The sequence below is a fragment of the Uloborus diversus genome, chromosome 1 (assembly GCF_026930045.1).
Source record: "Uloborus diversus isolate 005 chromosome 1, Udiv.v.3.1, whole genome shotgun sequence".
Taxonomy (NCBI): Eukaryota; Metazoa; Arthropoda; class Arachnida; order Araneae; family Uloboridae; genus Uloborus; species Uloborus diversus.
This window is the reverse complement of record NC_072731.1, coordinates 7,999,732-8,071,820: the sequence shown is the minus strand read 5'-3', so window position 1 is coordinate 8,071,820 and position 72,089 is coordinate 7,999,732. Positions and strand designations below refer to the sequence as shown.

At 34.3% G+C, this 72,089-nt stretch overlaps 1 protein-coding gene across 1 annotated transcript; it reads right to left on the bottom strand.

The window, feature by feature from the left end:
- Positions 1-26,043: 26,043 nt before the first annotated feature.
- On the bottom strand, positions 26,044-53,509 carry LOC129234284 (PR domain zinc finger protein 1-like). Its single transcript, XM_054868279.1, has 5 exons — positions 53,342-53,509; positions 34,611-34,730; positions 32,856-33,127; positions 29,044-29,096; positions 26,044-28,181 (listed from the first exon to the last, which is right to left on the bottom strand). Exons 1-5 carry the CDS (start codon positions 53,507-53,509, stop codon positions 26,044-26,046), a joined length of 2,751 nt encoding a protein of 916 aa, XP_054724254.1.
- Between the last annotated feature and the right edge of the window lie 18,580 nt (positions 53,510-72,089).

Sequence of the window (72,089 nt, the reverse complement as noted above, 5' to 3'; positions counted from 1 at the left end):
CAATTTATGACTACTGTGAGGGAAAAAATTCAAATTTTGAATCGTGTTTGTTGTTTTCTTCTGTTTTTCAGTGTACGATGACTTATGTGGCGTATTTTTTCTGTCACATCGTTTTTTGAAAAATTTCAAAAATAAAATCTGGCAATATTTTTAAAAAAATTACTGGGTTTTATTCAGAAGGGCATAGGAATGGTGTGAAAACAAATTGGACTTCATATTCGAATTCAGTTTCGCGTTATTTTGGTTTTACTACAAAATTTCAAGGTGTACGAACACTTTTGGGAGCCACTGTATCTCGAAATCCTTTTTCTTAATTTCATTAGGAATGAAATCATTTAATAGCTTTTTACAGCGATTGCTTGATCTTGTTTTGTGTGAGAAGTATTTTAATCAACTTGAATTTTTAACTGAAATTCATCTGTTACAGTGACGAATGAAACGAAGTTTTTTTAAATAATTCACTTTTATTACCACTAATAAAATATCAGATTACATTCAGACACAGGATATTAAGATTTTATCATTCGTAGCAATATTCGTACTCTTTTTAAAAGTTAAATCTTGTTATCTTTTATGATTTGTTTTATTTTGAATTATTATAATGCGAATGCGATGAATAAGATATCACACAGCATAAAATTTTAGGGGGGGGGGCACCCCCCAAAATGATAAGATAATTCAACTATTTTCATTTTCTTTTTAATTGACCTGTCGATAACATTTTTTTTTTACAGTTATTTAAAAACAGCATAAAACACACAAAACACATCTGAATAAGAGCTTTCTTGTTTGCTAAATAAATATTACTGCAGTCAAAGGCCAGAGCAGCAGATTACATTTTGCTCACTGATTTTAAAATCAAGGAACCGTAATATCAAGATTTGTCCATTAATTTTCGAATGGAATCAATAATTAACATGTTTTAAAATATATCTAGACGTATTTAGAAGGGTCATTTCGATCCAGGAAGATATTGGCAAAATAACAGAATTATTTTCCAACTTGTAATCCATGCAAAATGAAAGAAATCACATTGTTCTTGCCAAAACCATAATACAGTGAAACCCCTTTACAACGAACTCGAAAGGACCACAAATTTCATTCTTTGTAACGAGAATTCCGTTGTAATGGAACTCAAGCAATGTGAAGGGAATTAAATCGGGATTGAAAATTGATTTCGGTGAAACGGAAATTTCGTTGCATTGGTATTCGTTGTAACGGGATTTCACTGTATCAATGGAAACGGCATAAATATCAAAATGTTATCTCAGCTGGGATCATAGCTTTAAAAACAAAACAGCAACTACTTTGAAATTCGCAAAGAAATAGTTTCTGAATTTTTTTAACAAAACTTATATGTTATGAAATTATGATTTCCTTAGTTACATAATTTGAAAAAATTAAAATTGATTAATTGAATATAAATTGATGGTTTGATTTAATATAAATGAACTAATAAAAACTCAAATGATGGATAGGTTTATTTAATAACATTACTTCGTATAAACAGTGCTCCTAATTAAAACAGCTCATGTCATAGCGTCTCAGTCAAATTATATAGAGTTCAGTTTTTAACTGACTTGAAATGTTTAAGATAGTTCACATCCACATTCGAAGTATATTAGTGCACAATAGTTATGTAATTAAAAGTAGGCTAATTGCCCTATAAGGGATCCTAAAAAAAACATTTAAAAATGAAGTATTGAAAACTCTGCTGTGAAACATTGTATGCGGAGGGGGGGGGGCGCTTTTGAATTTCCGGGCCCAGTCCAAAAATTATTTTTGTATCCGTCCATGATATTATACAAAAGTGACGTAGTATTGCAAAATTTAGCTACCTTAATAAATTTAAACTGACATTTTACTCAATAGATGGCAGCACTATGTACTGCAAGTCAGCAACATTCGAGTTTTTTAAACTTTTTTTTTCTTTTTTTTTAAATATATTTTTTATATCGGAATTTTACCTGTTCTTTTCTTGAAACGTCACGTTTGTTTGTTTATAACATTATGTCTAACTGTACACAAAAATACATATCTAAATCTTTGACAGATGGAAAAAAAATCAAAAAGTGATAACAGTGAAAAATAGCAAATATGAAATGTTTGAAATGAAATTCCGAACTCTAACATCGGAATTTCCAGAACTTCTAATTGGATTAGAAGACGCGTAAGTAAACATAAAAATAATAAGTTTTTTAAAAATAATAACAATAATAAAATGTAAAAAACGTTTTTCTAATCTAAAGATAATTTCTATGAGCTAGGTTTGCACTACTTGAAGTAATATTTATAAGTATGTGATTTCTTAATTACAACACTCAATAATTACAGTTGATCTTAATATCTCATATTTTATGTTAATTCTGAAGCAGCAGATAAAATTCAAATAAAAAATTTAGCGCTTATCTGCTTTAAATATTGCAAGTTTAAGTTTGTATGCTCGAATTAGGAAAAAGCTTTGAGCAGGAATATAGTGGCAGTGGCGGCGATTCTCCCTTCCACTTTTTGTGGTTGATTTGTTTGTTTTATTTTCAATTTAAATACCAAAACTAGAAATTATTAAAAAAAGCAGAAATGTCAAAATTTTCGAAACATAATTATTTGTTTTACTTTGTATATCTGTTTGCGAAACGTTATATTACCAAGTGTTTGTGAGATCTCAAAATACTTTGGAGGAAATAATCATGTAAGTCTAATTCATGTGTAAGTGTTTCTCGGGGAAATTGTAAATAATTCAAAAAATAAATAAATAAATAAATAAAATAATGATAATAATAATAATAATAATAATAATAATAATAATAATAAATCTTAAGAAAAACGTGAGTAAAGTTGTTAGATTTCCTCTCATTATTATAAAACAATTTCCACTTATCTACTCCCAAAACCAGCCTTAACAAAATTTTGTACTTTCTCTTTTTTTTTTTTTTTCATTATTTGCTGTCGTACAAATTTTGGCTTTCAGTTGTCTTTTTTTTAAAGTCCCAATCGCTGCCACTGTATAGTGTGGGGGGGGGGGGGGATAGCTATTGAAAACGCTTTTAATTTTATGATTTGGCCTGAATCAAAGAAAGAAAACCTGTGTTACTCAAAGCGTTTCCAATGCTAAAATTCACAAATCTTTGCATGCCTGAGTTTAGACATTAAATTTGTTTGTTATCTTTACCACCAAATTAATTTTGTAATTACCATTAATTTTCATTGCTTTTGGCAAGATTATTTTTTTCGTGACTGTTTTCTAAGTTATTACCATAGAATTTTTATGTAGCCTTTAAATGATGAAATTAGAAGCTATTTTTATATTTTTTCTCAAAAATAAGTCCTTTTTTGTGAAGTAGATTTTGTATTTACGAATTTTAGTCCTTGATTATTTCTTTTTCGGGGGAAAAACAAATGTGTACCTTCCTTAATGAAGATTTTTTTTTACTACTATAGATGGCAGCACTAAACATGTTTGCAAAAGGATTTGGAGGTGCAGTCAACCATTTTGCAATCCAAACCTAATTAAACTGGACTTCACTTCATCCGGACGGACACAGAAGAGTTCGCGAAATGATGTATTTTTATTGGTCCAGTTCGAACGAGGTGTGTGGTGTGTCCACACATAGACACTTAGCTTTCCCCTATGTGTTTAAAACCAAACAGTTTATTTTTATGTGATTACAGTTTTATTTCTGTTTCTTGTAGTTTTATTTTTCTTCAACTTTGAAATGATGGAATTAGACGATATTTACGTAACATTGTTTAAAAATAAGTTGCCTTCTATTAAGTAGATTTTGTGTTTCTAAATTTGAATTTTATCCTATCAGATTATTTCTTTTTCAGGACAAAAAGTATCTTCTTTAAAGATGTAAAATTTACAGAAATTTTGAGGCCGTGGGGGGGGGGGGGGGGAATCAGAAAAAATGGAAATATTGAATTTTTACCAATTATAATGTAGTTTAATTGTTACATTTTCGAACAAAACTTAAAAAGTGCTTAATATTTAAACATACCTGCTGTCAATTTTATTTTTTCTTCTTAGGCATATGCTTAAAACCAGGGGCGTGCACAGAAATTTTGGGGCCCGTCACAAATTACTTTAACGTGCCTTCCTCAATATTGTTTACCTCTACGTCCCAACATACATTTGATTCTCTTTTTAAAAATCTCTGACCCCTTCAAGCTCGGACCCGGGGCAACAGGTGTTCCTTCTCCCCCCCCCACTCTGTGTACACACCTCTGCATAAAACTAAGGGCGCTCATATGGGGGGGGGGGGAGGTGGGGGCTCAAGTCCCCCGCCCCTTTGAAATTAGACCTTCCTTACTTTTAGTACTTTTTTCTTTGCAAAAATGTAAAAATATATCTTCTCCAGCAATTAATGAATAAGTTTTAATAAATTTTAATAACTCTTATCTATTGAAATTGGTTTCTATAGGGAAAATATCCTGCTAAACCATGGGGAAAAAATCTGAGCCAACTTAAAAAATGTTGCATATGGCCGCCCTTGCTTAAAACTTCTTTGTTTTAAAACCGAATAAGTAGCAAATAATATTTAGGTGTGCAGGAATTAAATTATCTTACAGCTTTCATTATTAAAATTTGTGTTTTCATATGGGTTACTGAGCCTACAAAATTGTTAAACGAAAAAAGCATTGGAATCTAAGTGTGATAAATTTCTGAACACATACATAATTTTATGATAGAAATTTCAAAATTTCCAATTTTTCCCGAGTGAAAATAAATTCCTTCGGAGAAAGTAGAAGGAAAAAAAGATGGTTTTTGTTCCCAAAGTTTATAGTTTTATCAGTACATTTCCATTTGTAATATTCCTCAATGAAATTTTACTACTATAGATGGCAGCACTAAACATGTATGCAAAGAGATTTGAAGTAAACCGTCCTTAAATCGGACCTTATTTAAACCGAACTTCGCTTACTCCGGCCAGCCATTCAGATATTAATCTTTACTAATAATAAAGCTGAAAGTCTGTCCGGTGGATGTCTGGATGACTGTGACGCGCATAGCGCCTAGAAGCCAATTGGCGAGAAAATTCACCACACATTATTTGTAAATATACAGGCGAACCAAAAGACCTTTTAATTTTTCTATTACGGGCAAAGCCGTGCGTATACCACTAGTGTATGAATAAAAGAAGAGATAGCAGTGATGTACAAGGGCGCCCATAAGCAAAATGTGAAAGGGGGGCTCAGATATTTTCCCCATGGTTTAGCAGGATATTTTCCCCAAAGAAACCGATTTCGATACAGATTGGAGTTATTAAAATTTGACATTTTTAGTAATTTATTCAGCAAGGAAGTTCTAATTTCAAAGGGGGGGGGGGGGCTTGAATCCCCACTTGCCTCCCCCATATGGGCCCCCTTGCTGACGCAGCCATCTTCAGGTTCATAATCAATCTTGCGGATATCTTTCTTGCAAATAGATCAATGTTGCAAATAACGTTTTATAAATAAAAATGTAAAATGCTATTGCAAATCACGCAAAAAAGTGTTCCCGAAATTTAAACTGTCAAGCTTATGAAGAAATGATGACGTTTCACATTCAGGGGCGCCCCGATGGGAGGTCACAGCAATCTCCCAAAAAAAACTCCTTATTCGGCAAATTTTGCTGACGTTTCAGAAGTTTTAGACATTACATTGCAACATATTCTTTTTTCTTTTTTTAAATTGTAAAAATTATTTTTAATGATACCTAACGTTCCTTCTCATCAGATGTTATGTAAGTATGTATAAAATGCGTGTAAGCTCGTGTTTTATCATTCGGTAAAATTAGAATTTTCCTCCCCCCCCCCCCAAAAAAAAAAAAAATTAGTTCGATGCTTCTCTGTTTATATTATTTTAATTTTATTCATCGAGGGGTTCATGGCTCAAGTACTACTCTTGGGGAAAGTTATCAAGCAATTCACATAAGATCAATATAAGTAATATTTGCAATTTGTATATTTATTTGCAATTATCAATTAATAGAGCATTTTTTTTTTCAAAAATGCAAATTTTAGACAAACGTTGAACATTTTACGGAAGGAGGTTCTGAACCTCTTCCCTGGTAAAGTTTTCAAAATTATGGTGCTAAAAACTAAAGCAGTGTTTTATATTCAGGGGCTATTCCACTTAAAACTTTTTTAAGTGTAGTTTAAAAAACCTAATTGCTTCTGATGTTGGAGAAAGGCGGTATAGGGACCCTTTCCCAGATATTTTCTGAAATTCAATTCATAAAAACGCGATTGTATTGTAAGGTCATATGTTTTGTAATATTAGGGGGAGTAATTTTTCGAAATTAAAGCTCCAAAACGCAATTTTAAGCGACTTTCGATGTTGTTCGGAAATTGGGGTATTTTCCCTGCTAAATTCGCGAAACTGAAGACCCGAAAATAAAATTTAAGATGCTCCATAATGCTTCCGGTGTGTGAGGGGGGAGGAAGGGGGCCCCGGAGGAGCAGTATTTTGAACACTTTCTTATTTTCAGACGAACTAGAATATAAGAGAAGAAATAGGACGGAGAGGGGGGGGGATAGCTGATCAATAAGCTGTTACTTTTAAATATTTTTAATTTAAAAATTTATTTTGCTTTGGTAATATGCGAATTAAATTTTATTATCGTTTGAAAATAAGGTATAGATCATTTGACAAACAATTTTAAAAAATCCTTTGCTCAAAAACTAGGGGGGGGGGGGGATAATAACTCTGCCCATGGCTTAAAAAAAGTAGGAGGGCACTTGCCCCCTATGCCCCCCCCCCCTCGTTTACGCCAATACATTTGAAAAAATATATCATGATTAAGAATTTTTTGATGACTCTCTTTTGCTCTTCGGTTTTTTAATTTAGCATGTTTTCTTTATTTAAAATCATTCAGCCTTTTTCGCTCGTTACCGAGACTTAATATTAATAGAAAACAATTTTTAAATATTAATAATGCAAAAACAAAAATAAACCCCCGTCAATCACTCAAGAAACCAATACTGAATACTCTTAAGTATAACACTAAAATCGTAGTCAAACTCCAATCTTGTTGCGACTTCTGGATAAACGCAACGACACTTTCTGAAATTTACACCCTCTTTTCGTCTTCACTTATTTTTTTAAGCTGATCAATTACCATGATTGAAAAACATTTGATTTTCATTTGATGTGTGAAAAATTGTCTGTGAAAATGAAACAATGCTAATATTTTTCTTTCAAGAATAAAAAATTAATTTTAAAAATGTGTGGTTAAAGCAAAATTTGCCGCCCTAGGCGAATAGGCCTACTCTGCCTATTGGGAAATTGGACCCTGTGCTATTGCCCTAACTATCTTGGTTGCTCAAAAATGCTCAGGGCCGTTGAAAGGCCCTATGTCAGTATTTTGAGTTTTAAATGAGCATCAGTTACTTGTTCCTATTTTTTACTTAATTTGAAAATAATGTTTTCTGAATAATTCCTTATTAGTACTATTTTCATCATTATTATTATTACATTTGACTTTGAGAGTTAAAAAATCCTAGCAATCAATAATTGTAACTAAAGTTTATGAATTCACTTGTCCCATAAAAACATTTACTAAAAGATCAATGTATAGATATATTAAAAAGCTCAATGCTGCAAAACATTGATTTCTTTAGTCGATGTATCAATATTTTAATTTTAAACATCGATGTCGTACCCATGATGACATAACGTAGGTATAATCAAAAATCCCAATTTAAAAAAAAAATAAGTTTTTGAGACTTTTAAGAAGTTTAATAGTCATAGCATTCTTATTTTAAATATCGCAAAAAACTTTTGCTTGAAAAATTCTAAAAAAGAAATTCTATGAAGGCCGAATGCACTGTTTTTCATTGAAATTCATTTTTTCATTCTTGATTTTCTCAGAAAATCTTTTCGCGTACTAGTTTTTCTTTACACGAATCACTCTAGCAAAAGAAAGTATTTGCTCCATTCATTTGAAACTTTATGAAAATGCTAATTAATTATATTAATATGCAATAAATATCTCAAATATAATGTTAATATAAATGTTTTTTTAATAACGATGAATGAAAGTGGGGAAAAAATCAAGTTTTTCGGGAGAAATTTTACATTCTAATATTTGTATTAATTAATTTATTTATATTTTGGAGGCTCAAAGCATTCTTTAGTATCTAACAAAGAATTAGACCTAATAAGTTTGAAATGGAAAATAATTTATGTACCCTCGAAGCGTCAAAGAAATGTCTGCGTTTGCAACGGGGAGAGGGGGGGTGGGTATTTTTTTTTTTCTTTTTCAAATTTGTACCAAAAAGGATTTTTTTATGCTTAAAAAGAATCATTTTGAAATTCAGACTAGGTGCAATGAATATTCAACTAAAACATATTTTAGTTGTTCGCTTACTTCTACTTTCAACCCTGTAAATAAGTTTTTTCCGTGTTCATTGAAGTAGTAGGAAAAAAGTTGCCTCCACAGACATCACTTCTCTTATCAAATTAATAAATAAATACAAAATTTTGAAAATACACAAAAATGTACCAACCAATCCGGAACTGAAACTATATATTATTAAAAATAGCGTCATACTTTTGATTCATATCGAAAATGGCTTTCAAAAACGTTAAGCGTTTACATGAAAGCCAAAAAATGTGGCGCATACAAAAACAAAAATAGAAAATCCTATTAAATTCATTTTTTAATAAATTAAAGTTTTTGCAACCAGGTATTGCAGACAAGTGGTTATTCCCTGTTCTGTGGTAAAAGTTTTAAATTTGCTTACATTTCATTTTACCTTTTCAGAATTTCTATTCATCTTCTTTACTAATAATAAAGCTGAAAGTCTCTCTGTCCGGAGGATGTCTGGATGTCTGTAGGATGTCTGTGACGCGCATAGCGCCTAAACCGTTCTGCCGATTTTCATGAAATTTGGCACAAAGTTAGTATGTAGCATGGGGGTGTGCACCTTGAAGCGATTTTTCAAAAATTAGATGTGGTTCTTTTTCTATTACAATTTTAAGAAAAAAATTATCATAAGATGGACGAGTAAATTACGAAATTATCATAACGTGGAACCGTAACATGGGCACAAGCCAATTGGCGAGATACGAAATTATCATAACGTGGAACCGTAAGATGGGTACAAACCAACTGGGGAGAAAATTCACCATACATTATTTGTAAATATACAGGCGAACCAAAAGACCTTTTGATTTTTCTATTACGGGCAAAGCCGTGCGGGTATCACTAGTTAATAATAGAGCTCAAAGTCTCTCTGTCTGGAGGATGTCTGGATCTCTGTGACGCGCATAGCGCCTAGACCGTTCGGCCGATTTTCATGAAATTTGGCACAAAGTTAGTTTGTAGCATGAGGGTGTGCACCTGTAAGCGATTTTTCAAAAATCCGATTTTTAACTTTTTCTATTTCAATTTTAAGAACATTTTCCGGAGCAAAATTATCATAGATGGACGAGTAAATTACGAAATTATCAATACGTGGAATGGGAGAGCGAATGAACATAGCCAATTGACGAAAAATTCGTCAGCCATTATTTGTAAATATACAGGTGAACCGAATGACCTTTTAATTTTCAACTACGTGCGAAGTCGTACGGGTACCACTAGTAATAAATATAGTCATACTTTCTATTTCTCACAGGGTTTTTTTTTTTTTTTGTGGCAACATCATAACTTCTTCAATGCGTCATCAAATCCCATAAATATGGTATCATTTTACAGATTACCTCCCCGTCTCCCCCCACTTTCAGAAAAGGATAAACAAACCATTTACATTTAGACTGATGAAAAGGCCACTTAAAAATCCGTATGGATTATTGAGTTGGATTGCAAAATGCTGCTAGAACTGTTTAAAAGGGAAAGCCGGATAGCATCGTCGGTAGCGCGTTTGGTTTTCATTCGAACAGTCCCCGATTCTAGTCCCTGTTCAGGCGGCCTGTTTTTATGGCCTTTTTAAAGCAAGCATTTTGCGTACAACATCTAAGGAGTTGAAACTAATGCAGTGGGAATAATCTCCACTATTTTAAATCTAAGTGATTTTTTAAAATCAAACACTATGTGTATAGCATCTGAAATTTAAAACAAAGTTATAATGTTAAGAAAGAAGAAGAAAGAAGCCTTTTTATTTTCATCAGCTCACCTTAAAAAGGCAGGGTTAAAGAGATGCCTCTTCGTATAGATTTTATTCAAATAGTTTCTTACCCTAACGTTTAGTTAGGTAAAAGGACCTACTTTAAAAATAAATTATAACTTTACCTAATAAACACATAAGTAACGACTGAAGCCAAAGACAGCATACAAATTTACTGCATAACGATAAACGAATGTAATGTAGACTCTCACAATCTGGGCTTTGTAATTGACACATTTTATCTTTCAGCAAGGTTCTACTCCGTGTCATGTCTCCAAATCGACTCGTAGATTTTAAACAGAAAAAGGAATTTCGGTATTAAACTGGTCAAGCAACTTTACGAATCACAATATGATCAAGAATTTGTGGTGCCGTCAAATTTAAAGAAAGCTGTTCAAGACCTGGTGCCCGCTAGCAAAACTGCGTTCGTTGCCGCATTGACTAGGGTATGGAAACAGTCAGAAACGAATAATGTAAGCAGGTGGTGGAATCCGTGAGTGAAAGGATTAAAGCATTGAATCCAGCAAAAAAAGACGCATTCCAGTATTGATATTGTTGCTTATGAAACTGTTTTTCCTTTTAATATGAATATTCTAATTTTTTTGACTCAAATGTAAACCTTCATCACTATAAACTTTGGATTATTCTGTCTTAAGATTATTTTTAATTGAGCATATTTGAAATGAAATGCATACTTAAGGTCTAAGAAAAGTGGCACGTTTTTTAATTGATTAATTTGTACTTATATTTGTTTAGATTAAACTTTTTTCCAAAAAGTGAGAAGTGTTCTATTATTTTGAATTTGGGTTGTAAAAGAAAAGTCTGCTTAAAGTGTTTCGCTTATCCCCCATATTTCCCGGATTGCCTTTGGACATAGTTATCTAGTTCGAAAAAACGAGGAAGCCCTGTATTTTCTTTTTAATAACTTTTGGTGTACGACTTCATTTTTCTTTTTTTAAATAGCAGAATCTTCTGATTAGTAACAGATAAAAATAATGTGGATTGATCAGGTTTTGAAATAACTCAGACTTTTTTTTTTAATTTCCCCTCAAATTCCAAGTTCCTGTGGCATTTCAATGTACAATCTCCTGTACAGTTAACCCCTTCAGACCTGGTGTCCGGTATACCGGACATATACTTTAAACAGCTGCTAATCACTTAATAATTGATTTAATTAGTGGATTTTTTTTTGTAGTTGACTCATTACATTCTACTTATAATAATCTGCGAAATAATTTTTCGTTTTCGGATTGACAACACTGACATATAAGAATTGAGAGATAGAGAGTGGCTCATTTTTCCAACCATGGATTTTCATCTGAAAAGCGAGGTTTTTTTCCTGATTTTTTTAAAAACACATAATCTTTAATTAATCGTTTCAAAAGCTTATATTCTGTTTTATAATTGTTTGTAGAACATTTTATAATGAAGTTTGTTTGGTTTTGTATCGTTTTTGTATATGAAATATTGATTTCAAAAATATAAGTCCGGAATATTGGACGTGCCATAACTCTTTTAATTTTTCTTCTAGAAAATCAAAATTTTGTTTATAAGATACCCTTTACCATAGTACAATGTGTACCAAATATCAACATTTTTGGTTTAATATTTCATAATTCCGACTGACGTGGTTAAAAATGGGAGGTGATTAATCAAATTATTAACTTGATGCTATTGTACCGATGCGTTTTGACAGTGGCCGTAGAATCACTGTCAAAACGCTGCGTTTCTGACAGCGATTTTCGACCTGATTGAAAGGGATTCGTTGCAAAACGCTTTGTGGCGTTATAGAAGATCCAAATTACGAAAGAAAAATACTTTTGAAAATTAAAGTACAGAGCGGGTTTTGAAACCAAATGCATCATATGAAGAACTAGCTGCGTTGTCCGGCTTTGCCCGGTCTACCTTGAAAATAAAAATTGTGTCAAGTGACGTATATTCAACAATCAGGCGTGAAAAATAAATAAAAAAAATATCATGATTTCTCTTCCAAACAATGACGACAGATATTAAAATACTTTTAAGAAATTAAATCCAGAAAGATGGATTTAAAATGCGTAACCATGGAAACACAAAATAAAATAAGTTTAAGGAATTAAAATGTAAAAGAAAATGGTTCACAATTTGAATGGAATCGAGATTTCTTAAACTTGATTTAAAAAGGCTTGTAACTTTTTTTCCTTTCGAGATAAAAGCTTATTTTTTCGACCACAGGTCGAGTTAGATCTGGAGTAAAAAAGGTTGTTTTTTCCAATGGCGTCAAAAAGAAAGCTGTGGGACAATTCCTTCACTTTTTATTGATTTAGTTCATGAAGAATGTAGTGCCTAAATTTCAGCTAAGCCTAAAAAATTTCGAGCTAAAAACGCAAATAACTCCCGCCGTAATAAAGTTAGAGCATTGAAACAAAGTGCGTAGAACGCGGAAAATTCTACCCTTTCTAACGGCATGTAATATTAATATTTGCAAGTAATTATTTACCACCATATTTGAGAATTTACGTGAAAATTGGACGTAAATTGGAATAAAAAAAGAACTATTCATTTAATTTTATTCGAACTGGTCTGCAAACCTTTTCAGGACTTAAAGGAACAAACTGTGAAAATTTCAGCGCAATCGGCCGGGTAGTTCTCGAGTTTTGCGAGTTCAAACAAACAGACGCTTTTTGAGGACTTCATTTTATACTATGTATAGATATAAATCGCTTAATGGCGTTATAGAAGTATCAAATTACGAAAGAAAATTTTTTGAAAATTCAAGTATTAAGCTCGGTTTAAAACCAAGCGCCTCCATATGAAGAATAGGGTCCGTCGGGGTAATTTGGGTAAAAGTTATATTTCATTGAATAAAATCAAAACTATTCATTTGATACACCTATAAAAAGATCACAGTTATAAACATCATCCTTACTTATGAGTATATGCTGGAAAGATGTTGTCAACACTCATTTTGAAATTGATAAAAAAATAAATTTTTTGGTGATGTCGATGAAATGCAAACCAACAACTTCTAATTCACCCGCCACTCTATGGTTTTCAAGTTCAGGTGTGTAAGTATTACATATGTTTACTTTAATTTGGCATTGAATTGAAACATTCAACATAATTAGTTTTCATGTAATTAATGATTTAAAAACATGGGGTTATTTGGGTATACATTACATTTTGCCAATCAGAAGGACAAATAATAGTTTTTATGGACTTCAAACATAGGCTTGTATGTGCATTCTCACTACCCAAGGTAATATATGCTAAAAATGAAATGGAAGGTTGTTTAAATTTGCATAAATGTTCTGTAACAAAAAACTACTTCCCGTCCATTAGTGGTTTGTCATATTGTGCTATTTTCAATCTAAAATCCATTTTGATACTTAAACAAATCAGTATTCATACTATCCCATTATTTCTATTGTACCTACATTCAACCCAAGTTTGAAAACATTGAGTAAGATTGTTATTAAAACCATGCTTTGGTCTTTAACCATCACTACACCCTAATTCCCCATCCACGGGGTAATTTGGGTATAGTGAAATTTATGTTTGCCATATATGTGTAAATACGTCTGTTAACATGTAATTTGTAGAAAACTATTCTGGAAAGTCATAATGTTAAGTTGAAACAAGAAAATGAAAAAAATATGTATACATAAATTTATTATATGACTGGAAAGTTCAAAATAGGCCATTTTTATACCCAAATTACCCTGACAGACCCTACAAAACTGAGAAACCTGTCAATTGAAAGCAATTAAAAAAAAATTAATTTGAATTTTGACATCTTGAATTCAAATTATGTTTTTCGCAATCACGAGTGTGTGTATGTAGGCGTGTGTATTTGTGTGGGGGGAATGTGTTTGTGTGTACGGGTTATGTGTATGTGTGTACGCATGTGTGTTTATGTCTGTGTGGGGGGGGGGTATGTGTATGTGTGTGTAGGCATATGTGTCTGTGTGTAGGCATATGTGTCTGTGTGTGAGGGGGGTGTATGTGTGTGTATGTTTTTGTATGTGTGTGTAGGTGTATGTGTGTGTAGGTGTATGTGTGTGTATGTGTATGTGTTTGTGCGTGTGTGTGTAGTTGTGTATGTATGTGCGTGTGTGTAGGATATGGACGCAACCTGGAGACGGCTTTCGCTACAGGAGTAGCATCGTGAGGAGCCGGTCGACGGTGATGGTGCGGAGGGTGGCGGTGGGAAAAATCAAAGGAACGTCGAAAACAGTCAAGTGAGAACAATAAGCAATCATGATTGCTCAAAAAAATAAGCACAAAATATATAAGCAAGGATTTGTTCGAACTTTATTGGCTTTAACTTTTTATGCTCTAAAGAATACAGGGAAAGAATCAGAAACATCCAGTGTTCCAACCTCATTTGACATACATAAAAAGTTGCTTGAAATGTATTTTAAATACACTGATAACACATAATTCAGTCACATTATCTTAAACCACAGCCTTCAGAGATTATTTTAACATAAGACATTTTTATACATCAAGAACAGCAGTAATCATACCAGGATAAATTGGACTTGAAAATTAGCTTTTGAATTTAAAAATTGATCGATGAATCAAAATCCAGTCTTTTGTCAAGCGTTTAAAATTTTTGAGAAAGTGCAGATCTTGGTATGTCTAAAATGAACTCAAAGAGGTAAATGGGTTTGTGAAAAATACGCAATCAAATATCGAATTAAAAAAGATTTGAATACAAAAATCTTATTTCAGAATAAATTTGAAATCATGTATTTCTTACTTCTAAAACTAAATTCCGTGTTCCATTGATTTTGAGCAAAGTTAACCAATACTTCAACAGCTGTATTTTTTTTTTTTAATTTCTTTTAATTCAAATGTAGGAAAAATCTTTCGGATTGAAACGGTTTCGTTTTTTCACGCAAAAACAAGAGATATGTTTTAGTTTGATTGAATAGATTTACTTATTCAGCAGAATTTTTGGCGAAATACAAATAATGCGTTTTTTGGTTAATAAATTGAACCGAATTTAGAGCAGATCAGGAATACATCAATATTTATAAGACAAATAATGAATAAAATTTGAATAAAAGGCAAATTATAAGTTTAGAACAGAGTGAATAACTAATAGAAACCGCTCAATTTGAACAGCTGAATAATGGATCACTTAGATTCAAAAGAATTTTTAACAAAATATAAGTTTAAAATTGTGAGCTTATCTAACAGTTAATAAATACCGTTGAATTTTGAATTGATTAGAAACAGATCAATATTAAATTCAATAGAATTTTGAATAAATGATATATTATAAGTTGTAAGCGGGTTGAATATCTTGACAAATTCCGTTAAATTTGAACAATTTATTAACATAACAGTATTGAATTTGAATGTAAGATAAAATACAATCTTTTCGAGCACCTTTAACAGATTATTAAACTCAATCGAATTTTCAATAGATCATTTAAAATACTGAACGAGTTCAGTAGAATTTCAAACAAAAAGACAAATAACCATTTTTAAGATGATTGTACTAACTCTTAAGTGTTTGAATTGATTAAACAAATAAATTAAATAATAAAGATTTGTTACAATATTTTTGATAAGATAAAATAGTTTTTCACTAACGAGAAGTTTTTTATTTTTAGAATATAGAACAGAAGCACTATAAAAAATCAGCAAAAAAAACAACTTTGGATAAGATTCGATGGATTTTCGGATAGATTAACACGCTTGTAAAACTTGTTCATTGATTTTTGCAAACCCCGTAATCTGCTAAAATGTTCATTAATGCCTCAAGTGTATCAGGCGTAAAATGAAAGAATTTTATTACTTAAATCAAAATCTGCACTTTCACAAAAAGGTCTAAATGCTCAGAAAACGCTTCTACAATGTTCATATACACATGAAACTGATGAATTTTAAAAATGAAACATTAAATAAATAAATATATATCTATATAGTAAATAATTTTCTCTATTCACAATTTGTAAACATTTTTTCTGATAATTTTACTTTCTTTAGTGCCTTACCAGCGCAAGATCCAGCTATGTACAACGTCTCAAAATCAAAGCTCTTCAGAAATATACGAGAGCCTTCAAGAACCAACATACCACCTCAAACAAATAATATGATAACGTGGGCCGTGTTTTTTTGTTAAGAAGCATTGCGGTAACATAGTTGGTTTATAACCCCGCCCACCTTTTCAAATTAATGCAATCCATATTTTAGCTCAAACGTAACATACGATGAAATAGTTCATGTACTTTTAGATAAATAAAATTAGAATATTTTAAGTTCATATCGAAACTTTGACTAAACGAAAAAGTTATTAAAGAAATTTGCCTAAATGTTATAAAATTTTAGAGCAAAGCAGTTTGAAAATTTCGTACCATTTTGGCGCTTCTAGACAGCTATGAAAGTATTAAAACTTCACCCTTCATTGCGGTGCTTTTCATATGCGGAAAGTTTGATTTTATTTGGATTTTCACCGGCTTTCTTTGAGAGCGTAACATCATTCGGACGGATTCTCGTACCGATCTTTTTCACTGTCATTTTCGACCAGCCACAAGGCATCCGATTCACGAATCTGACAACAATTTCACCACGTGACCGAGTCGAAAACAGATCCGAGGAACACGAGAATCGAGCTGATTGATTGCTTTACCTTCCTCATCGTAGCAGCGATGATTGCTCACTTTCAAAGTAATAATTATGATTGAGTTACTAGTAGTAGTTTTTAGGACATGCAAAGTGATAAGCAATTGACTTTTAAAGAATTGGATTTTTTTTTTTTAATTTAAAACTTATTTAGTCCTTTACTAGCCCTGAACGTGACAATAATTATTAATGATCACTTCTGAAAATTGAGGGTGTCATGGTTAAGGAGTCTAAGGACCCTTAACCTTCAAAATTTTCGACTTTCTGGAAAAAAATATATATGATATGCATAATTTAGTTCTGAACAATTTGATACCTTATTTATTCACATACGCAAAAAACTTTTCAAGTTATCGTAAAAATGCGTAAACATTCCCCATAGAGAATTATGTTTACAGCAGCTGTTTAAGCCTCTTTTTCTCAGGTGCCGGTTTCTCGTTTTGCAAGCGTGATATCTCAAAAAGTTTCTTATGTATTTCCATAAAACTTTTCATGCATGTTTGTCTGACTTCTTTTATGATCTGAACGTAAATTGTAACTAAAAATGAAAGTTAATATTTAAAAAAAAATATTTTCACCCAAAGTTTTGGAAGATTTTGATATTAACTTATAAAATTTCAAAACAAAAATTTATAATTTAAAAAAATAACTAAATTTAGGTTCAGATCATAAAAACAAATTAGCCAAGCACGCATTTAAGGTTCTACGCAAATCTATAAAAAACTTTCTGAGATATATATCACGCACGCAAAACGAGAAACTTGAGAAAACGCAACCTGAGAAAAAGTGGCTTAAACAACTGCTGTTTACATAAATCTCTATGTGGGGAAAGTATACGCATTTTTTCAATAACTTGAAAAGTTTTTTGCGTGTGGTAATAAATAAGGTATCAAATGTTCAGAATTAAATTATTAGGCATAACATATATTTTTTCCAGAAAGTCGCAAATTTTGAACGTTAAGGGTCGTTAGACCCCTTAAAAAGTTTTTAGCTTAAAGTATTACCGTAATTCAATTTATACAAATTTCACTACACTGTATTACATAATCCGGCTTTATACAGGCATAATAGTTTTTCATCTACATGGTGTTTAAAATGTAAATAACACAAGGTTTACAAAAGAGGGAAAAATTAAAAATAAATTAAGTCACTATTTTAATCATATTTTAGTAATTTCCATGCTCAAATGTTAAAAAGATTAGTTAACCAATAGAAAACTAAAAGAACAACAAGAACAAGCCTTTCTTTTTAAGACCCAAACGTCCTTTCATATGAATGTACGCATCGAAAAGGATGCCCCTACAAGTATCCCAAACAAAATCTTATCACAAAATTCAAATATTTACAACTTTGGTTCTCCAGAAATTAGCGAAATAATCCCTGGTCTGCAGTTCTGTTCCTTGGAAACATCTAATGACACTGCGTTGACGATCCTAGATTTAATCATTAGTTTAGTCCGGAATTTGGTTTGAAATTATTGCTCATTTCGCATAGTTGATTATTCAAAAATGTGGTCGAGTATTTGTAGAGCATTAATAAAGAGCGAAGTGTTTTCAGCTAGGACAAATACTCTAAAACACTGTTTTAATGCTTCCTAAATAGATTAGAATGCTTTTCTATAAAAAAAACTAGCTGTACCCGACGCGCGTTGCTACGCCAGCAAAAAAATACATCATTATACTGATTTTCATGACAATCGGTTGAACGGGGCAGAAGTTGCTACTCTGCAGTGCCACCTGGTGGCGAGTGGCTTCAATGAGCATGTTATGCACCTTCTCCGTGGAAAAATACATATATATAGCAATTTTCATAATAATCGGTCCAGGTATCAAGTGAAGCCGTGACTATACTCAAATTTTGTACTCACGCAGTTTGCAAGATCAATCAATCGCTAAAAATATCAAATAGAAAAAGTTTTAAATCCCCCCCCCCCGTTGCATGAAAAGCCATAAAACAATAAAGAAAGAATTTATTTGTTCAAACTCAAGAAAAATGGCAAGAGCTAACTTCTTATCAATGAGATCTTTCACGCGAATTAATTTCTGCAGCCGATAATTTTATTCGTATTTATCCAATGGATTGTGACTTAAATTGGAATAAAAAAGGAACTATCGATCGAATTTTTTTCGAACTGGTCTATAAACATTCCCAGTACCAAAAATAACAAACGGTGAAAGTTTCAGCCAAATCTGCCGGGTAGTTTTTGAGTTCATGGATGACATACAGACAAACATTCATTTTTATATATATAGATCATGCTGCAAATTCTAACAAACGTAAATAGAAGTCACAAAGCCGTTTACTTTATTCGGCGTGGAAAAATTAGAGCATTCTTTCAAAAATATATTTACATGCATTCATGATAATTTTCGTTTGTCGATACCTTTGTTACTTTTTATTTGAACTCGGCAGAAAATCGCAAGCTTCATTTTTCTGGAAATTTGTGTTCGCTTTGGAACTACGCAAGCATTGCAGATTTAGATTTTCTAGGATTCTTAGATTTTTATTTGTACTTTCTCTCTCTTTTAGGAACTACGTATTGTGTTGCTATGAGAAGTTGAGCTCCGACTTTGACAATATTTACCTCTGTTTTGGTAAATAGGGAGGGGTAATTGGCGCTAAGTTGAGTTGAAAAACTTTCTTAGTAGTTTTTCAAAAATATTCCAAATAAAATCCGAGCCAATAACACTTCTATTTTTCACTTAACTCCCCTAAAACAGGTAAACATAGTCAAGGTCACAGCTCAACTAACCAGAGCTGCACTATAGTATTTGTGTATTTAATTTTTCAGAATATTGTGATCCTTTAAAATCAAGCGCGCTTTTCAGATCAAGTTTTTTTTTTTTTTTTTGATACTTTTGGGCATTTTGCATCCATGTTCATTTTGGAACTATGCCATAGGATAACGGCACCAGTAACAGACAGTTATAAATTTGGATTTAAATGAGAATAATTTTTGGCGAGTAAAACTGATGTTGCTGTGACCCAAGGCTCCGGTGCAACCATCTAGTGCAGCGGTTCCCAACCTTTTTAGTTGTGCGGTCCACCAGTTTTGTATAAAACACCGTTGAGGCCCACTAACTACTATATATTACTTGCACAGTCAAAATTTACTTTCTGAAGGGGGGGGGGACATCGGTTCATAAATGCCCTTAAAATTATATACTGCTTTAGGTTTGCAAGTGTAATGAAAACAAGAGTTCGGGAGATATGTTAATGACTTTTTGTCTCATGCTGCACCACTGATATAAGAGTAATTTTAAAAATAATTTTTTAGAAAGAAAATAACTTTATTGCATTCACTTAGCTGGCATAGCTGTAAGAAAACTCAAAAACAAGTTGTCAAAGTTAAAGCTCCATGGGATTTTTGGTGCAGTTTTTCCTCTTCGAGGGAGTTGATATCTGAATTGAAATTAGATAATTTTAGTCTCAAATAACTCGCAACGTTCAATGAATTTCTATATTATGAAAAAAAAAAAAACCTGCAAGCAAAAGTCTCATTTAAATAGGTGGGTTGCCGAAAAGCCCCTTAAGTGTCCCAATTCACTGGTTAGTCATGCCAGTTCAAAAAGGGGCAGCATTTTCGACTTGAAGCTAATACTAGCTTATTTGGCAATTTTCTGTAAAGATGTTTCTGATTCATTAGATTTCATCTTCAATTACAGGGGAAAGTTCCTAAGAAAAATGAAAATCTTAATCTTAAAGTTCTTCAGTGGCTATCAGACAGGGAGAGCTTCTGAGCAACGGTAAATCTAATCATTGAATTTTCACAAAAAACGGTTTTGACCCCAAGATTTATCTTGTTTCAAATTCTAGATCGATGTCCACGGCCCAGTAACAACCAGCCCACTTGTGGGCCGCGGTCCATGGGTTGGGAACCGCTGATCTAGTGTTAGAGTGAATTTTATGAGCCACGAGGTCTGCCGGTGTTTCATGTTCATTTGAATTTAATGAGGTTTTAGATTTGAAAATAAAGAACTTTTCCACATTTTGTAGAGAAAAGGGGAATAATGTCCTTTACTCATCCTTTCCTCATCCTATCTGTTACTGGGTATCATCATAATTGTCGGTGACTGTTACGGGAGGTCGGACCTTTTTTCGAAATTGAGCAAATAAAAATAGAATTAAATAATTCAGACGATCTAGAAGCAGCCAAACGTTAGATGAGTTGCAGTCGTATGAGGAAAAAAATAGTTTTAAAAGTCTAAATACATTAAAAGGCTCAGAAAATTGAGCTAATCTGAGAGCGATGTCTTAAGCATGTCTGCTACTGCTGCCGCTACCCTACTAGTGATTTATATTTTTAGAAATTTGTACTCGTTTTAGTATCACTCAATATTTGAAGATTTAGTTTTCCTAGAACGTCGTGGTCCTTTTAGATTTGCGCACATTCTGTAACTGCGCAATATTTGCTAATTTTTTTTTACGCAAAACCTCTTCTCGTATTGGAACTACACAATATTTTCATTTTCAACTTTGCTCGAAATTTGTGAGCTTTTTGGTTTTGCACTCATTTTGGAATAAATCCAGAAAAATTGACGAAATAATTTTCTAAGAATTGAAGCTGTGGGATTAGTTGCATGTTTAAGTTGTCTGTAAGCACGTGCCTATTTTGGAATAACCAGCCCAATTTCTTGTACTTCTCCAAATTAAGAAAACAGAACTGCAGCTTAACTTTCCGAATTTCTTCCTACCTATGTACATTTCCTTCTAGATCTTCTCTCCATAAATAACGGATTGAAACACAGGAAAGAGAAAATGAGAGAATTTTATTGCAGAGGAAGACAACCTCGAGAATGAAAATGAGAGAGTGAAGACACATTAAAAATGAAGAACATGAAATGAAGAACGCAGACGAAAGATAATTAAATACAATAAAGAAGAATGTGTGAAAGTGATTGCTTTGAAACAAGCTAGTTATACCTAAAATGAGAAAATTTTTTTACGACTCGGTAAAATGTACAAAAAATAGTTGGAAAAAGTATTTTGGAATGTTACGCTGCACAACCTACCAAAAAACTATGTCAAAGAACAATTTGAAGATAGCTTCTCCTATAAGGGGTATTGTTCCTATACTGAAATTAAAACTGTTAACCGTGAACTACTTACTAAAAAATATCAGCGGTGAAAATTTGAAGCAAACATTTTTACTTCAAAATTCCCTAAATTGATTTTTGCTTCTGTGAATTAATTTTCACAAAGTAATTTTTTAATTACTTTGCATTTTATCTTTCTGGGAAAAATACTGTTAACGCAAGAATCGAATTTCTTAACTATTTCAGTCCAAGAGAATGTGTTGAATATTTATTGAAAAAAAAATAATCGGCTCAATTTTTTCTCAGAATTCGTGAGTTTTTTGGTTTTGCTCTCAGTTTGGAATTAAATTCAGAAAAATTGCCGATATAATTCTCAAAGAACTTTAGCACATTTTGGAGTTGATTAAACGACTTCCGAAAAATAAGGTATAAATATCAATCACCAATAAGTTTAAACCGTAGTTAATTCGCGAAGTCATGCTTTGGTGATGATTATTATATGAGAAGTATTTTTCTGAAAGGCATCCATAAAATTATTTCAAAGCAGTAACATACAAGACAAAAATATTTCTACTTGAACTTCCCAATTTTGATTTTATCGGAAAATTTTATTTAGCGTTGTACGTCAAATTCTTTTACAATTTTGCTTCTAATTGTGTTTTCACTTTTGAAAACTTTGCAACCACCAGTTTTCAAAACGTATCCTGATTTAAAGATTCAAGTTTTAGACTTTTTCTTTTAATATTCAACAATTTCTCGAGTCTTGTAACAATGGTAATTAAAATAAAAAAAGATTTAAAACAAAAAAAGACAAACCTTGGAGTAATGCGTATGATGTTTTGCACAGCATTTATAAAATCAGAGTAAATTAATTTAGCAGCAGGTAAATAATCAATGTAATATTATCACAGTTTTTTTTTTTTTTTTTTTAATAAAAATATAAATTATAAAAATCTCATTCACATACAAAAATAAAATACGTAAAATTAATGTCAAAACATTACGAGAAATAATTAATTCACAAAAAATATCCTATTTTCACTTATAAATAAATATTTTAAAATAAAATAATTGTTTCAATTAACTTCAATGGAAATGCAAATAAAACTATCACCAGTTACCGATGTTTTTGAAATAAGTTTTAAAAACAATTTCCTCTGCTTTGAACAGTTTTAAATAGATAGATGCCAGCTAGCATTTCAATAACTAAATCATGCTATGAAAAATAAGTAAACAAAACAAAACAGATATGGCAGTGAATTGACAAGTATAATGTATAGAAAAAACCCCTTCTTACTAAAGTCCCATCACATTAATATACACCATATAATTCAGAAAAAAACTACCATAAGATGATTTTTCAGCACTACTTTGTTCTTACATAAATGTTCAACTAAAATAAAGTGGTAGAAAAATAGCATTTTTGATACTTTGTGTACCTAAAATGGAATATAGGTTGTATTTTTAAAACTAGGTCAATTAGTAATTTAGAAAAAAAAATATTAGAAGAATAAATAACGTATTTGATAGTTACGAATTATTTTTTTGTTACCAACTGTTTCCCAGTGAAATAAAAATAGCTTTAAAAAATAAATAAATACGGCATCTAAGCACTGAAAAAGTTATCTTTTCTTGCTGTTCATTAATCTTTTAACCCAAAACGAATATTTAAAATAAAACAATTTTCTTGAATAGCTGTTGATCTGTACATTTATTATTGCCAATGTACAAAAATATATATTTTTCAATCATAAGCAAAAATTAATGCTGTTTCCATATTTTTAAGTTTCATTTTTGCTACGTGTAAAACTATTATTTCAATTCCTTCTTCCCACTCTTCGCCAGATAAAAACAAATTCAATATCTTCTATATTTACAGTTCTTTTTTTATTTAATTTTAAAGACAGTTTTGGGCTAAAAGATAGTTTTTGAATTGCAAAAACAGTTATCTTAACTCAATTTTTTATTGCTCTCTAGATAATTTTATAAAATAGTCACACAAGTCCTTTCTGTCACCAGAAAAAAACAATTTCAATTTTCTCAAATCAAAAGTAAGTCTCCTCGAATAGAGAATATCTCTCTGCCGTTCAGAATCATAGCTCCTCAGAATATTAACTTTTATTGGAATTTACTTTTTGTTGCACATTATTTTCATCCACACGATCAAATGAAGCATTGAACCCAAAAATAAATAAATATATTTAAAACCATACACTACTACGCAAAAGAGATGAACTTCAATAAATAAGAATATAACTTTACACATTCACACATTCTCATTCACACGTTCGCGAACACACACAGAAGATAACAGATAATAATAATAAAATTATGCAAGCATATCACTCGTGGAGTTCATTTGGAAAAGTCCAGCTTTCCTCACATGAATAAGTATACCAAAAACCGAGAGCAACAATTGCCAGAATTTCAACCATAAAAAATTAATTTTTGCAGTGACGTGTACTAAAAACATAAGCGTCGCTATTTTATTTCGAAATTTTACTTGAATTATTCTTACCGGTTGGTTTTTATCGTTTCTTTTGAATGTGAAACTTCTTCTGCGAATAGAGATTCGCTGTTTAAATAAAATGTAGGAGGCGCTGTGCTGTCTCTGGCTAATGGCGGTTGAAAGAGGTAAAACCAAAACTAATTCGCTTACTTAGGATATGATCTGTCCAATGAGACATCTGTTTTGTCCACGCAAAATTGAAATGTTTTATTTCCTCCCCTTATTTCTTAAATCACCGCAAGGTGGCGTATTCAAGCTCTAGAATTGCGAATTACCCACTGCAAAAAAAAAAAAAAAAACTTAAATAAAGAATCTTTACGAAATTTTTTTTCATGATGTTACCAGTGTCAAGGTTTTAGAGGTCAGATGTGCAAAAAGAAGAAGGAACCCATTAATCTACGGAAAACTGTAAGCACCGGGGTATAAACAATGAGTGCGTAACTCACAACTGTTTATATTTAATAAAAGCGGCTCCTTCCAACTGAGAAACACGTGTCTACCCGTTCTTTTCGCATATCTGTGCAAAAGTACAACTTTTTACTCATGCTCTGTCAAGACCAAAGTAACCAACCTTTAACTTTAAGCGTTGCAAGATAGGTGTTATGCTTCAAATCAATCTTTGAATTATTTTCACTTGCAAATATCAATTGAAAATTAGTTTTTCTTTAATTTAATGTTTTACAAAGCAAAAGGAAGCACACAAAAAACTAAAATATTTTTGGGTTTCTGGTATTAAAATATATTGTTCAACTAAAAGTTTGATTAGTGGCATGAAACTAACACTTAACTTATCCTGAAGCCGTTGAAAATTAGCTTAACGATAAAGCTTCTCAAAAATGCATTACCTGTTGTTCAGTCGGAAAAACGTTACTACAATAAATTAGTTTTAATAGATATTTAAAATATATATAGGCTTTAAAACAGTTGCTTTTTTACGGTTTACTTTTACTATCGTGATTCTAGGATTCCATTTCGGAAGAAGAGAGCACAGGTAATTCACCAACTGTTTTACTTGAATTTTCTGTTTCGAAAACTAAACAAGGCTTAACCAATCCAAAAATTGGAAATGTAACTCACGTAACAGATTCGCTTTTTTCATTTGAAACCACAACCTCCTTCCACTATAAGAAATCCTTTTATAAAAAGAGTACTGATAATAATTTCCACGAATAAGACGAATCTTCACTTGGAATTTCATGTGGGCCAGATTTATGGCACAAGTTACGGAAGTAATGGACAGATTACATGCAAACGAATACCTCCCAAAGCCTAACTGCAGTACATGTACTTCAACAAAGAAAAAATAAGTAAATAAAAAGTTAGTTTTAACTTACTTTAATGACTTCTTGAAACAAATTACGCTATCACAAAGAAATTTTATTACTGATGCTATCATATTTTTTGAATTGATTCCTCGTGTAAATAAATTGATCTAACCAGAAAAAAATTGCACCCGTTCGTAAATATGATTTTTCGCCCATAATATACTTAATTCCCTGAAATAAATTAGATTGAATTCTATTGTTCAAATATTAGTTTTCAACTCAACTTTCACTCATTAACTTTCGATATAAAACGACTTTATATTTTAACTTTCATTGAATTAAGACGCAGATATCCTCCATCATAATTAGTTGGACATAAAAAACACTATACTATTATTTCTTTCAAATTGATTTCATAAATTTTTTTTTAAGTGAACGGAAACTATATGCAATTAGTTTTTCAAATATGGATCTCGATAAACGGGTTGAAATAATGACAGTTGCACTCTGGGGTGACATCCACCTTAATTGGCCATTACGCAGTTTGCGTTTGACCTCGGGATGTGTATGTTTATTGATGAATGACAAGCAGGAGAGGGCGGATGTTCGCTGCCTTCATCCACGCCGATTATTTCAGACAAGTCCTCGCTGCCGCTGCCGTCCAAATTACTGTAATCTTCGGAGGACAAGTAGTCATACACCTTGTCCATGTCCATGCCTTCGAGAGGAACAGCATTCGGACGACAGGATGTAGTCTTCCAGTGCGTTCGCAAGCCAGATGCGCTGATGTATTTCTTCTTGCACGTTTGGCAAGTGTAAGGTCTTTCGTTTGTGTGCAGACGCTTATGCAGCTTCAGATGCACAAACTGCGTGAATTTCGCCGGGCACAGGTCGCAAGCATATGGTTTCTGGCCGCTGTGAAGACGAAGATGTGTCTTTAGGTTGCTGGTGCTGCTGAATCGCTTCTTGCACACGTCACACTGGTGAGGTTTTTCGCCCGTATGCACTAGATGGTGTTTCTGCAAATGCGCCAGTTGAGTGAAGCTCTTGGTGCACACGGAACACTTGAAAGGACGCTCTCCTGAATGAGTCCTCAGATGAACTTTGAGATTTGAGAGTTGTCCGAAGGTCTTCCGGCAAATGTTGCACTCGTAATGCATCTTGCCGTCTTTTTTCTGCAACGGGTAAGGTAAGGAGCGATATCCTCGCGTGGGACCAGAATGAGAGCCATTAGAATTCCCGGAAGGACTCGCACTCGATCTATCAGAAGGGATATCGGTGTACGGATGATTGTTCATCATATGAGGGCCATGAGGAGGAGACTGGGAAGCATTTTGTGGAAGGTGATTGTGTGACATGGTCCCGTTTGGATAGGGTGGTTTATGTTTGAGAGGCAGACGGGGCATAAAAGGTGTTGATGGATGATGATGGTTTTGAGCATAATCCGCCGGTTTCGGCCCAAAGCTTTGACCTTCACTTGGTAAAGAGTAAGCGTACATGTTGAAGTGAGCAGGGGAGAACATGGGGGGCATGCTGTATACGTAGCTGGCGGGAGGAGCCGCTAAAGGGTAAGGTGGACTGTGTCTGTTCATCGCTGCCGGTGTCTTGTCCGTTGAGTCTGGACTTCGCATTTCTGGACTCGAACCACCATATTGTAGCTTTTTTGCAGATGGGTATATTGGGACGGGACGGGCCTCGGGTCTGGGGGGAGATTGATGTGTGCTGCTGATTTGGGATTCCGAACGGGAATTAATGGACTCATTGGACACGATGACTCTCACTGGCTCTGTGATCGGTGGTGGGCGTGGGTATGACAACTGAGGAGAAGCCTCAGAGGAGAGATTTTCGTGTCTGATGACTGTCGACGAGGACCTTCCCATTTCTGCCCTCTGGCGAAGCAGAAGGTTCTCTAATATTCCGGGCGGCGGTATTCCATCGTGAGGGGGCAAGGAGGGTGGGGGCAAAGGCAAGCTGCTTGGAATGATAGACCGCAGTGCTTTAGCTGAGCTGTTTTCGTAAGCGACGAACGCCGAGTTTCCTCTTTTTGATAAAACGTCGTGCAAACGAGAACCTGAAGTCGATTCTGGAAAATCTTTTGGTTCTAGTGTGGGAGGTTCTTCATGACTCTCTTGTCGTTGGGGTGCTGGAGCTACGATAACGGGTCTGTGACAAGTGCCATTGTCCTTTTCAGGAGTTCCTGGGGTGGAGCTATTCTCACTGGCGTTGATGTTTTCAGAGTTCTGCTGTTTGTTTCTGTAATTAAGAGCTTTGAACATTTTGAATTTCGCATTACGAAATCTTTTATAGTCCTCTTCATCGCATTCTGATTCTTCAGTTTTGTGTTCCTGCTCAACGCGTTTTTCGCTGGTAGCTTTCTCTGCGGTTTTTTCCTTGGTACTGAAATCCAGGGCACACTCTTCGTCGGACAAATCGCCTTCCGGTGGGGTCAGGGGGTCATCATGGCTCCCATGGCTATGGTAACCCTCATCACTTCGAGCGCAGCTATCCTTCTCGCACACCTCACCTACCGCTTGGGGGTGTTCCTCGGGATTTGTGGGTAGCAATTCAGACGATAGTACTGGAGGAGGTCTATCTTCTTCAGCTAATGTTTCAGCCTGGTTGTCGTCTTGCTGAGACTTCGAACCCATCTCCATGGTGTGTCCTGTAATAAGAAGAATTTGAGCTACATCAACTTTTTAGGCATTTACGAGTGTTTTTCAAAAAATATATTCAATGAAGTATTATCGTGCTATTCACAAATTCGTATCTGCACTTTGAAACAAAATTGAGTTATGGTCACGAGGTGGGTCTTTATAACATATTTTAGCTATATGCAATGTTTTATGGTCATTTCAGAATGATAAATATTGTTCAAAAAATTCTGAAAAGGGAGATTTTAAATCAAATTTTTGGAGGCGTAAAACTTGAAAAAGCAGTTTTTCTGTTTGAGTTCAGAAGCAGATACGACTTTTCTGCTTTGCACAACTGAATACTACTTTAGTAATGGTACTGCGTAAGCATTCCTTAATAGTCTAAAAACTCAAAAGAAAAAAGTCTTTACTTTTTATTAATTCGGTGGATACATTTTCAGTTTCTTTTTTTCTCGTAATATCAGCGTTATCAATGATTTTCCAGCAAAGAAAAAACACTTATGGCTCCGTTCTTTCTTCAATTTTTAAAAAAGTATACTAATTGAAATCATTATCTACACTGCTTGACAATTGCTAAAAGTGCTTTATGCAAATTTTAGCCTCAGACAGCTGGCCAATGGAAATAAATTCAAGTTCAGATGGCGTGGTAGATCAAGATTCGTTACATGTATAAAAGTCAGTGCATACAAGCCATACATGCCAAGGGCATATGTGCATTGGCATACATGCATTGGCCAAGATTCGTACGAATATTTACGCAATTTGGTGTTTAATAAAAATAGTGCAGGATGTTGAAAAAGTTGCTTCTTGGAAATTCTGTTTGGTTCTTGAAATAATTAAGAGTAAAATGTCAGTAAGACATCATTTGAGTGCCTACGATCGTGGAAGAGCTGTTGGACGACTGGAAACAAGTCAAAGTGTCACTACTGTAGCTGCTGTAATGGGTGTATCAAAAAGTGTCATCTTGCGATTAAAGAATGTCGCTGAAGGTGAAAATGCTTTGCAAATGCATGCCGGGGGTCGTGGAAAGAATACCACACATTCAGAGGATCGCTATGTAGCCCTCGTGGCGAAAAAGGAGCAGAAATTTCACTCCTGGACAGATAGCTGCAAATCTTGCAACTCCTACCGGTGCGCATGCTTCTGCAAGACCATCTCACGGCTACTAAATAATGTTCCCTTATATGCACGGAAGTCCGTACGTTGCATCCCACTTCAACCACGCCACCGCCAACAGAGATTACTCTGGAGCAGTGGTTGGAAGTAGCGCGCTACTGTAGTAGCTACATTTTTGAGTAATTTGTAGCGTAGCGCACTACTTTTTTAAAAAAAGTAGTGTAGTGAGTAGTTAACTACAAAAAAATAGTAGTTTGTAGCGATTTCTGTAAACTACTTTTAAATAAACTGAAAACAAAAAAAAAAAAAAAAAAGGTTCAAACGAAATTGATTGGCTCAAATTTTACACAAGTACATCAGCGGATGCAATGAGAAATAAGACTCATAAAAATACGAGCTGACCTCAGGCATTTCATTTTGACGTCACACGTTCTATCTGTTTGACGCCATTAGTTCTTTTTGCCGTTGTAATTTTCATATTTCACCAATATTCATATTGCAAAAAGCACTTATTTTCGCGAAAATAAAGATATCGGTGATTTCGGGAGTTGAAAATTTGGTGAATTTTATATGAACTGACCGAAGATTAAAAAACAAAAATATTTTAGCGAGGCTTAAATTTTTGACAGTATTACCAAATAAAAAGAAGCTACTTAAAATGTTATAGAAAAGGATGAAATTGAATTGTTTTGGAAGACTTACAATAAATACGAGCATTACAGTGTGTGAGAGTATGATAACGGACATTTTTCTTAATGTCTTCTGATGAGCTAATTTATCAATCTTTTTTGTTCTATTCTCTTACGGTGTGTGTGTGTGTGTATCAGGATCTCCCCCCCCCCAAAAAAAATCGAAAGTTGATTTTTCAAGTCGCACACTCTCTTATATTTTATCCTTTTACATCCAAAAAAAAAAAAAAATCATATAATTTGAATAACGGCAGCAAGTGCCGATTATGTCTGAAAGTGTGAATCAGCACTTGTGTAATGCTAGGCCAAATTGAAATAAAATGTTTTTTTTTAGAAACTCAAAATTTCTGTTGATAAAACGTTGCTCCTATACCCCACATATGCACCACAAAAACATTTATTCAAATTAAAAACCATTTAGATATCCCACACGTGCCTAACATTTATAATTTTCTTTAAAAAATTAAGTTTTTGATACATATTTTCAGAAATGTATGATTTTACGAAATGAACAAGCTGAAAAATAAACAGTAAAATAGAAAAGTAGTTAATTAGCGTTAAATAGAAAATTTTGTTTTTTTTTGCAATTTTTAAGTCTCCCACATAGTACTCAAAGATCTGGGTTTTTTTTTTCAGGTTGAGTTACATTTTTCATTTAAAATATATTTTTTTTTAATTATTCGTTTGTACTTGTTGATCTGCAAATGTTTTTGCCAGTAATTTTTGAACTTGATATTCTATTTAATTTTATATGTAATTTTTTGAAAGATAACTGGAAAAAAATGAATTTTTTTAAATAAAATTATTAATTTTAGGTCAAGTGTGGCATATCTAAATGTTTTTTAATTTGATAAATGTTCTTGTGGTACATGTGGGGTGTTGGGTACAGGGGCAACGTTTTATCAACAGAAATTTCGAGCTTCTAAAAAAAGTTTTTTTTTTTTTTTCGATTTGGCTTAGCATACAAGTAGTTTTACACTTTCAGGTGCAAGTCGGCACGTGTTGCCGTTGTGCAAATTATAGGAAACTTTTTCTCACGATTGTTTTGACACAAGAGGAAAAATACAAGAGTGTTTGCGACTTGAAAAATTGACTTACATTTTTTGAGGGACAACCTATTGTGTATGCTTTTTATTTACTTATTTTTTGGAAAGTAGCGAAGTAGCGACTACATATCAAAAGTAGTTTGTAGTTGCTACATTTTGAAAAAAGTAGTTGTAGTTGAAGTTAACTACATTTGTAACAAAGTAGTTGTAGTTGTAGTTCGCTACAAAAAAAAATGTAGTTTTTACAACCACTGCTCTGGAGTATGGAACATGTTGGTTGGGATCGTCAAAATTGGTCTAGAGTGATGTTCTCGGACGAATCTCGTTTCAGTGTGACAAGTGATTCTGGTCACCAACTACCGTGGAGAGAGCTTGGACCACGTTGTGCACAAAAATTTGTTTGTGAACGTGATCGGTGCGGCTCAGGCGTGATGGTGTAGGCAGGTATCATGCACAATGGCTGAACACCGCTTCACATTTTTGAACGAGAAAGCGTTACGTCGCAAAAGGTATTGTAGAGAAGTTATACTGGATCATGTTCGTCTTTTAAGGAGGGCTGTAGGTCCAGACCTTCTCTTTATGGATGACAATGCACGGCCACAATGGAGCATTGAAGTATCAGATACACTGCAAAGTGAAAACTTTCTCCGTATGCAGTGCTCTGCTTAATCTCCCGATTTAAATACAATTGGACATACGTGGGATGCTCTTGGCAGACGTTTGCGCAAAGAACCGTCCTTCTCAGATCAGTACAAGAACTAAAATCCGCCTTGGGAGAGGAGTGAGAAAATATCCCCCAAGTGGAGAGTATGAAAAACAGATGCAAATTGTGCATTAGTGTCCCTGGTAATCACACATCATACTAAGGTACTCATGTCTCCATCATTCTGACTTACATCAGTTTTTTGTGGTTGTGGAAAAATCATCTAAGTAGGAAATTTTTTTTTTAAGTTCTTACTTCATCGATGCAGTAATTCTGTACTGTTTTGTACTTATAATAAAGGCACATCCTTCCTACTAACTATGTACTTAATTCTATTTCTTTAATCATTATCTATTCTTAATTATTCTAAAAACGTAATTGTTCCTTAGCAAATGTCAAGCAGTGTAGTTAACATACTCATCCTTATTGCTGAGGAGATTTTTCGTGATTATTTCTATGTAGTCTTGGTTAAAAAAAAATCGCGCTCAAAATAGATTTTTTTAAAAAAAATTTTGATTTTACTTTAAATTAAATTTTTATGGTAACTTATTCTTAATTGCAGCAATTTCATATAATAAACAATACCCGGATAAGTTTCTCTAGCAAAAAAATCTGCTAACTTCAGTTACTGTCTTATGGATTGTATGGAAAGACAAACATCCGTTTTACAGCCGGAAATGGACGAATCTATTGTTTTTATCGATGTCAGCTTTTGCAGAAGCAGAGTCTCATTCAAGTAAGCGAAATACGCGCATCAAATTTTTACTTTTCCTCCTTATTCACATAGATTCGTCTTATCTGGACGTTTGAAAATTCCATGCAATCCGCGTGGTTAGACAGTAAGACTAAGCAGTTCTAAAATGGTTTATAAGTGCATTTTAAATGTTCGAACAATAAACTTTGATATTGTCAATGATGACCTGCGTCATGTCTAAATGAAGTAGATACGGACCGTGTTTGTATTTGTTGGGTAAACCCCATAGATATAAGGAGTATACCATTTGAAACACAGTAAAGTAACTTAAAGATAATTAAGAATGCGAAAGCTAGACATCACCTCAAATCACACCCGAGGGTCCCCTGTTCCTATCACAGTAGTGCGAAAGCTAGTCAAGAAATAATCAATATGACTTTTGAAAAATGTCCTTACTGATTCTGAGTAGCATGAGCTCTCCAGTCAGCGGGTAACCCAGTCTCTGAGCGAACTCCTTGCAGTACCAAACAGTGAGTTCTTCATTAGGCAGAACAGGTCGGCAAGTGTAGAAGTAGATCTGTTGACGAATCTGGCAGGCGACCAGGGTCTGTCCCACTGTCGAATAGGCCGGATTCACGTAGCGCATCCAATTGGCTTGCTGGATATCGAGACAGTCGATGTAATGGAAATCTTCCGGGGAGTCGTATACCTGAGAAAAGAAAACAGAAATTCCTCTACAGTGTACGAAGTCTCCTGATGTCCATGGGCAGAGATAAACCCTCAAGATAAATGGAAATTAATTTATGCTGGAAATGAACTTTGGAGTCAAATCGAATTTACGTTTAGTACTAGTACTTCTAAATCCGAAATTACTGAAATGGTACTAAGATTATTGCCAAATTTCGATAAAGTACAACCTAAAGACTTACGTAAAGACACAAATATCTACAAGAAATTTAAGTTTTAAAAGTAATTTTAAAAATATTAAAAAATCTAAATCAAAAAGATGGTTATAAATATTTCATTGTTAAAAAGCTAGCAGAAAACTCTTACCATATCATTTTAAAATGAACTGATTAAGCATGGTATGCTACTTTGATCAAAAGAAGGTACAGTAGTCGAATAACAGTAGAAAACACCAAACAGTTTGCCCAATGAGCTGCAAGTGACAAACTACAATAGTGTTTTAATAGCTCACGAAAAGGGCGTCACGAAATATCCAAACCTTCAACTCTATCTGATTTCCAGTAACAAAGGAAATGATATTATATGTATCTATTTATTTATTTATTTATTTTGTAAACATTAGAAAGAAAAAACTGTGAGTAAGGTTCCTTAATCACTAACCCTTCTCGAAAATGTATGCAAATTCATCTAAACCTTCCATTCAAACTTTATCAGTGAAAAATAGCAATTAGTAAAAAAGACTTTTTGATGCGTAAAGCTGATTTTTGAACGCTTTTTCCGCGAAACAATGTGTCGGTGTCTCACTTCTGCCCCCCCCCTCCCCCTCTCATTTTGATTAATGTGTCAAAATAGGCCTACACAAATTTTGGTAACCCTACATACACATGAATCTAAAAAAATTTTTTTACAAATTAATGATTTGTGCAAAACTTGAATTGTTGTGAAAAGAACTTCAATTGCCCTGATAGATTTGGGTGAACATAATTTCGTGCAACATATAGCGAGCTTCCAAAAGTCTTCGCAATGCAAGAAATTTATCGCAATCCTTTTATGTTCCTTGTAAGCTGCTTAATGACCTACTACAGGACTTTCGAGACCACAGAGTGGACGATTCCGTACCCAGCGTAAACTTGGGACTTTATGGCTTCCGCCATTAAACCACCAAGCTGACTCTCCTAAACTCAATGCTCCCTGACATAACATTAAAAGCTGGTATGCTCTTACTGTTGCATTCCACTGACCTGGAAGCAAATTTATAAATATTTGCCATGCTACTTCATTTCATTTATAATTATATTAATTTTATTTTATTTATTTTAGCTCTTAAGTAATTTTTCTTACAACAATATTACCACACCACATCAAACTTAAAGAAGAAAAAATCTCAAGATATTATTAAATATTTTCAGAGTTTCAACTTGCAATGAAAATTACAGGAATTCATTTTTAACGAGAGAGTATTATTTGCAATTTTTTTAAAGAATGAAAATAACGAATATCCCTACCCTCCAAAAGAATTTCCTGTTTGCTTCCGGGGGCACCTCGTCCTGCCTGTAGACCCGTCCGACCAAGGGACCGAAGCGGGTGCCCCGCGGAATGTAGTCAGTGGCCCATACCCCCTGCACCTGAAAAAAGAAGAAAATATTGATAATAAGGAAAATGAAAACAAAAAAAATCAACTGAAATATATCAAGATCAAGGGTTTGATGTCAGAAATGAAGCGAAGCACAGGAATTAGTCGAAGCTGCACTGATACAGATCACATAGCGAACAAAGAATTGTGGGACACGGGACACGCTTAAAAATGGCGGACAACAACGGTGTCGTCGAGCGAAGAAGGGACGAATCCAGCTTCTGGTGTTTGAGGTGTTATTAATAAAATATCAGCACATAAATGGAAAAAAGACGGGTCCTTAGTGTAAAGTATTTTACACATAAGCCCACTTAGTTGAATCAACTTTCAAAAAAGTTTCACATCAACTAGTTGACTGGCATTTTTCGTTGTCTTCCCACAAAGGCAGATTAATGGAATCAACTTTTCTTCTAATAAGCCAAATTTATTCGAGCAGCTGTTCCACAACGCTGTTAAAACTGAACCAAATTGATTCAGCTAATTTACTCGTGTGTAGAGCGAACGCTTGGCAATGTGCAGAGCGAACGCTTGGCAATGTCCTTATGAGATGAATCAACTAAAAAGTTACATGAAATACACCGCCAGCTCAGTCATTTCCAGCCGAGGATTGCAATTTCGTGCTCATTAGCACTCATCAGCCCGGCATAGGAAAGTGACTGAGCTGGAGGTGGAAAACCTCTTAAGGAAGCCAAGAGTGCCAAACAAACTGGTAGCTAATACAGAATTAGCACGCAAGAGTGCCAAACAAACTGGTAGCTAATACAAAATTAGCAGTGCTAATTCTGTATTGAGTGCTAACAAGCACGAAACTGCAGTCCTCGGCTGGAAATGACTGAGCTGGCGGTGTATTTCATGTATTTCTGCCTTAGCCCTGGCTATAGGGCGGTTACTTACTGAACTAAAAAGTTGATTCAACTCATCGGGATGAGAATGGGAGCCAAACATTTGCCTGATGATTAAATGAATCAATTACCAATGTTTTGATGCCCAAAAACGTTGGTTATTAATTCATTTAATTTTCAAGCATAAAGATATTTATTTTTTCGTTATTCGTTATCATGTGCCTGATGAATTCCCCTTCGTGTGAAAGATGCCGTGCGATTGCTTCTGTTTTCTAACGGGTTACAGTTCCAAATAAGCCTCCGTTCGAAAGTTGATTCAACTAAGTAGCCTCGTGTGTAGGAGGCCTATTGCTCGGGCACTAATGATCACCCCAGAAAACCAATTTAAAACGAGCTGATGTGTGCATCACATGACTTCATATTAAGCTGATTTAATGCTAATACCTTGGAATACCTTGGAATAAGCAAAGAAACACTTTAAATATTTTTACCCCAAAAATAAACTCAATATTCATTTGGGGGCGAGCACAATGGAAATTAAGGCCGATTTTTTGGTGAAATTTTTTTCGTGAATACAATACTTGATTTACTTCGTAAAATGAAATAAAAAGCAAAAATATGGTTTCAGTCTAGTAAATATTATCGACTGTGCCTTTATTTAGTTCAACACTTGGATATTTTTATTTCTTCACATCTTTTGTATACAAAACACAACTTCAGGTTTCAGAAACTTCCATTCATATAGGTTGAAAGAAGGGAACACTACATTAAATCCTATTCTCTTTTTTATCATATTCTACTGTTGCTTTGAGGTGACGAAATAGGGAATCTGGTGCTTTTCACCAGTAATTTCTCGAAACTGAAGTCCTCAAAACGCAGTTTTGGCCCATATTTGGCCGCATTAAGAGGAGGGAGCAGGACCCCCCCCCCCTGACTCCAGCCCCTGGATTTATTACGGAGCCACAGTATTCCGTGCCAGTGATATCACACAATGCTTAAAAGTATTTCCATGATTTTCATCGAGCAAGAATTTAAAGGAATGTATTTGACTTACTTTTGCGCAACAATAACAGAGAAAAGTTGCAAAATTTTCTTCAAGACCAAATAACTAGGTTTTCAGCTCATAACCTGCAGCAGTCTTCTCCTTCAAGATTTCACAATTGCTTTCCAATTAAGTAAAGCGGCCATAGGTACATGATAACCCTATAACCCTAAGTTGTCCCCAACGTTGAAATGCTCTTGAAAAATAAAATTCAAAACAATCGACAAAATGCGGCACATGTCAGTTCAAAAATAGACTAATCGCAACAAACGCGGTATACCCTCTCTTTTACTTTCAGCATTATTTTTCTCTTTTGCATTATCTGAATCTCACTTTCTGATGAGGTGCTTAAAAGTCAAGGTCGAGCAACTCTTTGAGAAGAGATGTTCCAGCAAAACCGATATGAGACTTCGAAATCAGATTATCCGCTCTTTTTATCGGATGGCCTTATCGGGCGAGTCTCGTTCGCACGTGGGTTCTCAAAGCCACGTTCCTACAGGGGAAGTTTGTTTTCATTTTTGGATCCGTTGCCCGATCTGCAGATATGAACGAAGAGATTTTGAATTCTGCATCTTAGGTATTTCATCTCTAGGTGAATTTCTCTTATTCTATCTACAGCAGATTCATACATTTCGAAGAAGCATAACCTTTGTTTTGGTTATCTGAAAGGAGCGTTGGAGGGATCTCCCCCTTCCGCAGGCCATATTTTTAGTTAAGTTTTTTTTAACGATTGAAAAGAGAAAAAAAAATTATGCTTATAAGTTGAAAAACAGCTTCCTTTGTTCAGCATAAAAAATGTCGTTACCTCCTTTTACATTTCCTTAATCATGTACTTTTGCCTATTGAGACGTTTGGTGGAATTAAGTATGACATTTGTTCCTCCAATTTTTTAATTTTAAGTATTAGAAACAATTGCTTGAGTTTGAAATGTTCGTGACAAAAATTCATCAAAAGTTCAAGCAGTGGTGTACCTAGCATAGCTGACAGCCGGGGCGATAATTGTGGTGTCACTCCCTCCCCCTCCCCTAAAAACGCAAAAAAAAGGCTTTAATATTTTATAAAAACATGAAATTCATATAATTTTTGAGAATCACCTACATTTTTTGTTACAACGAAATTAAAAGTAGGTTAATGTACAAAAGACAAAAAAAATCTATGAACGCTTTTTATATAACTTGCCCAAGACGCAAATGTGCTGGCCCCGTCGAGAGGTCAAAAAAGGAGTTGTATAAAATTGAAGCTTCCTTAATTATTTCAAACGTATCTCAAATACAGGTTAATGATAACTGCGTTCACTTTTTGGTATAGGAAGGAAGTCACGACTATGTCTAAGTATTGAAAATATGAACCTGATCCTGAGTATAGGACTCACTCCGCGAAGTAGGGTGGCAAAAGGGGGATCCGGCATTTTCCCCCGGAAAATTTTCAAATTTGTAGTTTTAAAAATGCATTTTACTTCATATCTTTCAAAAACTTGCAATTCCACTTTGGGTGTCCCCCCCCCCAGACGGGTGCCACCCGGGGCGGATCGCCCCCCCCCTCCCCTCCGTAGCGACGCCGCAGGTTCAAGCTTGCTGAAATGTAACGCTTAACGGTATGAAAGAATAAAGTAGTATCGCTTTTGTACTAAAAAATAGTTTTCTTTTAATAAAAGTGACATTCGAACAATTCAGAGAAAAGTCAGCTGACGTTACGGGAAAGTAGGCTCGTTTAGATTCAGGTGGACTTCTAGCTAAAATTTAATTCAACAAAAATATGCTGTCTTTGCTTTTATTATTTAGCCTTTTTTTTAGCGCTTACGAATACATGGTGGTGGAATAGAATACTTTTTCAGTTTTCGCTCATGCTGGAAGAATTGTTGCCAAAGAGAGAGTTTAATATTTGGTGATTTACTGTTGACTCAAATAATTAGTTTTCATATCATCATCTTAATATAATTGAACTTTTAACGCAGATTGCTTCTTTTAACTTTTTATCCAATGCTAAATGATTTCTGTTCCTAAGTTCTTCCAAATTCTCGTGTTTCCAAAGTTCCTCTTGTGAAAGCGAAGATTGGTGCAGCGTTTTTTTTTTTTCTTCCAAAGAAAAAAGAACCCCTTTCGTTTTTATTTTATTTGGATCTAAAAACTATTATCAGGAACTCGAAATAAAACGTAACTACATCAGCATTGTATTTTCTCCCAAAATATAAATATGGTATTAATCCAGCCCAATTAACAGTGCCTGTCTCGCTAATTCTTGATAGAAGATTTCATATTCTTAGCAAACTCGCGTTCAATTCTAAAACAATGAAAGTATTTTTAAATTGACCCTCTAACTCCTTCGCCAGTTAGAAAGTTTGTGTTTTAACTGAATGGTTTTTCCATGCCCATTTTTACCGGCTTCAATTCTGTAAAAAACTCAGTCAGAGGATCAAGTTCAAGAGTTTTGAATAAACGCTTCTCTAAATCTTGTTGTATTCTACAGTTGAAGCAAATGAGAGTTATTTTTGTGATAAACCTCTTCCACTACTCTCCCAACATAACTCGTTCTTTTTAAAAGGAAATAAAGCACTTATCCCCAAAACATTTCTTGATAATTCTAAATGAGAATTGATTCGTTTTAACTGCTGTTCAGAAAGGAAAAGACAATAATAGAAAAAAAAAAAAGAAACAGCTCCGAAATATCGGTATTAAAATGCACCCCACAAAGAAAGTCAGCTAGGCTTTTGTGCAAATATAAAAGTAAAAACTCAATAAGCGGCGCTCCTAAATCTACTGGATTTAAGATTACAAAAGAAATGAAAAGCACAACCAAGAAGTTTTGATTTCATTACCTTATTCAATTTCTCATTTCTTTCGAAACCATTTTTCTTTTCTCGGGGCATTTTTTCTCTATTGGAGGAAGGCTCTCTCTTTGCAATAACTTTTCCTAAAATTCCCATAAGCATTGTGCGCGCGGGAGATGTGCTTTTATTGTTATTCAAATTTGTTCGCCGCATTTTAATTAAGTGCTCGAGATTCCCCCACTTTCGTATTTCGGCTTCGGCACAATTAAAAGCCGCTTTTCATTCTCCCTATCGGGTGAAAAGTGCCGATTATCCAATCAAAACTCCCGGATTAAAAAACAAGACAAGAGCCCTCCCAGTTAAGAGTGAATTAAAAACCGTTCGAAGAAAGGGTTGCCACTTTTGGTTCGGACCAATTGTCAAAGAACTTCGCCAAAGTACTTACGATTCTTTGTTGTGTGATGAAAGCCACGAATTTGGTTTTCTCCTATGAGTTGATCGTCGAATTACTAAAGAAACAGTTTCTTAAACAAGCGGTATCTCTTTTTCTTTCTGAAATTCCAGCACAATTAAAATTCAAGGATCAAATACAAGGACAATCAAGAGGCATAACGTTTCGATGCATTTTAAGAGCAGAAGTTAACTAGATTATTTACAATATATTGCTATGAAGTTTGCATTGTTATTCTATCATGCACAATTTACGCAATGTGTATTTTAGAATGAAATCTAAATCTAAAATTAGTACTCAGCATTATGCAGGGCCTGATTAGCGCACGGTCCGGCGGGTCCGCGGACCTGGGCACCACAAATTTAGGGGCACCAAAATGGCCTAGTTTAAATTCACTTACTTACTTCCTTTTTTTTAAAAAAAAAAAGCTTATTTTACTTTTTCTCAACTTTAAGGAAGAAGGAGCTTAAAGTTGTTTAAAAATCAACTCAAAAACTCATAAAGTTAAAAAAATTTCGCGTAAAGAAGTCGTTGTTCCTTAGCTCTGGAATTTCAAAAAAATTACTCGGATGACATAGATGAACATTTCCCAGAAGAATTAACACATTTTCAAATTTTTGCAAACGTAACCCTTCTCCTGGAGAATGTTTTAAAAGGATAAGATCACTAAACATTACACATACATTTCCGAATGTGGATTCACCCCTGCAGCTTCTTCTTACCTTGCCTATCAGCAGCTGTTCCAGTGAACGTTCCTTTTCAATTTTGAAAAGAATCAAAAATCATTTGAGAAGCTGCATTTCTCAGGATAATTTACAGGTGTTTTCCTTATTGACCATTGAAAATTCTGTGACATCAAACATAGATTTCGATTATTTGATCGACACATTTGCCTCTGTTAAAGCCAGAAAGAAGCCTTTTTAAAGCTTACTGTCAGAATTAGTAAGATTTTTTTTCTTTTTCTTTTTTCTTTTTTTTTTTTTTTTTTGCAGTTGTAAATTTTTTTTTTTTCGCCTTAAGAGGCAATTTTAACTGTGATTAGTTTGGTGACTATCAAGTGTTTGGTATTCAAATCCCAGGTTTCCTTTTTTAAATGTAGTAATGTTCCTTAAAAATGTAGTTTCTAGTATGAAACATTAACTTTAAAATTGTGCGGATTTTCTCATGGGAGAGAGGCACCAAATTCTGCTCAGGACCTGGGCACCAGTTTGGCTTGATCGGGTCCTGGCATTATGACTAAACAAAGGGCTATTTGACGGAATTGAGTGTCAGGAGAAGAACAAACTTTTACTAGAAGTCTTACAAGATTAAGATTCTAGTGAGAAAAACAACTCTACACTCATAAATGCTATAACAAGGACTATTTTTAATAGTTCAAACTATTTCTTAACTGAAACTCATTATGGGTAAATAAAATGTTTCAAAGGGATGTTAAAACCTGTAGCGTTGACGTTGTGTAACAACTTAATAAGTAACACATTTCACAGGAATTTTGAAGTAAAATTTGTACCGCGCTGAATGAAAAGAGCTGACTTGAAATGTGCTTCTTCCGACCACGTTCAATTTATGTTGCCAAAAATTGACGAGTGATGAATTGACGTATATTAAACAGTTTTGGAAAGTCTTAAACAGAAAACGTTACTCGAAAAAAAATCACATATGCCCCGAAGTACAGGGTGAGCTAAAAGTATTGGGCACAATTGATACTTGAGAAAAAAGAAAAGCAAACTGAAGTATATACATGTTTTCTCAGCAAGTTACCGTCCTATAGCCAGGGCTAAGGCAGAAATACATGAAATACACCGCCAGCTCAGTCATTCCAGCTGAGGACTGGACTATTTTTAATAGTTCAACTATTTCTTAACTGAAACTCATTATGGGTAAATGAAATGCTTCGAAGGGATGTTAAAAAGAAGCCGAGGACTGGACTGACTGAGCTGGCGGTGTATTTCATGTACATACATGCTGGTTTTTTTATTGGAAAGACAACACAAAACATGATTAAAGTGAAAAACAACGTAAATAAAGCACAAATTCTCCAGAAATCACAGCATGTAGCTATTTCAGGCTACAATGGAGCCTCTTCATCAGAACAAAAAAGTTCACCACACAACGAGAAAGTCTTTCCGTTCTGAGGTCTTTTAAGTTCTTTCACGACTTTCTTGTAGTGTGGTAAGCTTTTTGCACTGATGAAGAGGCTCTATTGTAGCCTGAAATAGCTATTTTCTGTATTTTCTTGAATTACCTAACTCATATTGTAGCTCAAAGTTTATATGCTCATTTTTCATACAACGTAAAGCAGTTTCACACTGCATAAATTTAAAATTCAATTGATTCCCGCAAAAGCTGGCACGATGAGCGACAGCATGAATCGCGAAAGTTCACTGATTGACAGAGTCTGCAAATGGCTGAAGTTAAAGGAAATGGCAATGTTCGTTTTATGATTTCACTAGCTGGCGTTGCCCGGCTTCGCCCGGTCCATCTTGAAAATAAAAATTATGTCAAGTGATGTATATTCAACAATCAGGCGTAAAAAATAAATTTAAAAAACATCATGATTTCCTTTCCAAACAATGACGACAGATATTAAAATACTTTTAAGAAATTAAATTCAGAAAGATGGATTTAAAATGCGTAACCATGGAAACATAAAATAAAATAAGTTAAGGAATTAAAATGCGAAAGAAAATGGTTCACAATTTGAATGGAATCGAGATTTCTTAAATTTGATTCTATACTTCATTTTATTTTATACTATGTAGAGAAGAAGATGAAAGCGAATGCGTTGTAACCGAACGTACGCAACTCGAGCTCTGGATATCAATGAGCTGAAATAATGAATCGTTCCAATCATTGAAGAAATACCTTCTGAAATGCAGCAAAACACTACGTGTGGAATTGAATGTCGGCTTAAAAATTTGCGTGCCAAAAAACGGAATTCATGTGAAATAATGGTTAAAATTGAATTGGATAAAAGTGCTTTATGTTGACTTTCTAATTAAAAGAAACTAACATGTACGTACTCCATTTTTTTTTGCTTTTTTCCCCACATGAAATGTGCTCAGTACTATTGACCTACCCCGTGACGTGAGGTTATACAAAATATAAGACACTAACCGGAATTAAAATTATATACACGTTTTTTTGAGCTCTAATTAACCCCTTTTGCCAGCTTAAAGACGCACGACAAAATATTGAGAAGAAAAAATAAATTGATCATCAATCAACATTTATGTTAAAAACTGCTATAGAGAAATTTTTATGAAAACGTAGGATCTTGAAGATATTAAACAAAGTTTTAACTCTAGAAAAAAACGCAAAAAAATCTCGTAAAATAGTTCTGAGCTTGAGGAAACAAAGGGATATAGAAAGAATCATCAACTGTAAATCTGGAAAATTCATCACAGTGTGGATGAATTTCTGCATCATGAGTACTACTAAAATCTGCGTTTTAGTAAGAGTAATTTACCCGAAATAATGAGCATAACATATATATATATATATATATATATATATATATATATATATATATATATATATATATATATATATATATATTTCTTTTTTTTGTCATTGAATTACAACAACGATGAGCAAAGTTCATTTTCTCCGAACTCCTGTTTTTTATTATAACCAACATATTCTTTTAATAGAATTTTCATAAAAATCCCTTTATTTGACGCACACAAGGCAGACCACACTGATAAATAAAGCTCTAAGTTTCAAAGTAGTTCAAGAGCTGTTTGTCTTCGCGGTAAACTTAAGGTTTGTTAGCAAGGAAATATACCAAATGAACCGTTTTTTAAGGAAATTTTTACATACAGAAGGGAATAAAGAACGCTAAAGTGACCGAACTTGGCCGAAATAGACAACGAAACGAATTGAAATATTACTGTACAACAGAAAATGATTAGTATCTACGAAATGCAGAAACAAGATCCAGACTTTTCCCTGCATTCAGGGTCTGACGCACTTTGGCGAGGTAAACTGATGCCCTACAACTCCTTGCATAAAATCATAGATTTTGAGCAATATACGTGGAACAAACTTGAGATTCGCCTACCTTTATCAATTATGCACCCTTATATACATATTCTAAAATACTTGATTAAATTTTAAGCAGTTGTGCTGTAGTTTAATTGAAGACGATGTGATGTGGATTAAATTATTTAATCCACATCAAATCGTCTGGATGAGGATTTTATCTCTTTTCTGTAACGAATGCAAATGCATTCGTTACAGAAAAGAAGTACATAGCTGAACTCTTATAATACGGTCACGCTTGTACCAAAATCAAGGCTAAAATGAATATTTTTGTTAGCAAAGTTTGGTTTTCTATTCAACTACGTAAAAAATCTCACGCATAAGACATTAATCAAAATGCTAGTTTTGGCTAAGACGAATAAAAATTTCTGAGCTCGTCACTAACAATGCTCGTGATTGAACACAATCACTTTTTTCGAAATTATTCCGCTTTGTATGTGGTTGTAGAAAGCTCAACAGGCATCGATAGGTGTAGATTAAGCATTTTTGTAGAGGAGACCGTGTCCAGTTGATACAGGGTTAAGTTGGTCAAATGAAGAGTTTTAAATATCGAGTGTGTATGTGTTCAGAACTGAGAGACTTTGACTGATTTGACCTACGTGCGCTAGAGAGCCTGTCTTTTTTTGCTTGAAGGTCATTCCAAAGAAACCGTTTTCTATGCACCAACGAAATTTTTTACGGTTTGCAATCAGCGGTCGTAAAAGGTGTTTAAGTAGTTAATTGAGCAAGATATCATTTTGTTCTTTTAAAAGAAGGCATGATTTTATCAAAAAGAAAAAAGTTGCTTGCAGTTGTTTTTTCACCGTTTTTGAATTAACGTAATGGAGTTGCTTAGGTCAAGTTGATGCATCTAGTAATTTAGCTGCAAATTTTTAAGAGTTTATTTTTTCTCTAGAAATGCTTAGAAATGGCCAAAAAAACCTCAAATGAAGGAAATTTCTGTTGAAATAACTAGAAGAGCCTGTTTCAGAGAAGGTCTCCATACTTACGCTTGTTTAGCTGTAAATCAGATTTAAGTTCATCATTTACCCCAGGTAATTATTTCAAACATTTTATGAAACGCTTCATTAAAAAAACTCTTAAAACTTCGTTTCGTTGCTTATTAGTCAGAATAACAATTTATTCATTTGTATATGTCTTGATTCGCTTTGGGTCAAGGTGATGCATTTTGAAAAAAAAAAGTAAGATTTTTTTTGTATCAAAACCTTTTTGTCAACAAAGGTTTTGAAATCATTGATATTGTGACATAAAAGTATTTTGAGAAAAATAAAAATACAAAAAGTGTATCAACTATACCTAATCTCCTCCGCTGATAATAAAACCTCTGTTTACCTGTGGGCATTTCAATCTGCTTGGAGATAATGCTGAACTTTTCTTTGTGGAGTACCACTTTAACACATTATCATCAGATGCCGGGAGAAAATGTCAATATACAAATGACACTAAGCGTTTTACCCCGAGATATAAACCGTGAAATTTTGTAGGCTAAAAAGCGATTAAATGAAAAAGATTTTTCCTCCATAAACTTTGAATTTTGAGAAGTCAAAATTTTCTGTATATAATTAGACTCCATTGCGTCTATATATTCTTCTTCGCTGGTGCTACAGCCTGTTGCAGGCCATGACCGTCTCTTGAAGTCAAGGCCGACTAACTAAAACTGAGGCCCTAGGTCCACAATAATTTGGAGGCCCCCTGAAGACTCTATAGCGGGAGACAGTGGTTATAGGTTTGGTCCCCATTGGAATTCATTTTTGGGGCCTCTTTGTCTATCTCAGAATTACGTAAATCATTAACGATGTGCATTTATGAATGCCTTCAGGGTCCCTCATAGATGTGACATGGTAAATTCGCTAATAGCAGAATGAATAAAAATTCATTCTGCTATTAGCGAGCTGCTAATGCGAGATGCCTTTATAGCCTTTAAGATGTTAGGTTCACCATACTTTTTGTAAATTTCATGGTTATAAGCTCTTCTCCAACAGTTATCTTATTTTACAGGGTGCGGAGAAAGTTCCCACAATTTTATTAGATATTTCAATAGGCTGTAACTAACACATAATTCAACAAATCAACAAGTTAAAGCAATAAAAACTCTTTATTGAAACAATAATAATAACATTAAACAAAAAAATTATAACAATTGTTCAAAATTGGCTCTTTGGGCTTCAATATATTTACGGAGCCGCAGTCTGAAATCGCCGACGATGCTCGCGCACGCATCCACCGTTATTTTATTCCAGACATTTTGCAGTGGTTGGACGACCATTCCGTGGACAGTCGGCAGTCCCTCCAGTCTCCTTGTAGCGTTTCACAGCGTCATAGACTGTTTTACTCTTGAATCCAGTCGTTCGAATAATATCGGCTGCTTTCGTTCCCTTTTTTCATTCCCTTCTTGTGCAATTCAACGACAGTAACATGCACATTTTCACGATTCATAGCTCACTAACTCAATGAACTAACAAAGAACAAATGATTAAACTTCAAATACTTTTAATACCAATAAAGAATATGTGCCAAATAAATCGCCAACATACGCTTTTAACGCCAAAAAAAGTTTTAAACAAAATTGTGGGAACTTTCTCCGCACCCTGTATTGGTCCAAAAATCTTTCTTAAAATTTCTCTCTCAAAAATCAATAAAAGCTCTTCTTCTGCCCTGTTGAGAGCCCGAAATTCACTCCCATACAGGACAGCAGGTCTTATGAATGTTTTTCATAGAATTAATTTCGTTTTAATGATAATGTAATTTGAATTTAATTGGTTTTTAAGGCCATCGAAGCACCTATTAGCCATGGATAGCCTGTTTTTAATCTCAAAATACAGGTCATTGCGTCTATGTATTATGAAAGTTAAAAAATAAAAATTCTTTTTTAAATATAGATATTTTACTTATTCAGGGCTATTACGAATAATGTCCAATGTAAACAACTTTGGGAATTTTCGGCATTTCGTATTACGCAGGTTCAATTGACTGCATCATTGAAAATCTTTCATGCGTCAACTTTCTGCAAACATAAGTCATTTTTTTAAACCAAAGAGAAATGATCGAAGTGAAAATGACAGAAAATTTTGACTGATATGCAGCGATTTAGTATTAAATTTTAAGTAATACTAATGAAAGAACCTTAATAACAAAATTTCTTCATACATCAGTTTGCAAATCTTCAAAAAAGTCTTAGTAGAATTTTAAAGTGCAAAATCATTTCGCTAAGCGTTGTATGTAAAGAAACAACCCTTTTTGCAGTCAAATGCTTAAATTTTCTAAACCAAAAAAAAAGCATTAAACTTACTCTTTCAATTTAATCTGTGTTCTTAATTAAGTACGCATTTATAACAGAAACCCTTTGTTGTCTTACTCTTGAAATAGTGCAATTTTTATCTAAGAAAAGTATTTTATCTTTCAAAGCAATGATATGATATAGCCCTCCAGATTTTTATCTCTAAACCTATTGAGCATAAATCATTTATATCCAAATTAAATTTCAATGCCGCGCCATTTGTAGCAACCCATCAAGAGATACAAATTAAACCAGAAAATAAAAATTCCTTCTTCGAAAGAATACTTAAAATACACAATGATGTAGAAAAACATGAATGCCTCTAAGCTTGTGTTGCAACCCTAAAAGCGAAAATACCCTCCGTTTTCTACAACAAATGAAACTAATCACAGCCCCCCTATCCTAGAGCCCCTATAACTGGAGAGGCCGACGCATCCGCCATATTGGAGCAAGCGTACAACAGGGAAAGCTACCTTTATTGACAATCATTCGCCAAACAGGGAACGAGAGAGTCGGACAGTGAAGGCTTAGAGCAGGAATAGGGAAGTTTTCGATTTTTCAATTTTATTTTTATATGATAGAGTAACATGTATGAAAATCATAGGTGAAAAAATTTTTGCGATACGATAAGTAGTTTTTTTTTAATTAATTTTTAAAGTTCAAGCGCTTGTGACGTCAGATTTCATAGGAAGTGACGTCATGCCTTCTTCCGATAGGGGAGAAGCCGAAGGTCACGCATTCGACTTCGAAGACGAAACGTAAAAGGCTTATCTCCTCGCATTTAACTACTTGCGTTTCTGGAACATTAAACCTCTCATTCTCTCGGAAATATTCGAATATCATCATTTATGTTACTTGAGGAAGATTTTTTAGATTGTTCTTTAACGAATCCGGCCTCCAATAGCATGTTCAAAAGGATTATTGAATTTCTAAAAAATAAAAATATCAGCGCGCTCAAAATGACCCTAGCGAAAAGAAGGGATCTTCGGCGGAAGGCTGCCCATTAGTGCCCTGTGACGTACGCTCGTGACGTTTCAGAAAAACGCACTTTTGCGCGCGGATTTTTAAAAATTCATTAAAAATCAATCACGGTGTTTAAAAATGCGGCGATGGTGAATTTCTTAGTTTTGAGGGTCAATTAACAATATCCAATAGCCAAAATATGAACATTTAATAGGTTGCAACTTCCCTATTATAAATGGAGGGAGTAAATCCTTCATTTACTCCCTCCAAATTGGCTTAGCAAAAGCTTGGGCAAAGGTCTCAAGTCACGTGACTTGACATCGACGAATGGCTGACACGTTCTGCGTGAATCTAGCGAAAGAAACCATATTTCTTCCAATCCCTTGCTTTAAAATCGGTCACGTGGCTTGGTGTCTTTGTTTCACGAAAGAAAGTTTTCACTCCCTCCATTATATCTCTTCTCGATGAGTGAAGGTGAACATTGGCGAAATTTTTGAAACAGTTGCCGTCGTTTCCAGCCTGCTAGTCAGTTCGCGGGCTATTAATTATCCTTTTTTTTTTCTCTTTCTGCATCTGCTGGAAATCTGAAGAGCTGAAATCGTTTTTTGGAGCTGTTTGCACAATTTACAGCCCATTTGACTCAATTTAACACATGCTAAAGAAATGTAAACATCAGCAGCAATGCTATCGCTACGAAGCACTGGATCAAGTTTGCTCCAAAATGGCGGATGCGCAGGCTCCTCCATTATAGGGGCCTTACCCTATCCGAAGAAACGGTTTTAATATCAATTAACTTCTGATTCGCCACTCAAGGCAGAGTTTTTTGTGTTTTTAATTAGCTTACGCTTTCTAGAAGGTTTTTATTTGAATATTTAAACATTTATTCTTCCCCCATCTATTGTTACGTGGTGCTTGGAATTGCCATTAGCATTGTAAGAAGAACAATTTGAAAAACAGAAAAATCGTCATGTCTTTCATCTGAACAATGTTTAAGGAAAAATTCAATAGGATTTAATTTTGAAAACCATGAAAGACAAGCGGGCGTGCTTTTTGGAAACAATATCTTCATTATAACTCACAGTGCATATTAAATCTTGGCATTCAATTAAAGGCAAAATGAGGGGAAAAAATGTAAAATTTCTCGGTTTAACTACAGATTTGTAAGAAATTAAACAATAAATTTCGTATATTATTGAAATTATGTTTTCTACTTTTATTTCTGTAGAAAATCTCTCGTGTTTAAAATGCAAGCAAAACAAGTGGACTATTTAGACGCTAATTTATCAGTAGATCGTTATGCGGTATTTTTTATTTTTCTTTCATTAGTTATTTGAGTGTGAACGTTAATTAGCAGAAGAATAAGAAAGGTGTGGGTCCTGAATGCCATATTGTGATATTGCGTGCTCAGTTGAGCTGATTTTTGGTTAACGCTACAATATTTACTAATTTAAGCAAACAAAAAGACATGCTTATAAAGCTTAACAAATGCAATCGATAAGAACACAAAGAAGGAATTAATTTGAAAGATCAAATATTTTTGTTGTCCATAAAGATAAAACTTGTACAAAACATAATAAAACTGAAATAATAACAGGCTTCACTGCAGCTCAAACTAGGGATCGATATTATGAAAAACACAAAAAGCATTATATCTTGCTCAGTTGTGGCCAGGCCGCACATCATACTGAGATACTAAGATGATATTTCTAAAGGAAATTTTTTGAAATCCTATAATAAATCATTTTTTATGCCGAAGTTTCAAAGACATGTAATAATTCAAAAAATACTTATTCTAAATTTTACACAACAGCTACTCATATGTCCCCCCTCCCCTCTTTTTCCGTAACCAATTAGGTTCAAGTTAATAGTTTGATTAAAGATTGAAACCATCCCGTGTTTTCCTTTAATACTTAGATGCTTCGGTTGTATAGTCCAGGCGAAGGATCATTTTGTGAATTTTTTTTTTTTTTTTTGACTTAACAAAGCGAACACGAAATTGCTCTTTTGGATTACAGGGGATATTGTACATCATGGAGTGGTTTCCAAAGTAGTTACTACTCGGTTTTTAAGAAAATGTGCTGTTCCACATCACCGTCTCATAGCTGCCCGAACACCATGCATTCTCTAATTCAGCGGTTCTCCCCATGGGGGACATAGGAGAATTTCAAGAGAGGCGTTAATATGTAAATGAAAAATTTAAAAAATTTTACTCATTTTTGTGATCACATGTGACATGTGAGCATTAAATAACAGTGTCAGTCGAACGATTACTGTTGGGAAAGTAACTGATGTGCTCGCTCACTTCAGCTAAATTCCTGGTTTAACTTTAAAAAAATACTTGTATTTATTTATTTACTTCGTATGTTTTAATGAAAATATATTCAAAATAAAGTTTTGTATTGTAAAGCTAAATTTTGCTTGCGAATTTATCTGCATTTTTACTGAATAACCATTTTCGGTTATCTTAATCAGCTTCAGGGTTTACATTATCTTATTTGCAGTAACCAAAAATGGAGGGTTGGGTGGTGGCAGGACCTCGTGCCAGTGTTCAAAGGGGGACGTAGAGTCTGAAAGGTTGAGAACCCTTGATCTTGTGTCAGTGCACCAAACATCGAAAAGAAACTCGCGCATGCTCAGGCACAGCCTGATGGGAAGCCACGGTAGGTCACTGAGAATTTCCAAAAACTTCCTTATTCGGCAAATTTGGGGTGACGACTCGACAAATTTGGAGACACCATTGCAAAATTGCAGTTTATTTATTTTTGTTACAATGATTATGCTCATTATAAAATTTATCATTCGGTAAAATTTGGAGTTTTGTTCGAAAAATTGGAAATCCCCCCCCCCTCCCAAAAGCTTAAGTCCGGTGGGCGCTGATGTAAGGGCAATTTGAGACGGTGATCTCAGAAAAGCTAAATTAATTATCATTTCATTCTGAATTGATTATTTTCCGAATACGAAATTAATTTTCCCTTTTCAGTAAACATTTTAAAGAATTTCCGAACTCTGCTATTCTCGGATTGATAATGTATAAAACGCTTCTTGTTGAACATGGCTTATAAAAACGCAGGATGCCCATTAAAGAACTCTGGGGCTTTGAAAAATTTCATCGAGTAAACAGTATGAGGTAGGTAGTTGAAGAAACTGGTAGCTTATCAAAATGTATGCACAAACATTTGCTTTTCAACACTATATTTGGAGCAAACCAAACCTGGCAGTATCGTAATGAAGTGACTAGGATAAGCGTAGCATTCCTTCACAATGCTGCCAGGTTAGGTTTGTTCCAACCATAGGTACAGAGAATGCATTGGACATACGTTTTGGCGATCAGTGGATTGGATAGTCAGAGTTTATTTCTTTGCCACCAAGAAGCGGCCAAGATTAAATTCCATTGGTCATTTCATTTTTTTTTCTGGATACAAGCCAAGAGTTCGGTTCAGGATGAGAAAATTCATTGTGTAAACCATTTCAGCCTAAGACACTTGTGTGACAGACAATATTCCTGACGTGTTGGCTTGGACATGGGAAGGAGTTGATTACCGTTGGGATGAACTCCTTCCCATGTTCGGAAGGGGGGGGGGGGACATGGCTCAGGGGACATGGCCATGGACCGATTTGCAAGATTTCAAAGTGTGAACTGTTTGTGACCCCGCTGGTCAACAAACGGTGACACATCGAAATTTTGTAAATCTTGAAATATGACAAATCTTGAAAAATTAAGCTTTTATTACATATGTCTAACATTAACTCAATTTTATGCATTCAAACACTTTGCTTCAAAACCTCAGAATTCTTTTATATTTCCGAGGAACAGTGAGAGATACAGTCTGCCCACGGATGATATGGAACTGGCAAACGTCCAGTTAAGACGAGTCCATCTGAATGAGGTGGGGAAAGTAAAAATTTTATGCGCGTGCTCCGTTAATTTCAATGTGACACTGCTTAATTTGGATGCCTCACTTGCCAAATCGATTAACTCCATAAAATAAAAAGTCGAGAAATATTATGAAGAAGGTAGCGTTATCCATAGGAGTGAACAGGCCCTCGCGCAACATTTTCTGCCATTACATGGTCAGAAATGTACGGAACAAAAACTTTGATAAATGGTAACATGCTAAGCATTGATAAAGCACTATTAAAGCAGAAATGATGATTTTTTATTTTTAAGTAGAGTTAATCGATTTGGCAATTGAGGCATCCATTTAGAGGTACCTGCAGCAGCTGGTATCCCTGAAAACTAATAGATGCGCCCATATCCACCTGTAACCCGGACGTTTGCTTTTCCATCTCATCAGTGGTCAGACTGTGTATATATAGTGCAGCTCTGGTTAGTTGAGCTGTGACCTTGACTATGTTTACTTCTTTTAGGGGAGTTAAGTGAAAAATAGACGTGTTATTGGCTAGGATTTCAGTTGGAAGATTTTTGAAAAACTTCTAAGAAAGTTTCTCAACCCAACTTAGCGCCAATAGGGAAGTTTTCGATTTTTCAATTTTATTTTTATATGATAAAGTAACATGCATGAACATCATAGGTGAAAATTTTCTGCGATACGATAAGTAGTTTTTTTTTAATCAATTTTTAAAGTACAAGCGATTGTAATGTCAAATGGCACAGGAAGTGATGTCATGCGCTCTTCCACCGCGGGAGAAGCCGAAGGACGTGCAGTTGGCTTCGAAGACGAAATGTAAGGCTTACCTCCTCGCATTTAACTCCTCGCGTTTCTGGAACATCAAACCTCTCATCCTCTCGGAAATATTCGAATACCATCATTGATGTTACTTGAGGAAGATTATTAGATTGTGCTTTAACGAATCCGGCCTCCATAGTGTGTTCAAAAGGATTATTGAATTTCTAAAAAATAAAAATATCAGCGCGCTCAAAATGTCCGTAACGAAAACAAGGGATATTCGACGGAAAGCTGCCCATTAGTGCTCTGTGAGGTAAGCTCGTGACGTTTCAGAAGAGCGCACTTTTGCGCGTGGATTTTTAAAAATTCATTAAAAATCAACCACGGTGTTTTAAAATTCGGCGATGGTGAATTTTTTAGTTTTGAGGGTCAATTAACAATATCCAATAGCCAAAATATGAACATTTAATAGGTTGCAACTTCCCTATTACCGCTCCCTATTTACCGAAACAGAGGTAAACATTGTCAAAGTCGGAGCTCAACTTCCCAGAGCCTCACATAGCTCAGGAGAAACAGAGAGTCGGCTTACATCTCCTCCGAGGGCGGGGGACGCCTTGATCACGAGGTTCCTGGGGAGGCTGGCCTGTGCCTTGTTGGGGCAGTCCTCCTCGCATGGCTGGTCGCGGACCAGGTATACGGCCAACTCGTCGAACTGCTCCTCGCAAAGGCTGCTCAGGTCCCAGGATCCATCTTCCATCCTGGAATGCACTGTTGGAAAACGAAAAACACCTACATACAGTATGTTCAAGTGAAACCGCGGCATAATTTGTGAAATACAGTCGGATCCCGACTTACGCGAGGGACGCGTTCCAAGTCTCCTCGCGTAAGTCGAAATTTCGCGTTGTGGAAAAATGTTGTGTATATGATTTTTTTTATTAACATTCCCAATCATTTTAGACATTTTGAAACACCTTTTAAACTCGTGAAATACACCGCCAGCTCAGTCATTTCCAGCCGAGGTCTGCAGTTTCGTGCTTATTAGCACTCATCAGTCCGGCATAGGAAAGTGACTGAGCTGGAGATGGAAAACCTCTTAAGGAAGCCAAGAGTGCGAAACAAATTGGTAGCTAATATAGAATTAGCAGACCAGACGAGTGACCGAAGCAATGGTTCGGTTCAACTCGAAGATTGAACGCGAGGCAAGGTATATTCAGTAAATTACCGGCTTTAGCCCTCGCTAATGGGCGTTAATTTACTGAATATTCCTATGCCGGGCTGAGGAGTGCTAATAAGCACGAAACTGCAGTCCTCGGCTGGAAATGACTGAGCTGGCGGTGTATTTCACGTATTTCTGCTTTAGCCCTGGCTAATGGGCGGTAATTTACTGAATATACCTTTTAAACTGTTTTAGACCTTTTTGTTACTATATATTACCGTTTCTTACATAAAGAGCTGAATTATTACCGTATTTTTAAAAAAGCAGCAATATTCAAGATAAAATACTGTTACAATGCACAAAATCAATGATTACTGGGAGAGAGAGACAAAAATAAACTATTACGGTACGTACAGTATGTAGTAATTATAAAACACTGCACTGTAAGAGTACTATACAGTAGATACAATAAACTACATTTATAAGTTAAGAATTGAGGATGATGATTTATGCTGTACAATCTGTTCGTCATTCTTATATATTTTTAAGTACTTCATTTTAAAACTGTCTGGACTTATACGGATTGCCTTCTTTTGATTTTTAATTATACGTATGAAAGATTCACTCATAGTACCTAATTGTCGTTCTACCTTCGACCCACTTTCTAGTTGTTCAAGCTTATCAAGAATCTTTACCTTTTCTTAAATTGTTGCAAATTTTCGCTTTTTGTTCCCATCTTCAAACTTTAGATGAAACAGCGTGCCTAGGTGCCACAATATTTCGTCACCTTTCATATTTAGAATAAATAAATGAAAAATATGAAGAGTAGCGATGTATACAAACTAATAAAACTATGTTTATTGTGCGGTGTGTGGGAACTTGCGCAGCCAGTTATGCTGAAAGGATGAAAGTATTACATTCACAAAGTCAATGTTTAATAGTCAATAACAAAGTCGAAACTTAGCATCATGATTCCTTTCCAAATATTTTTGTGTTGAGAGCGAGAAATTCACTTTAGCACTGAAATTCGTTGCTCCTGAAAAACTCGCGTTATAGCCATTTCGCGTAAGTCGGATCGCGTTGTAGCGGGAGTCGACTGTAAAGCTAAAAGCTATCCTGGAAGGCAGGGGCGGATGCAAAGGGAGGGTCATAGGGATCATGAGCCCCCGTCACCATCAACAATATTATACAACCATCATTATTGTATGTGATCATTATACAAGGTGGATGGATGTAGGACATTCTGAAAATATATTATTACACATTATGTCAAAATACTTCACAAATAAAATGTAAGTGTTGTCAGTAATATTTTTTATTTATTAATTATTTGTTTTAGTTCATATTTGAAATATTACTACTTATCATTGCTTTAGAAATAAATAAATATACCCTGAAGTATAATTTTCGATATTTATTTTTTCAATTATGGTATTTTCAATATAAAAAGTATATTAATCAGTTTTGTTGTTCATTTATTATTAAAAATAACCAAAAATTTATGTACTATATTTTATGATGATACATCATTAATATATAACAAAGTAATATAATATTCCTCTTTTACTTGTATTTTATATTCATAAAATTAATAGTGATCTAACAATTTTAATTTCTATTAAAAATACCTAATTAAATATTAAACATTGCTCAGAAAAAAAGAAAATATCTTGTAAATGTGCACCTACTAATGCATATTATTTATATCTGAATCATATAACTGTAAAAGTAGCTCACAGAAGAAAAAAAATGAGTGAAACAGCTAATGCTAAATGAACTCCATTAAAGTTGATAAATGTAAAATGAAATATTAGATATAAATAATGAAAGAAACATTAATTTTTAGTCTATATATTGTAATAACAACATATGAAAATAAAAAGTGATTTGAGGATGCATTTACTGTTTTGAAAACTGTAAGTTTGTGCTAATTGAAAATATCGGATATATACCAAAATATCGGATATTTTCAATATTTTCGAAAATATCATGATATTTTCTAACCCTGTTAATTCTTGATGTAGATTTTTTCGCATAAGAGCGTTCGCCGAATATTTAATGAACATTTCAGGGATTTTTGCAAAAACAAATTGGGGGGGGGGATGAAGAAATTATGTAATTCATTTAAAGTAAAGAATAGAATCATTAGTAAAGATTTCAACTTTATACGAATTAAATATTCCTTAAATAAATATCATATCCCATTAAAATTATTTCTAATAGCATACAAGTAAATATAATTTCGTTTAGGGAATAACGGTACTAGTTGTGATAACTTAAAATGGGAGTGACAGCAATGTTTAAGTTGTTCATGTCATTTTCCGCTTGGTACAGGAAACTGAACGTGCTTTTTGACGTGAATTAGAAAAGTAATAGAGTAAAATAATTATTTATACTTTAAATATTTGATGTTTGCATTTTCATAGACTAAAGATAAGTGTTGGACAAGCAGCAAAATGAAGTCGTGAAATTTAAAACTGCACAAGAATATTTTTATTCTAAAGAGATAATGCTTGCGTTGCAAATGGGGTCGTTTCCAAAAAGTTTTTTTTTTTTCTGAGAGAGCATGCCTAAAAACATAGGATCTGACCATTTTTAAAATTATTTGACTAAGTTTAATATTTTTAAAAAATTACTTTAATCGGAGCGCTTTCATTGTTTACGCTTCTGCCGAATCACAAATGATGAAATGCCATTCAGTGTTGCCATTCACAAAGCATAATATTTAATTTGCATCTTTACTCACGTGTACTGGCAACGATATGGTTGATAGCAAGCGTAGAGCGCAATATTTGATTCGCTTGTTGATTATCATAACGTGGAAATCATATGCGCCAAAGTGCATCATTTGTGACGTCATAAAGACCACGCTTTGTTTGAAAAATGGGACATTTAAAAAAATTAATTAAAAAATAACTGTTGGGAAAATAAAAGTATTTTCTGGGTCCAAGTTTTTTTTTTTTTTTTTGCTTATTTTATCAATTTCAGTGACCAAAAGTAGTACGATACAGCTGAAGGAAACAACCCCATTCTCAAAAAGAATTTTTTTTTCGTCATTTGTCGAAAAAAAATCCGTACAACAACAAACGAAACTATTTTTAACTGCAAAAGGTTCCAATGCAGTTCTTCTGATTTAGTAAAATTAATCTGATTTAATGATTGTTTCTCATGATATTTTCATTGTTTGCTATCAGAAAACTTCCGCAGAGTAGTTAAGATGACACTATGGTCTGATTACTTCAGTTTTATAATCAGTATTCGATGCCAAAAAGTCCCAGTGGTGTTTACGGGCATAGTAAATTTATTATGACACTTGCTGCGTTGCCCGACGCTGAACGGTCTACCTTGAAAACAAAAGTTGCCTCAATTGATGAATGTTCAACAATCAGGCTTAAGAAGAAGAAAAAAAAAATTTCGTCAACTTGTAGAAAAGAGCAATTTTATGATTAAAGGTTTAAATTTAAACCTCTTGGGATTTTTTAAAATTCCAAAAATTCAGTCATTGTTATTAATAGCCGAAAATATTCTGTTTTACGGATTTTTTGACGAACGTTCCCCACTTCCCAGCACCTCTGCATGAATTACTGCGCATCAAAGGACCTGTACCAAATTTAGCAAAAATCCGACATAAACTGAGGATTTGTATAAGGAAACCCCGCTATGTGTGAGGGGCGTTCACCCCCTTATGCGAATTCTTGAGCATCTAAGAACCTGTGTGCCAATTTTGGGCAAAGATGCAACTCAAAGTGTGGATTTGTATAAGGAACCCACACACATACACACGCTCGCGCACGCACAAATACTGTCCAACCACGGATTGCATGGAATTTTCAAATGCACAGATAAGACGAATCTATGTGAATAAGGGGGAAAAATAAAAATTTGATGCGCGTATTCCGCTGATTTGAAATGAGATTCTGCTCCTGCAAAAGCTGACATCGGTAAAAAATAATAGATTAATCCATTTCCGGCTGTAAAACGGATGTTTGTCTTTCCATACAACCTGTGGTCAGACAGTAGCCCTTTTTAGACGTAAAGATTTCTACTCTTTGTACTCACCACCGGTATAAACATTTAAAAAACAATCATACTGAATTATTGAGCTATATATCGCTTGTTTGGAAGAAGAGTGCCACAATACGAAATTTTAAATTTTTTTTTTTCGCTTAAAGCTTTTAAATGACGTATCTTCTTTGAAAAATAATAACAGATTTTTTTTCCAATATTAACCCCTGGAGAACACAGCAAACTTACTTTTCTTAATGCAAATTGCCTGAGTTTAACTTCAAACGCTTCTTCTGTAAAATTTCATTTCTTCGTATTGTGGCACCCTTCTTCCAAATGAGCGATATGTTGTTCAGAGCATTTAAAATTAGTCATATTTGGATATCACATTATGACAAACAAGAGTTGTACTTGATTCGACCCACATCTTGTTAAAAGCTAATGAGATTTTTGTTAAAAAAACTACGATTTATCGTGATACAAGACCTGCAGTAATGTTTCGTCTCATATCCGAGTGATGGGTTGATAAAATGAGACTGGAAAGTTACACGATTTAATATGTTCTACTAAATGACTTGGGAATGATACTACACTGAAAATTCACACGTTTGGAACACTTAAATTCAGGTAAAGGGCTCCGGTTACTTGAATGTGCACTAAACTGTTCTGGATGTGCTACGTTACAAAGAAAGTGTACTGAGACGTGCTTCGAATGTGTTACAAATGCGTCCTGCTAAGGATATTTCGGAATACAAACCCAGAAACATATTTGAGAAGAGATTTGGAACACATTTGAGAACAGATTGGGCACAAATTTGGGCGTACATGTGAAATCATCGCTTTTTTTTTTCTTATAAATATAATTTCAACGGCTCTTTAACAATCAGTCAATAGAATCTCTCAGTACGATACTGAGAAATTCTGTGTAGCTACACGTCCGCCATCTTGGTGTTAAACGCCATATTTTTCCTACGTCTGCTATGGTGAAGTAAGGTGTTTGGCTCCTTGACTGAGATTTCGTATTAACTCCACGTCAATCTACAGTCAAGAAGCACCACAATCAAGAAGCAAAGCACGATTCGTCATCATAACAGACATAGGAATAAAGCGCCATTCAGCCCCAAGAAGCCTAAAAATTTAAAACATTTTATACTCAACTTTACTGCAGTTAATTTTGGATAAAGTAGCATATTTGTAGCAGTATACTTTGAAATACACCGCCAGCTCAGTCATTTCCAGCAGTTTCGTACTTATTAGCACTCATCAGCCCGGCATAGGAAAGTGACTGAGCTGGAGATGGAAAACCTCTTAAGGAAACCAACAGTGCCAAACAAACTGGTAGCTAATATAGAATTAGCGCAGACCAGACGAGTGACCGAAGCAATGGTTCGGTTTAACTCGAGGATTGAAGGCAAGGCATAGTATATTCAGTATTTCTGAATATAGCATTCTATATTAGCTACCAGTTTGTGTGGCACTCTTGGCTTCCTTAAGAAGTTTTCCATCAGTCACTTTCCTATGCCCGGCTGATGAGTGCTAATAAGCATGAAACTGCAATCCTGTGCTGGAAATGACTGAGCTGGCGGTGTGTTTCATGTATTTCTGTTTTAGACCTGGCTATTGGGCGGAAATTTACTGAGTATACTTTGATTTTGTTATAAAATTCGACATACTTTATTGCATTATTTATGTTGTCTCTATGTGTTCTTTGTATGATTATGCATTTATTTTTGTTATTACAATCTTATGTTATAAACTGGCCCTAAATTAAGTTCTTTTCTGAGTGGTGGGAGTTAGTCAGGGTGGTGTTATAGCCTTTACTCCCACCTACTCAATCAGGGATTTTGAAATAGATAGGGTGAAACATGTATCTGTTTGTAATTTCTTTTCTTTTATTTTATCTGTGAAACACATTTTTGTAAAAAATATTAACCTGATTGAAATAAAAAAAATGAACTAAATTGAATGACGGGCGTGTCGCTGTGTCCATCAAAAACGATGGTCTTCCCTGGTGAAGAACGTTTATTCCTCTGCGGTTGCTGACAGCTGCCGTGCGAGATTGCTGTAAAATTAACAGCGAAAGCCGTAACAGTGCTGTATTAGGTGCACCCAAAATGTGCGCTACGAAGTGTTCTAAAAGAAGAGACATGTGTCAGCTTTCAAAACATGTTTTCAAATGCGTTCTTGAAAACGTGCTGAACCAAACGAGTGTTCCGGAACATCTTCTCGGAAAGGATTTGAAAACTGTTCCAAAAAGCGAATTTCTAAGTGTTCTAAAAAAGGCAGGGCCGTAGACAGGGCGGGGACCGTCGGGACAAATCCTCCCCCGAAATTTTAAATTATCTCCAAAACTAAAGAAACGAAGACAATCTAATCAAAACTGTACTTTCGATTCCTCCTTCACTATCACTTGGCCTTGTTATAGAAATCTTCTTTCATTCAGACCTGTTCTTCTTTTCGCCCCTCATTTTACACCACCATACATTTTTTTTTTAATTACAAAAAGTCCTCATTTTTTCACACCTTGGTCCATTACTGATTGCTAATGACTCTTGTTACGGATAACATTTTAAAAACATTCTTTTAAATACACTTCAACAAGAGACGTAACAGATTTAGATGATCAAAACTATCATTTTTAATCCTATCACACTTTTGATTACAGGCTTAATTTTAATAAATATTCTAAAAGCCCCCGACGCATGCATTTGTAATTGCAAACATGTAATAAACAAGTGTATCAAGTGTTATAGACCGTAAAAGCGTACGCAGTCCTCTTATTTTGTGAACTCCCTAATAAATAATTCCGATGGATTTTAAATTAGTTTTCAAATATTAAAGAAGTAATTAATTAAAATAACTATTTGATATGAATTTTTTAAATACATTGTTGTTTAATTTTTTCAAACAACATAATAAACATAATTTTTAAATGCTATTTTCCCACTTGATTACGTGTCCTGGAACCACCTTTGCCTCGACCATGTCCCTCCCCGAAAAAATATCCTGGCTACGGCCTTGAAAAAAGGGGACAAGCGTCCGTGTTTAAAAAGTGCAGGAGATTTTCAGTGTACTCACCTGACTAAGGATCACATAAAATCCAGTCGTCCGGAGGTTGCGGATCAATCATTACTGCTAGTCGCATTTTTAAGCCTGAAAAGTAAAAGTGGTATTTAATATTTATAGAACTCTCAGTAGATGAATTTGAAAAATTAATAACAAGTTTTATAATACTGTAATGAATGCAAAAGAAGAAACAAGTTAACTCAATCACTAGAATTAAGGCTACAGAGGACACAAAAAAAAAAAAAAAAAAATCCACAATAATTGATCAAGATGACTAAAACTTTGCGTGCATTGTTAATATTTATTACTTCTAAAACAATAAAAAAAAACATTTGGTGCAATGAATACTTTTTCAGAAATTCAAGTTTCAAATTGCTCCATGCGCTTCAATTTTTTTTTTAAATCAAACTTTGAATTTCCACTTCTTTTTCAATCATTAGGCATAATTACAGTAATGTACGCATTACATGTAATTTTTATGAGACAGTTTATAAAAAGCTGAAAATGAGAATTTGTGAAATTTTCTGCATATAGGATGATTTTAACAACAGAAGAGTTGAATTTCTAATTCTACATAACCGTCGTTACTGAAATTCATGCGTACAACTATAACTAGATACTATCCAAATGTGTTTCCAAAGTTTCATTGTAATAAGATAAATATTGTGGTGCATAAAACATTTTAAATTTATGTTTTTATGTAAATAATGAGCAGTGTATACGAGCTGCAAAATGTAAACTGAGGGTTTGTGCATGATCACGGATGCGCAAAACAAAACTAACCCATAATTCCCTAAATAATGCATGGAATGAAAAAAAATCTTGGTACACTGAATACAGCAGCTGATATAGTATTAAAAAAGGCTAAAAATATTTTTCGATTTTTTTCTCAATTGGAACACAGGAATTCAAAGAATTAAAAGCTAAACACAAAATAATTCGAGGTTTATAAGTGAAGTTTTCATGTATTACTAGTCACTTTTTTACAATATCAGTGGAAGCGTTGCAACTGCTTATCCTTCGCGAGTTTTTTAATATTGCAAGTGTGACAAAGAAAATTCAAGATACTTTCAATATCTGTATTTTGACTTAGGTATGCTAACGCGGAAAATCCATATTCAGAAATATGAGGATGAAAACCACACTTCTTCCAATAGCACGTAAAGTGCTATTGGAAGTAGTAAAGACTAGTCTACATATAAGATTTTTAATATTATTACTATTGTTATGATTACTTATTTATGATTACTTCTATTGCGAGGTGATAACTCGAGAAATTTGAAAATTTTCAATTCATCAACACATTTGAATTTCAAGAAAATATCACAAACTGTTCTTCACGTATTTTCCAATCAATTAACACAACCATCATTATTTAAAACTAATTAGTTCCCGTCTTTTTCTGTTTTCAAAAATACAGTTCAAGCAAGCAAAAGAGCTCCGGTTGTGAGGGCCACGCAAATCCTAATCAAAGTATTAAGACGCTGACAGGTTAAATTTTCCCTAAACTATAGTAACGTGTTAAAATGCATCGAAAAATGTATAGAAGTTTATGCTAATACATGAACTGGTAATTGTTTAATCTGAGAATGTTTAAAAAAAAAAATAAAAAAAAGGTAGACCAAATTGTTACTTCTAGAAATGCGAAGTAACCACTTGGATATTCTTCTTCAGGTGCCGACTAACTAAAATTGAGGCCCTAGGCCTACATAATGTCGAGGCCCTCTGAAGACTTTATAGCAAAATATAGTGGCTGATTTATAAATTTGATGCTCGGCGGAATGCATTTTTGGCTCCTCTTTGGTTGCGTTCGACGAACCTCACCGGTTGACCGGTAAGTAACCGGTTACAAACCGCAGCGTTCTATCATCTATCGGTTACCTCACCGGTTACCATTTTAAGCTGTTGATTGGTTGATTGGAGCACGTGATCATTAGTTGTCACGTGATTAACTAACCAGTCGTGCTCGTCGAACGCAACTTTTGTCTATCACAGAAGTAAGTAAATCATTTATCGCGTGCATTTATGAATCTCCTTCAGCGCCTGTCCTAATTTTGACAGGGTAAATTCACTGCTGGCAGAATAAATAAAAATTCCCCTCTAAAAAAGTTGTATTCCCCAAAAAAAAGTCATTGCTTTAAACACGGGTATTAATTGTATGGTTGTAATGCTATGCATAATTTTTCAAGTAATTTGGGGCCCCTCAGAAAGATGGGGGCCCCGGCCCAGGCCTAGTCGGCCTGTGCGGTAATCAAGCCCTGTTCTTCTTGATTTCAAAAACTTGAATTAGTCAGAAATGAGTTGATGATAAATTATTAATTCATTTCCAGCGTAAACTTTAAAGTATGAACAAAGACAATTTTAGAAAATCTATTTGCTATTCTCTTCTTACTGAATGAATATCTTACCATTAGGCTGTTAAACAGTAAACATAAAGCATAGTTTTTAAAAACCAAGCAAGGAAATTAAACATACTATAAATGAATGTACACTCGTTAAAAACTACTCTAACGACACGTAATACTTCGAAAAATACTTACACATGAAATTATTATTTTAAGATTATCAGGATAATTCTAAAATCCCGAGCTGAGAAAAGTCTAGAAAAGCTTCAATGAATGGCGTCTTTTGCCACTGAATGAGCATCTTACCGTTAAGATGTTAAACAGTAAACACTAAGCGTAATTTTTGAAAACCAAGTCTAGAAAAACTTCAATGAATGACGTCTTTTACTCTTTTACTACTGAATGAGCAACTTACCGTTAAGATGTTAAACAGTAAACACTAAGCGTAATTTTTGTAAACCAAGCAAGAAAATTAAAAGGAATAGAAATAAATGTATATTAGTTCAAAACCTACTCTAATAACACGGAATGTGACAAAAAATACTTGCCTAGTTTACACACGAAATGCATTTTATTAGTTCAATCCTGTAGGCCATGAAAGAGACAAGTCCAGAAGAGCTTTAATGAATGGCGTCTTTTTCTACTGAATGAGCATCTTATCCTTAAGATGTTGAATAGGAAACGCTAAGCGTAATTTTTAAAAACCAATCAAAGAAAAAAAGGAATAACTATAAATGTAGGTATACTAGTTCAAAACTAATCTAACAACGCGTAATATAAAGAAAAGTATTTGCCTAGCTTGCACACGAAATATTTTTTATTAGTTTAATCTTAAAATCCCTAACAGAGAAAAGTCTAGAAAAGCTCCAATGAATGACGTCTTTTACTACTGAATGAGCATTTTACCGTTAAGATGTTAAACAGTAAACACAAAGCGTAATTTTTGAAAACCAAGCAAGAAAATTAAAATTAATAGAAATAAATGTATATTAAAAATTAAAAAGTCAGTAATCCAACGTTATTAAGCACAAAACTTGGAAATGATTGCAAATCCCTTGCAATCATTTCCAAGTTTTGTGCTTAATAACGTTGGATTACTGACTTTTTAATTTTTCAGCACAAAGGTATTTATTCTTTATAAATGTATATTAGTTCAAAACTACTCTAATAACACATAATGAACGAAAAATACTTGCCCAGCTTACACACGAAATGCGTTTTATTAGTTCAAGTCATGAAAGAGACAAATCTAGATGAGCTTTAAGGAATGACGTCTTCTTCTACTGAATGAGCATCTTATCCTTAAGATGTTGAATAGGAAACGCTAAGCGTAATTTTTAAAAACCAATCAAAGAAAAAAAGAAATAACTATAAATGTAGGTATACTAGTTCAAAACTAATTCAACAACACGTAATTTTTTAGAAAAGTACTTGCCTAGCTTACACACGAAATATTTTTTATTAGTTTAATCCTTAAATCCCTAACAGAGAAAAGTCTAGAAAAGCTTCAATGAATGACGTCTGTTTTTACTGAATGAGCATCTGACCTTTGAATCAGAAAAATGAAAGTCCGGTAGAGGTTTTTTTCATGAATGAGTTGAAATTTCTTCCCAGTTAATGATAAGACCGCAATTTTATACCGGGTATTAAATTAAATATCGCGAATAATCATCTTAGCATCATCAGCGTCATGTTAAATGCGTAATATTTTGTTCACAAAACTTCTCGTTATTGCTCCATATTTCGCAGATATTTTCATCTGTATTGTTTTCTCATACAAGTTTTTCGCAAGCTGTAATTTTCAAAATGTTTATTTATTTAATGCAAATATAAGTCAAACATTTCATTTCGATGAGTTCTGATAAAGATTTCTTTTGCAATCTAAAATTTTAAGTTATTTTCAGAGTTTTTTTTTTTTTAAAGGAACTATATATTTTAAAGTATCGAATTGTTAAGCAGTAACTTACAGCCCTATGGTTTAGGCAGGACAACGTTCAATACATTGACTGCCAGGTAATGCCAGATACTGCAGTTTCTCTCCCCCTCCCCCGGGTTAAGGATTCATCAGTCTGGAATATACAATAGCCAAGCTGGAGGCAGATGTCATCTCATTGAAGCTGAGAGAACTAGCAAACTGGTAGCTAAAGTAAATTCAGCACACCAGCGAAAGTCCGCAGCAATGGTATTGTTCAACTTGTCAATTAAAGGCAAAGTGTTGATAATAAGCAGTAAATAGTGGATTTATTAATCTTCTTTTGATTGTACATATTTAAAAAAAATTATAAAATTAAGCAGCTGAAATACTTTTCACAGTAACTCTGAGTTTAGCATAAAGTATAACGCTTTCTTCTGTTAGGAGTAAGTTTCCCAGGTATACTGCATTGCATTAAGTCAGTTATTTGTAGCAACAAGCTCGAAACTTCGTCTAAGTCTTTAGGTGCGCCCCGATGGGAGGTCACTGGGACCTCCTAAAAATTCTCTTTATTCGGCAAATCTTGTCTGATGATTGGGAAAATTTGAGGACATAATTGCAATTTTTTAATTCCTTAATATGCCTTTTCTAAAGATTTACACCCGTATTGTATCATTCTGCAAACATTTGGAGTTTTATTCAGCAAATTGAGAAATTCCGCCCTTCCAAAATTTGTGGTTCGGGGCGCCCCTGAATGTCTTAAAAACACAAATTCGGCGTGTTTTAAAGAAATCAAAGAAAGGACATCATCGAGGAACGGACACTAAAAAATCGATTCAGCGTGGTCTCCAATCTAGAAAGCTATGGGGACATGAACTCGTTTGAAAAGTAATATGGGCGTTTGCACAAAAACGCTTTCTTTCCTTCTTTTTTTTTTTTGAGCAATCACGATTGCTTATTGCTTTCATTTGACTGTTTTGATGTCCTATCATTTTATTTTCCCACCGCCACCCTCCGCACCATCACCGTCGACCGGCTCCTCACGATGCTGCTCCTATAGCGAAAACCGTCTCCAGATTGCATACATATCCTACACACACGCGCATACATACACAACTACGCACACATACACACACACATACACACGCACACACACAAACACATACACACGCACACACACAAACACATACACACACAAACATATAGACACACGCATACATACAGACACCTACACATACACACACACAAAAACATACACACACATACACACAACTACCCACACATTCATGCCTGCACACAGACACAAACACATATGCCTACACACACATACACCCCCCACACACACACATTCACGCCTTACATACGCACACTCGTGATTGCGAAAAACATAATTTGAATTCAAGAGGTCAAAATTCAAATTAATTTTCTTATATTTTATTTTTTTTTCTGAAAATTTTAAAAATATATACAATTAGTGAAGGTACTCCAAATTATAAGCCAACAATACGTGAACCAGTAGCTTTCAAAAAGGAAAGTATTTTAAAGAGATAAGTAAACAATCTTCATCGTGCGTGCTAGTGCAGAAAAAGTAGCGTTTGCAGAAAGATACCAAAATCTAGTTTGGCCAAAGACCAGAGTGACCTTTATCCCCCTTTCAAGTGATTAGGATGCTTGTGAAATGTGGATCAGTAATTAATATCATCAATAAATCAATGAGCAAACAAAATCGATTATCCAAAAACTGAATCAAACAAAGAAATTTGACAGTTTCTGCGCGTCAGAAAGCGTGAGTGACTCGTATTGCGCAACCGCAAGCGTGGATTACGCCAAGAGTTACAATTTACGGCGCGAACTGCCTAATAGCCCTCATTAATTCGTAAATAACAAAGAAAGGGATACATTATATATTCCATTCCGTATTCCGCTTCGATCAGAACAGGAGGGAAGAAAAGAGGAAATGCTGCTGCACAGGGAGGGGTTGTTGTTGGCGTAAGTGGATCAAGGTCAAACAGGAAAGAGACCTTGCAAGGTGTAAATACTCGACGAAGAGTGTCTAAAGCGAAACTTGAGTGAAAGACCGAAAAGGCGTTGACTCAAGAGTAGCGTTCGCTGCAATTTTGTTTGATATTTAAAGGCATGATCACAAGAAACTAAGTTTTTGGATAGGAATATGGATGAGTGGACGAAGTTTTGGTTCCGAATTTATATGGAAAGATTGATATTGTAAACAAATTTCATTACCACGCCCTTGTTTCAGGCCAGTTGTTCTGAAACTTTTCTGATTCGCGTCGCCCTTTGAAGAATTATAATTTTTTCACGGCATCCTTGTCTATAGTATCTCTGTTGTATGCATATACTGATACCGTGCCCACTTCGCGGCACACTTCTTCCTGCGCACCTCAAAGTGCCGCGATACCTTCTTTGGGATCCCTTGTGTTAGGCAAACAGTGGTGCACACAAGAAGAGGGTTCAGGGGTCCGGACCCCTCCCATCGCCCTTGAATTTCTTCGATCGACTATAAACCTGTTTATTTAGCACGTAAAACAATTACAAGCAAAGGTAACAATGATTTCAGATTTTAAAAAATAATAAAATTGATTTTCTCTCGTTTTTCCTCTGCAAAATCGAACTGTATGTGAATATAAATTGTTCTATAATGATGGTTTTGCTTCGCAATTTTTTTTTATTTTTTTTTACTTAGGTATGAGATTTGTTCTTGTGCTTTCTGGTATTTTCACTAAGTTTTTCTTATTAATTAATTAATTTTATTAACTAATACTAAGAAAGTATTCAACATTTTTTTTTTATGTTTTTCGTTCCCGACAGTCGATAAAATCAAAAGAAACTTTGGATGTGTGTTATAGTATGATATCAGAGTGGTTGACCTTCGATCCTTACCCCTGAAACTGTTCTGAGTGAGCCACTGGCTAACAATAATAACAACAACAGTAATAAAAAAGAATAATATAAATAAAAATGATGATGATGATGATGTAATGGCGATAATGATAAAAAGCAGTAATGATACAAAATAAATAAGTAATAATAAGAAGAAGAAGAACAGAAACACATTTGTTTACTAATTGTAAACTTTTACGTCTTATGATTATAGACATGCTTCAATGCACCCCCCCCCCTCTCCATACCTTTTTTTTTCAACTTTTACATATTTAGACTCAGACGGCGGTGCTTATTGGTCAAATAATTATTTTGTTATTCTCTTTTCATGACAATTCAGCTGTTAAGTATTTTGTAAAATAGCTACAACTTTCTGTCTCCTTTGCTCACTACAGATTTTTTTTCCAATAATGACTTACTTTTAACATTATTTGAAAACTTTTATGACTTAAATTTTAAAGCATTCTTTATTGCTTTCTCTTCTTTTTGAGCAATTGCGATTGCTTATTGTTCTCACTTGGCGGTTTTGATGTTCCTATGATTTTATTTCCCACCGCCTCCCTCTGTAGCACCACAGTCGGTCGGTCCTCCCGATGCTGCTCCTCTAGCGAGCAAAATGTCCAGGTTGCGTCCATATCCTGCATACGTACACACAAACACATACACACGCATACACATACAAACACATACACACAAACACACACACACATACACACACACCTACACATACACACACAAACAAACACATACACATGCACACGCATACACACACAAATACATACACATACACACGCATACACACACCTACACATACACACAACTGCTCACACACTCATGTCTGCACACAGACACAAACACACATACACATCCCCTCACACACTCATGCCTGTACACACATGCCTACACACACATACACTTACCCGCCATACAAATAAACACACATACACACACACTCGTGATTGCGAAAATCATAATTTGAATTCAAGATGTCAAAATTCAAATTAATTTTTTTTTTCTTTCCATTCAACGTTCTTCTTTTAATGAAAATTACCTTTTCTGGCGTCATAGCTTCCCAGCAATACAAACGCTCCCGCTATCCTCATATCAAGACAGTTTAGTAGTCAATATTTCATTCAAAACTTTGGTTATTTACATTTTTCAGTAGCTAAAGGAAACCAATTTCATTCAGTAACGAATTACTTTCAATGTTGTTTGGCGATTTTCACGTCTTGCCACAAAAAACATACTTTAATACTTTCTTTCAGCGCTATTTTCTTTTTCCAGATCATTTTTTCAGGCCTCAATGTTTTCCAGCGACACAAATAGTTTTGTCCTCCTCACATCACAACAAGATTAATGAGAAAATAATAATTTAAAAAAAAAGAGAAAGATCACAGACGATAAGAAACTGTGAAATCTTCACTGCGCCTCCGTCGTTTTTTTTGTAGCGTTTCAAGTAGATTTTCTTTTCGCAGTAGATTTTCTTCACTACTGCTCAACAAAAAAAAAAAAAAAAAAAAAAAATTAACCTTACTACCACTTATGAGAAATCCTGGTAACGGATGAACGCAAACGACCAGGAATTGCCAGAAAAATAACCTCAAAGGAGAAAATGTTCTTTTTTCTCCGCTTCTTTTCCCTTGAAAAAAGATTATCTGGGCTGGGAGGGGTGCAAAACTCCTCACCATCTTAATCTCGTACGGCACTTGCATCAAATCCAAAGGAGGATCAACTGCTGGAGCAAAATACTTGGCTCTCAATCCATTCTTTAGATTCGTTTTTTATTCCCAACCCTCGGATACCCCGAAGGGGGGTGGCTGGAACACAAGATGAGCTGCAGACGATTCACCAGGGGAAAGTCAACGCAACGGACAACAATGGCAAATCCCTTCCCTATTGCCGTTTTCATTTTGCTCATCCGTTTTAGAACACACAAAAGCCGGTGGTGGTTGTCCAGGAGGCGTGAGAGGGGTTGTTAACATCCCTTGGAGAATTTTTATAATCTCATGTTCTGGAATACACCCCCTCACTTCACCTCTGCGCTAAATAGAAGGGGTTTGCCGGCAGAGGTTTTATTCTTAAGCGACTTATCCAAGCAAATAATTCCATTCGGGACAGTATTAACCTATATGGACGGAGAAATCTTTTTTTTCTATCTCTCTCTCTTTTTGTGACAACGTTGCAAGGAAAAGTAAAAGGTGTTACAGTCGAACCTGTTTATCTCTAACCTGCCTATCTCGAAAACCTCTCTATGTCGAAGTTTTTCATTTTCCCTTGTACCATAAAATATTAATTCAATGTTTCCCCCATGTTTGTCTCGAATGAAATTTTCTGAAAACTGTATATCTCGAATTTCGACTAAAGTGTCTTTCTTGAATTCGATCCCCAACGATCTTTATTAACTGGAATGTTTAGACAAAAACCATTTTTCTTAATATTAGCAGTCACATAATGCTCCAGAATTAAAACTTTATGTACAAGAAGCAAGTTTTCCAGCTATTATATCCATTCGGAAACTGAGAGGAAGGATACATTGTTGATTAGTAAAATTGCTTCCCGAGTTTTACTTTCGAGTCATTGCTCCAATTTCTTATTTTTAGAACCTTTTTAAAAACCTCTGTGCTTCGAAACCTCCATATCTCGAATTTTTCTTCTCTCCCGTAAAATTCGAGATAGACAGGTTCGACTGTAACAGATTATGCTTACTTTTTCATACCTTTGGTTCAGCAATGTATGTAATAAAATGTCAGGTAAAATAGGTAAAAGTGCAGTTGTCAAACACGAACCAATACTGACAAAATTTATAGTAAATAAAATGCACAGTATTACATAGTTCATGTACATAGATTCGATCAAACTGCTATCTAGGTCTTAGTGAAATGATATTTACTTTTAATATAGAGTTGGGTGTTGTGTAACGGGCATAATAACAGGCATTTGTCAAATATTCACGAAACTATTCAAAGTTGACACCAAATAGGCAAAATCCAATGATTGAATTTTTATATCTTAAAAGATACTCTTCGCCTTTTCAGTCCTAGTTACTAAAATTATCATATTCTTTGGTGAAATAAATACTATTCCTAACCATGTTTATGTACTTCTTCGACTCAATGGGTGGAATGAAATGAGTGGTACAGCCTGAAATCAAATTTCAGAGAGGAGACATGAATTTATTTCAATTTTTCAGAAAACTTCACTTAAATAACAGAAGTACCAAATGTACAGATAAACATATTGTTGAATTTCATTGCAAATCTATACATAAAAATGGCTGCATGTGCGTGTGTATGTTCCTCATACCGATCACAGTTTACTTCGGATTTTTTCCGAATTTGGCAGAGGTCCTAGTTTATGAATTCACATCGAAGGAGGGGGAGGGGGATTTGCCCTACCAAAGAGGACGATAGAATCCGTGAAGGTGATTGTTTACGCCGAATAATAACAATGACTGAATTTCCTTAATTCAAATATTAATGCGGCCTAAATTAAATTTTGAGTCATAAAATTCCTCTTTTTGACACGTTGACGGGAAATTTTGCACTAATATATATATATATATATATATATATATATATATATATATATATATATATATATATATATATATATATATATATATATATTATTATTATTATTATTATTATTATTATTATTATTATTATTCAAGCCTGGTTGTTGAATATACGTCACTTGACACAACTTTTATTTTTGAGATAAACCGTTCAACGCTGGACAATGAAGATAGTAAAAAATAAAATGGTTTTTAATGTTTCAGGTTGCTTGATTTAAAAGTTTTGTTATTTCTTGATTGTCAATCTGCTTCTTCATCACAAAGAAAAGTGATAAAGGGACAGAAATATATGCATTTCTGGAATCTGTTCGTACGCACACTTCAAATAAATTTTAATATGTGCATGGAACAGTAAACATCTTCTAAAAGTTTTTCGACTAT

What these genes read in the sequence shown, in the direction of transcription:
- LOC129234284 (XM_054868279.1), bottom strand. Translation starts at nt 53,509, where the DNA reads ATGGAAGATGGATCCTGGGACCTGAGCAGCCTTTGCGAGGAGCAGTTC. An exon ending in AGTAAGGACATTTTTCAAAA is followed by an intron (nt 29,097 to 32,855) that starts GTCATATTGATT and finishes CAGCAGCTACAG; the next exon opens with TAGTGACACTTTGACTTGTT. An exon ending in CAGCTCTTCCACGATCGTAG is followed by an intron (nt 28,182 to 29,043) that starts GCACTCAAATGA and finishes TTCTTATTACAG; the next exon opens with GACACACCATGGAGATGGGT.